General features: G+C 43.7%; 1 protein-coding gene across 1 annotated transcript; it reads right to left on the minus strand.

Annotated features, from left to right (window-relative positions):
* Positions 1-25,074: 25,074 nt before the first annotated feature.
* On the minus strand, positions 25,075-60,651 carry IGSF9B (immunoglobulin superfamily member 9B). Its single transcript, XM_053452466.1, has 20 exons — positions 60,506-60,651; positions 48,210-48,407; positions 46,979-47,125; positions 46,024-46,175; positions 45,004-45,121; positions 44,667-44,808; positions 43,079-43,224; positions 42,454-42,596; positions 41,878-42,018; positions 40,657-40,773; positions 37,933-38,083; positions 37,325-37,436; positions 35,619-35,794; positions 35,284-35,510; positions 35,100-35,184; positions 34,607-34,768; positions 34,316-34,361; positions 32,516-34,015; positions 27,021-27,127; positions 25,075-25,932 (listed from the first exon to the last, which is right to left on the minus strand). Exons 1-20 carry the CDS (start codon positions 60,567-60,569, stop codon positions 25,718-25,720), a joined length of 4,149 nt encoding a protein of 1,382 aa, XP_053308441.1. The 5' UTR covers positions 60,570-60,651; the 3' UTR covers positions 25,075-25,717.
* Positions 60,652-60,948: the final 297 nt, after the last annotated feature.

The following is a 60,948-nucleotide window of genomic DNA, read 5'->3' on the forward strand; positions in this document are numbered from 1 at the left end:
TTGGGGTAAAATAGGCTGTACCGCTTTGATGAGTCTACAAATTAGGGCACAGACTAGGCATGGAATGCCCTTTCCCTGGTGAACAGTACTCAAGAGCCTCAGACAAAGCAGAGATATTCTGAGTCCTTTGAGTTAAATTTCTACATCAGTTCTCAGAGGCTGCTGGTGGCTGTCGGTGGCTGTCGGTGGCTGTCGGTGGCCTGAATCATGTTTAGATGACAGTGGAATTAAAGCTGGCAATGACAACCGCTTGGAGAAGATGTTACCTCAACGTAACTCTTTAGCGGGATCCACAATTCTGTTTTTTTTTCACTCCATCTGCTCCCTTAACACCTCTTCTTTTTTTTCCCTAGGAACTCCTACACAACTCCTGACTCCGTCACACACAGAAGCATCTCCGTGATCGGCCCCAGGTAACGCCACGACTGTCACAAACACGAAAACCAGGAAACGGAAGCATTAATACAGCGCGGCTTTAAAAAAGACTCGTTACCAAGGCGAGAGTCCATGTTTACCGCATCCTTAGGATTTACGGGGGGGGGAGGCAAATCTCTCTTCGCACACGCAGTCCAAGCACGACATTTTAAATATTAAACAATAAAAAAAAGAAATAAAATATATATTTTCATAGACTGAGAGATTAGCTCTGCGAGAGGCGGCTTCTAAGCACTATTTAATGCTAAGAGTATATTGCAATTAGTCATCGAAACTACACATTGCTCTGTATTAATGATGCTTATCGCAAGTCATTAATTAAACTTGTATCATGGTATTAATTTAATAAAGGCAGAGACACTAATAGCTCCCAGAACATGACATAATTAACAATATTGTGCCATTAGCTGTAATTGTCGTGTTCATTTGGAAAGCGACAATTTCTAGCAATCCCACTATGGAGGGGTATGCCTCTCGGCTGGCTGAATGTCATGAGAGTTATAGGGGATGGATAGGGGTTGGTTTTTTACTATTATGGATATGGAAACTTTACAATAAAAAAAAGGGGTGGAGCGGGAGATTTTTATTCTAAATCTTAATTCGGCTTTAACCTGATTCCCAACCGCAGCACAGAAATTATATATTTTATATTATAATAGTATAAAAATTATATATTTGCCAGAACTGGAAGGCGGGATGTATAGAAGTGGAATACAATGGAATGTTTTTATTTGCCCCGTGTTCTGCCTCGTGTTCTCTAATAGCTGGTTTTTATTTCTTCATAAAATAAATGAAAATTTTGGAAATGTAGGAATCTGCCCAAAAAGGAAAAAAAAATGCCCTAACTCACACACACGCTCTAACACAGTAACACCTACACACATACTAACACCCACACAGTAATATGCTTACACGGAAGCACACAGTAACATACTAACATACTTAAACGCACACTAACATATTAACACACAGCAATATTCTTACACAGACACACACAGCAACATACTTACACTCACCCATACCCCCTGTCCTCCTACCTTTGTAGTTGTCCACATATGCCGGCAAATGCCGATGCTCATACACGGTATCTCTGGACCAGCCGCATGCACAGCCCAGGGTAGAGAGGGGTTTGGCAGGGGTTCTGCTGATGCTGGCGGCCCCTCTGGACAGGAGACCTCTGAAATGTGGGGGCGCTCCGTTGCGAATGTGCTTAAAGGACACGTCAAGTTATCATACGTGGTCCCTTTAAATGTTTGTGGTGTTGCCTTTGTAAATGCAGGCAGGGATACGGCAGAGTGCAGACTGTTAAACGGAGTGAACTTCATGTCAGTAATCAAATATCAGTAAGAAAAATGTAACGTTTCAAATTCGGAGTTATCTGTACAGACTGCAAAGATCCGATTATTTATTATTATTATTATTATTATTATTAGGGATTTTCTATTTCGCCACCAATCTCGACCATCCTCTTCCGAGTGATTTTTACGTCCCTGACATTGTCATGCGTCTGTATGTCTGGAAGTGCGAGCGGCCGCGCAGCTGGTCTGCGTTCCTGCATAATTTAACGACCCAGACATGTTCGTGTGAGTGTCAGCGATAATGAAACCGGCTGCATAGAATATACTCGCGTTCAGCGTTTCACACCAGCTGCACATTGAGACGTTGGACAAGGAAGACACCTAGAAAAAAAAAAAGTTTTTTCATAGAATTAGGGAGATTTAAACAAAATCCGTAGGTGCAAAACAGAAGCGTATACATTGTGACATGTTCTACCGAAAGGGTGGTTGATAAGTGCAACAGCCTCCCAGCACAAGTGTTAGCGGCTCGGACTAGAAACCACAGGGCTCCGGTGCAAAAATTGCCACCTTTGCCCCAAGCAGCTTAACGGTGCCATTCTAACCACCAAACACTCTGCCTGTGCCATCTTTTCCCCAAACAGCTTGTCTGTGCCATCATTGCCCCCAAACAGCTTGTCTTTGCCTTCTTTGCCCCCTTGTAACATACACTCTGGCACACATATGTAAACACACTTTCACAAATGCACACACGCTAACACACATACACATGCTTACACATGTACTCATACCTATACAATTATTTTTTGTATTTTGGATGAATTCCTTGACCCCTGTCTCATAGATGTGTGTGTAGATACAGATCATGTCGTGTACGTGACTCCCTTGTTACATACAGAACCCGCCTGACTCCTATTATTAGGTGAGAAGCACAAATCCTCCACTGAATTTTCTCTACATGAACACAGTGTGGCCGAGCCGCAACGCACCAAAATGTCAAGAAAACAGATACTTTTGCTTAAGGTAATTCGCTGTTCATCATTCAACGCGGTGCCAAGCGCCTTCTGCTCCATTCATTACTCGGTTTATTTCTTGACCATTAAATGGGTCCTCGCAGCCTCTGCGCTCCATTAAAATATTCCTAACCTTCAATCCAAGGTCCCTCCGTTGCTGTAAAATATTTTTTTTACTGCCGGTGACCATTTTACCGAGGATTAGAATACATTATCTTTCAGCATCGCACCGTATTGTTTTTTGTATAAACAGTGGTTATTTTAAGGTGAAAAGGGGCAAATAGATTGTTATTGTGTGGCTACTCTGAGAACGCGGATTTAAATCAAATAACGTCACGCACTAAGAAAATGTTACATTTCACGCGTATTTATTTGCGGTTCTTTAATCACAACGGTAAACCGTCTTTTATTATCTAAAAAGATAAGATTCCGCTTGTGGCAGAACTAGCATTATCTAGATCATTCCCTTACATGATAGTTTATTTACTTTATGAGACAACTATGGGAAAAAAAAGAGTTCTTAAATATTCATAAATTTAAAAAGTAAATACCAAAAACACGTAGTGAATAAATTCCCTGTTAGGTCCCATCAATGGTCAACCCGTTTTTCCTGATCACCCTACAAACTGTAGGGTTCTCTTTTTGCCATAGTGTTGCGTTGCCCTTTACTTCGTGGCGCATTAACCCTCCGGTTAACCCTTCACTTTTGGAATCTATAGCTACAGAGAGCTCAGATGCCCTAAAAAAACACAACTATTCTAAAGTTATAGAGAAAAATCCAACAGCCCTTAAATCCAAAGAGCCGGACTGCACTTCAAAAAAAAAAGTTGACCTCGGACAGTCCCGACTTTACCATCCATCGGATTTATTCTCCGTAACATTCCGTCTGCGTTAAAGAAATGTAAGCGGGGAGCGCGTGCACCGAGGGTGTTTTTCCACTTATTTAGAGCTCGCGTTCGGCTGGAAAGAAGGCCGCTCTCCTAGAGAGTCTCTTTCTTTGAAAGTTTTAAGACTCCCACAAGACATTAAGCGCTCACAGACTATTTCGCTTTGACGCGCAAACGCTGCAGATGTGAAGAAGTCCTTTCATCCCCGGGTTCTGCGGTGCGAGCCACGAGGAGACACTTCCAAGGATGCCAATCCACTTGGAAATTCAAACCGGAGGGTTAATGCCCCACGGCGTGCTGACCGGGCGCTGTCTGGCCCTAACTCATTAAACTTCCCCCATGTGAAATTAATATTGTTTGTCGCAATTACTATCGGATACATATTTTTCTGGAGGTATTCAAGAAAATGGCAGATCTATCCGTCTATTTATAACATAATTGTCTTTGTTCTACAACAAGGGTCAGCCCAGCGAACTGATGTAAAACCAGACAGGGCTTATTAATCGGCATCATTACAGACGGTGTACGTTTGCCAAAGGCAGGGGATCATATTGTGTTATACGAGCTGATTTATATTACCGAGTACCTGGCACTTCATAAAATAAAGGCACACAATACACGTTCCCAGAATCCTGTGTACCAGACGTGCAAATGAGCCTTAATTTCTTTTGGTTGGTTTTTAACCCATTTGTGTTCGGGTAACGAATATCATTCCCTGCCCATTCGGTTCAGACAAAAATTAAGGGGCATTTTTCTAATTCAGGAACAAAATCAGTTGCCGAGTGCACACATTCACTCGCACTCATTCCCTTACATTCTTATTCTCGTTCACTCTCGGCAGAGAAGGTAGGAAAACATTTAGAGAGTGTTAAGGGGGGGGGAATGAACGAGCGCGTGAGACGGCGTGAAATGTGGGCACAGGGCAATAAATTTCATTCCAAATTTGCCCCAGAATTTTTGGTTGAAGTTCATTGCCCCAAAACAAATGGGCCAAAAACTACCCGAACCGAGCCATTTGCAGCACACGCCTCAGTTCCTCTTCGCAATGGTCTCGCTGGCACGCAAGGGGTTAATTGTATCAGCAGTGCACGATAAGTGAAGTGAAAAATAACTTCCGGTCTGCGCATGGAATCTGTCTGGAGGGGGATAGTTTGTCATCGTCCCCGCGATGCCAGAGAGGGAAACAGAAATTCCATTAACAGAGTCATTTCTGCTGCAGGACCGGTATTAGTATAAAGTGCGGCAAACGGCGGCAAACGGCCTCCGCTGATTCATTCGGACCGCTGGCGAATAACCCCCATCCCCGGGCACCTCTTTACATGATTGGTTTCTATTAAACAAAATCTAATTATTATTTCCCAAAAATCTCCTTTTCTTATCTTCTAGATATATTTGATAAATATTTTGTGAAAAAAAACATCAAAATAAGGATTCGGGGGGGGCATCCAAACTTTGTCTCAAACTGGAAGTTCTAACTATTGCAGGTAGAATTCTACCATAAAAATGCCTACTAAAGGGTTAATCTGTCATTTATGATAAAGAAACATTGTATTTTTATAACAGAACCAAGCAGGGGAGGCGATTTTGTTTGATTCCCACCCAAACGCATGTCCCCACCTTACGGCGTCTGAGGGGGGAGACAGGGGCAAGCTGACATCTCCCCTTAACAATATTGCCCCTTTCCCATGATCCCTCAGTGCAGACTGCCGTGGAATCCTACTGTTAGCGTAAACAGGAAGTTGTAACCCACTTCCTGTCCTCTTCTAACATTATTTTAGCGGACCTCTGGCGCTACAGATTGTTTCCGGGTTCCTCTGTAGAGTTTTGATCGCAAATATCTTAGGACGAGGCAGCGATATAAACCATGTGATGGGGCCGCAAGATGGCGGCTCAGCTTAATGAACATTTAAGCAAAAAATAAAAAGAATAATATATTAATATAACGCATATATTGTGTATAGCTGCAAGAATAACGATTAGGAATAAAATGGAATGGAAATGATCGTCACACCGCAGTCCCGCTCCCTATTTTTCTTATAATAATTATGTTATAATTATACCTCTAATTCTCGGCCCAGGTCTTCCATTGTGACAAATCGATGACCCATCAATGGCTTTGTTAATCTGCGTAAGAGCTATTTATTTCCATAAATACACAGGCCACGGATGACTGCTCCCAAATTACACGTATTTACTGTTACTTCACCCGGGATCCGGCCCTCATCACGCAGGTGTGAGCCGGATTCAGACAACACCTTATATTTAGCCGGTGATTGCACGTTATCCCGCATCACCATTAATTATAAAATGAAGTCCATGCATCCTATATCTATGCATTAAAGGAACAAAATTGCTACTGAAATGTTCGATTTGTTAATATAACGGAGAAGGTGAGGTAACGATGGGGGGGGGGCTCCAGATAGACTTTCCTGAATCTTGCCTGTTAACAAATCTCAAAATAACCTTTTATTTCCTAAATTCATAGCTTCAAACTGTACCAGAAAACATCACAATGAGAATTCGAGCTATACATTTATGGCTGAAATTTGATTTGCCTACTAAAGGCCTGGGTAAGATATTTATTTTTTTTGCGAGTGTCTGCGTGGAATGCTTGGTCTGCGTTTTTTAAGTTAAACACTGGAAATCAAAGGGTCAAGGAACCTGCTAATAATGAGATATAACATTATGAATCAGCCATCGCTTAAAGCACAATAGCTGGTGCGGATCATTAGGAGTTATTTAAATGGCTGGTTGCTCACGGTCAATAATGATTAAAGTTTATTGAGTCAGGTATGAAGGCCACATATTCACATTCAATCAATTTCCTGTCTCCCCCCCATCTTTAAAAAGGCTGCCTGAACCAATTAACAGCAATCAGCAACTTACCAATAGGGCGGGGGGGCTAATGGGTATCAAACAGATGCCGGGAACAGGAAGTTAAGATGGATTCTCCCATTGTATATAAGAGGGGGGTTCTAAAACATCTATGTACATCTAATACATCTCAGTCACACCAATATCAAGCTTGTGAAGCTTAGCCTGGCCCTGTGAAGGGTCTACCTTCTGAACGATGACCCTCATAATCACGGGAATATTTTTCTTAATTACAAGAAATGTGACGGTTAACCACAGATCTGCTTTGGGTTTTATTTGCTTAATATGGCTCCACGTTTTCAGTAATATTTTTTAGGGCCTCTGTCACCTAAGCAATGTTTATGGAATGCATACAGAATGTATAATGTCGGTACGGAGCATACATATTTACATTATGCTAAATGACAAATATGTAAATGTCGGCTTCCCCATTCGTGGTCGTATGCAAATTAACCTTCACCAGAAACAATAACCCATTTTCACAAAGTGCCACAGGGTGATATGATAATTTTTTTTCTCTCGCGCATTCAATGCATTTTCTTGAAATTCTACCAGCACAATGTAAATATTTATTGAACGAGCTACGTCATTTATTATTATTATTTATTGTTTTATATAGCGCCATCAAATCCCCTTTTTATGTGTATACTGTAGAACAATCCATCTTAACTTCCTGTTGTAATCAGCATAATTATCCCTCCGTCATCAGCGGACCCTTGTTTTTTTTTATTTTATGATTTGTTTTTTAATTGTATCTAAATTAATTTTTTTATAAAATTGTATACATTTTAAGGAAAATACCTGAAAGATTTCATTGACCTTGCATCCCCTCGCCTGAAAATTGCAAAATTTGAAGGCAAATACATTTATTTATTTTTAAAAATGAAACAGGTTTCCCCTATTAAACAGGGGAGAGGAGCGGGCAGACAGTCAGATGTGGTCTACAATGGAGTCTGGTCAGTCAGGTTAACCCCTAACTCCTCTGACCACTCCACTTCCTCGTAAAAAGACCCAAATGTGTGTTTCTCTCACACTCTTTGTTTGATTTGATTCTTCACACTCAGCGGACATAAACCGTAATAAGTTATTCAGAGACAATGAATTCCTTGCTTTCTGAAACACCATCTGTCGGGCTATCCTCTGTTTATGAAATACTAAGTAACTGATTCTTCAAACCCAATTTAAAGTAAACTTGTCACCTTTACAATAAAATAGCTGAGCTTATTCCAGCGCTAATTATTCTAAAAAATGTGTTCAAAATGACAAAATGTACAAAATCAACAAATATTAACTCTTAGCCTCTTATTGTGCCAGTAAGTTGATTCAGTATTAGTCTAGGGTTGACCAAATAACAATTGTGGTGATCTTCTCTACAGAATCCTATCAACCACAGCCGACCATAGATGGGAGTTGCAGTGCAAAGCCAGTCAGATACCCTGGTGAGCTTTACTCAAGTATGGGCAGATTTTGGTGTAACTGCTGCTGTGACGCTCAACCATCCATTTGTTGGCCGAGCATCATAAAAGTTGCAGGCCGCAACTCTTATGACGCTCATCCAGCAAACTTCATCATATCGAAGGCTTTGCATATCCTTATCTTTGTAAAATATTGATCTCTAAATTAAAAAATCCCCAACCAATGAGTGGCAGCCCCATATTTATGTAAAAAAAATACTAAAAAATGTGTACGTTAAATTGAGGTTTTTGTCAACAAGCAGCAGGTTCAGGGGAAAACCTTATCGGCTTGGAATAAATCGCGTCTCCGATGATTGACAGGCTAGTGGCAACGCCGTGCCGTTCTCTCTTACTCAAAGAGTTAATAGCGCTTCAATTATTTCTTTGAAAGCAGGTTGATTTACGTAATAGCGGCAGAATAATGAGTTGGGAGAAATGAGTTTAATTCGTTTCTAGGTGACCAGTTCACCTTAATGAATATCCCAGTAACCAGACCAGTACGGGCTATAAATCCCCCGTCCTTCCCCTCTGATTCTAACATTTTTATGGAGAAAGATTTTCCTTTTTTTAATGGATTTCTGGTCTTTTAGTTCCATCTACTGGTTGATTCTTCACAAGGCAATAAATAAGCCCCCCTATGGGGAGGGGAAAAAATCAGAGACCATATGCCTATAACACGCATGTTTAAATCCCCTCGTTGTGTTAGTCTCTACCACTTCTGCTGGGCAGCTGTTCCACTTATCCACCACCTTCTCAGTAAAGTAAGCAAAAACCTTATACTCTTGTGAAAATTACACCTCTGTCACAGCAGGTATTTATATCGGAACTTTATAATTTGTTTCTGATTTTTAGAAATAGATTTTACTCAATGCAATGATGTCACTCATCTGGTCATAAGAACCCAGACTCATGACATCATACGTGGCGAATCCCGGTGGGAAACCCATACAAAATGTAGCTTAACTATGAACTAAAGCAAAAGTGAGGGTATTTCTTTTTAACCCTTTCATGCTACATGGCTATTTGCACACAATAATGGAAACTTTAACCGTTCTGTTTAGTAATCATCCTGAGAGCTCAATACTAACAGCTGAAATTGAAAAATATCGGTAAATCCATAACATTCATTGTTCTACAAATCTCCTTTCTGACGAGGTTCATCGAGCAGATTGAAGGGAAAAAAAATCAAACTATTGAGGTTTCTTCCGGTACGGCTTCAAACAGGAGAACGTATTTCTTCCTCCCACGATGGCAACAGGACTTCTGTGTGGATTCAGTTCATTCCGGTAACCTTATATATATAATATAACAAAGTATCCATCTCCTTATTGAAGGTATTTACTGTATCTCTCAACATGACCTTTCTGGATCTCGGGGTGAAATCCGTAGCTTTACTGCTCTTACTGCAAAGAAGCCTTTCTGCAGCGGAAGGCAAAATATAATTTTCTCGAGTCTCAAAAGATGACCTTGTTTCCTTTGGATGTTCGCTCGGCTGATGAAAATGTCATCAGATAGTTCTTTGTTTTGCAGAAATTGTAGGAAAAAGTATAAAATATCCCTCGGTACTTTATTTTGCTACACAAACTATATGACGGGTACATTGTTTTACACAAATTTGCTCACTTCTCTTGAATCCATTGAATGAGATGTCTATGTTACATTTATGTAACAACAACTAGAAAGGGGGGTTGCCAAGGTAACCAATCATTTCCAAGAGTGGATGCATGATCAAGAAAGCAATCTCAGCTTAATGAGAACAAAAAGGACCTGCTTCTGCTTTACTACAGGAGCCCGGAGATGTGCTTGGCGTGGCTTCCCAGCCGCGTTACAGGTGAAAGAATTTGGCTATAGGTTATGGGACACGCCAACGCCTGGACTCGTTACACGCATGCCTGGGAACTCGCAGGGTTTGGCCCCGAGTCTCAGGGTTTTTGCCCCCAGTCTCAGGGTCGTATGGTGAAGGGGCAGATTCTCAGGATCACGCAGTCTGGAACCGACTCCTTCTTATACTTCACGGCTGGGATCATATAGAAGACTCCCAATTGGTGCTTTTGCTACCAGTATGTTATGGCCAAACCTGGGAAGTTTTAGGCTCCGCCTACCATGGGACACCCCCCCCCATTCAAGGGGAAATGGGCGGGAGTGGGGCGTGTCTGGACCCCGCAACTCGGAGGATTTGGTTGTCGACCATGAGAATCGGCACTTCTCCTGGAGTCCCTAAGCTGTATCCTATCTCTTCTGATTGGCTGAAAAAAATAGATTTTTCTTATTTCGCTAAAATTCTGCGTTTCTTGCCATAGCAAATATATATATATATATATATATACACATGTGCATGTATAAACATAATATAAACATGTACAAAATATAATGGAAGGTGGGATATATTTTAATTCTGTATCTCTCATGTTGAATGTATAAAGAGACGGTGGCATGTTCCTTCTTGTGTTACCTTCTGATTCTGTGAAGCATAGACGATGTTCAATTATTTATAACGTATATTATAATAGGGAGCCCCCTATTCTGCACCTGAGTGTAAATTACCTTCTCTGCAGACAGTGTCAACAATTCTGGCTCCTAGCGTTCATTATCTAGAAAAAGAAGAGAGGAGAAGAAGAAAAGATTCTGAAGATCGGTAAATCCGTTCTCTCCAGGAAGATGAAATCCCAAGATACAAAGGTTTTCAGAAAGAGCGCGGATCAGAAGGGCCCCCTTTCCTCAAACCCTACAAATCGATGATGGAAACGACGTTATTATAGTTATTAGATTCTACATCTGAAAATTTTGCTTAAATATTGCGGTATTTGCTGCCACGAAGAACATCAATTTCTTGAAGACATCTAGAAATATGTAGGTATGGACAGAAAAAAACGTTATTTTAGATTCTTCAATCCTTGGCTTTTCTGTCAGCAGTTTCCAAAGAAGTTGGTTGAAAATCATAAGCTTTAGAGACAAACCCCCATCATTTTTCATTACTAAAATTGTAAACTTGTAGCTTGTGCCCCAAAATATGTTTTCAGGCAGCTGCATATCAGCCGTTTGTGTGAGGTTCTCGCTCTGTTATCTGACCCCCAATCTACTAACCCCCCGACTCCTTATCATACAGCCTGTGGGGAACAATAGAATGGCTCAGTCTTAATCACCCAGCCAGACTCTCTGACTAATGAAAGTCTATGGAAGAACGGACTTCATTAGCATTGCCATAAAGCATCAGCTCAGTGCGGTGTTTGAGCCGGGAAAGTCATCCAAAATATCACATGACTGACAGCGACGGCGGCCTCCGATGCAGATTAAAGGCTGCAAATATGTACCCAGTTTAATAGAAATGTGAGCAGTTTGTAGAAGCTATAATTTAAAGCTTCAGAGCAAAATACAAAATAAACTTCTGTCATTATATGCAAATCCGTACGAAAAATAAGGGAAAAAAACATTTTAAGCAGGAGAACAATTTAAAGGAAATACATTTATTCAGCAATTTTAGAGGAAATTTCAAACAGGGTAGTTAAATATTATGTGATGTAAATGTTTATATCTCATAATATCAGTAATTTTAGTTTTTTTTCCTTTTTATCTTTCCTGTAGTTTCTTTTATTTTTTTTTTACTTGAGAGCAAAGAAGAAAAAACAGGGATGGAAGTGAAATTAGTTGGTAAAACCGATGTCTATGATCCATTAGCTAAATGAGAGAGGACATTAATAGCCTCTGTGTGTGTTTTGGGGCAATTAAATGTATAATCAGGTGTACAGATTATCTATTCCAGTTCTTAAATTGTCTCATTTGAAATCTTTTCTTTTATTATACATATATACACTATATGGACAAAAGTATTGGGACACCTGACCATTACACCAACAGGGGCTTTGATGACATCACATTCTAAATACAGAGACATTAATACGAAGTTGGTCCCCCCTTTGCAGCTACAACGGCTTCCGCTCTTCTGGGAAGGCTTTCCGGTAGATTTTGGGGAGTTTCTTTGGAAATTTGTGCCCATTCATCCAGTAGAGCGTCTGTGAGGTCGGCACTGATGTTGGACGAGACGCCTGGCTCACAATCCCCTTTCCAGTTCATCCCAAAGGTGTTCAATGGGGTTGAGGTCAGGGGTCTGTGAGGCCGCTCAAGTTCTTCCCTAATATAAAGGGGGGCCCAACTTCATATTAATGTCTATCTATTGAGAATGTGATGTCATCAAAGTCCCTGTTGATGTCATGGTGAGGCGTCCCAATACTTTTGTCCATGTTTAAGACTATGGTTGATGGTCTGGTGTCCACATACTTTCGGTCATATAGTAGATTTTGTTTCTAGAGCTCCAGCAGGTCCTAAAGCTCTGTCACATAATGGAAAGAAACCGGTATTTTAATCTTTTTTTTTTTCAATTTCATTCCTAGAGAATCCGCGGAACCCGACCATCTCTCCAATATTTGAGCACAAATATTATAGTATTTTGATAACATCGATGTTGACTTTCTTTTGGCTCAAGTAGACGACAGATATTTGAAAGAGATGTCAGCAAAATTGAACACTGAAATTTGGAGATTCAAAGCCACTGCGCTCAGAAATAAAATATCACAGGCGGCAGATAATTCAGGGTATTTTCAACGCAAAAAGGTGCAAATTGCAAGCGTGGCAGCTTACCTTTGATGTTGATATTAGACTCAGAGTCGCTATCAAAGAACATCTCGGCTTTGAAGTCAACACAATCTTGACTTTCTCTCTGGATCTGGGTGGCTATTGATAATTTATGCAAGGAACTTAGTAAGAGGTAGGATCGCCCGTGAATAATAAGCAGAAACATTTTTAATTCTGCCTTTTCCGTGTTTTTTTACACTTTTTTTTCCTGCGGTGTTTTATTTTGTGCTGTCGGATTTTATTACCGTTTGTTACAAATTTCATCAAGGTTATGAGACAGATCTTATTATCAAAGAATTTTCTTATGAGGCTTTCTTGATTTCGCATGAAGTGGATCTGTCGTTTCAAAAATGATTTTAATCAACAGAACATAAAAAAAAACTTAATGCTTTGTTGGAAATATTTAAAAAATTATAGCTTTTTTTTTTTTTTTTAAAGGGGAACTGCCACACACACAGCATTTGGCCAAAAATGTTATTATTGTAACTAATATTATAGTACTATATATTGAAAGTTAAGGATTAGAAAGGAAATTTGTGGTAGAAGTGGGATATCGCTTAATATATAGTAATGTATAGCTTCTGTGGCTAGGTGTTACCACCTTACTCATCCAACTATAATATTTGTAATGTTATGACCATTATATTAATGATAAGAAAACACAGGGTACAACTTGCTTGAATTTTAGGAAAACCCTGCTTTACCACAGGTGGTGCGAGTGACAGATGTCTTCGGCAAGATCGCCTTGCACCCAATAATCATTCTCAGCTCTTAGAAAACTTGCAGATTTGATCATTTGCGAGTTGATTGCGAGGGCATGAGAGGGCGCATGACTATACATTTTGTGAGATTCAGGTGAGGGAGTGCGAACTCAATGTCAACTTTCATGTCCTTATTTGAAACTTGCACATACACATAAAAAAAAAAATCAAATTTACAAATAATGAATTAAAAGAAACAATTGTGATTCCCTGGAACTCCCTAATAACCAAGGGGGCCGGCGATTGCCAACCTCAATCCTCATTTGCCCCCTTTTTAAAAAATTCGGAAAAAGAAACAAGGACCGTAAATGTTTTGGTATTCAAGACGGGAGAAAAAAAAACAAGGCTACAGACATTAGCTATTTCATAAAGGTCGTGTTTTCATACAAAACGTGAATAATTTATAGTAATCTCGCGGCCCTTGTGCAATTACGCCTCTTGATCTCCTGATTGCACGCAATAAAACAATAACGTTTCATTAATTAATGATTGGAAAATATTTTGTCAGCGATTCCGAGCCTCTCTGCAAGATTACATAGAGGCATTCTTCACAGAATTTCAGCGCATGGGCGCGGGGGCCAATCCAGAACTACGAGACATCAATGCAAAAATAAGAGACATCAGTCTAGAAATAAGAGACATATTCAGGGTCTTTTTGCACGTCTGCTAGGTGGGGTTAAGTACAACTACAAGCAAAAGAAGCTATCATTTCTTGGATTATATGTATTTTGGATATATTTGGATACCGTACATAGTTACCTAGGTCTAAAAAAAAAAAAGACCAGGCATCAAAAATAAAAAAAAAAAAAAAAAACATTTGTTAAAAAAATATAAAAAAAAGAAAAAAAATGGAAAATGGAAAAAAGGAATGGAAAGGCATTAACAGAATGTTAAAAAAAAGCCAGTCTAGATGTGGATGAGACAAGGTCTAGAGGCGCCTCCTTGGGTCTCAAGTCTTATAAGTTAAGAAAGGGGTTTCGACCTTCGACCTCACCCAGATATTTAAGAACAAAGCACCAACGTTGCAAATCACGTGCATTCTGGAATATTTTACGCTCTAATTCCAGGAGGCGGAAACTGTAAGGAAATTTATTTCGGAAAAATATTCTTAAAATTACCCATTTTTTTAAAATTTTATATTTTAATTTATTTTCGGGTCTATGGAATAACAGGGGGAAAAAAGTATAAAAATGAAATAAATAGATTTATTTTAGACTGCCCAATGTATTCTATCTAAAAATGAATATATTCTATATAAAAATGGCAACAATGTTTTTAAATCCAGCAATGAATGTTTTTAAATCCCAGTCACATCTTATTGTGAATATTCTTGTCTCGTTTTGTATTAAAGGTTCTTCTTCCCCGACAAACTCTTTGTTACCCAGAGCCGACGTCATTCCGCTTGCCTTATTATTCACTGATTGCCTCATTATATAGTAATCTTGTTATTTTCCTTTAATTGTTTTCATTATCCTGCTTTTTGTTTTTCTCATTATTCAGAATAAGGCTGTTTTGATTACGTTGGCCTCATTATCTAATGCGAGGATTGTTTTGTTGGGTCTATAAGTAATTTTAAACCGTTTAACTGTTTCAGTGTTTGCCACCCGGATAAACCTAATCATGGCTCGATTTGCATTTCAAAATAGTTGTCTTAGGTGCAAAAAATGTAAGAAAAAAAGAGATATCTGGAATTTGCCGGCAGATCGGCCCCCATTCGGCCCGTCTAGTCTGCTGTAAATCAACCCTCTGATCAAAAGAAACACGTTATGATGAATGAGAAAACCGCCAAAATCCCCCAAATATCCCTAAAAAAATCATGAAGATTTTATCATTTTTTTTTTTTTTTTTTTTTTTTATTAATATCAAAATACAAAAACATTTTTATAGAAGACTCCTGGATTTTTTTCTATCTTCTGGTTGTGTTAAGCGTCTTCTTTATGAAACAACAAAATAATTATCTCGGCAGTCGCTAAAATGATCAAAGCAGCTCCATAATGAACATGATTTTAAATAAGGTTCGGCATTGAAATTTTACTTTTGAAATTACAAATTGTTACAAAATAACAGATCCCATTCTCTGAAACATTCCTAGAAACAATACAACAGCTTGATTGTTGGGCCAAAGTTTTTTAAATTGTCATTTTTGTTAACATGAACCAGATGACCCCAACTGTTTTATAAAGATAAATACTGACACCATTTTTGGCTTATTTCCCCTTAAAATTTCTCTTTAATTCATGTGTTTTTAAAGAAAGTCCCAAGTAATCTGGTATTTTCTAAAGAATCATTTTATATATTCTGATGAATTTTCTATTTAATTTGATGAATCTATTCTTGTAATTATTTCTAATTATGAAAAAAAGTTCATTTCTCTCCCATTTTGATTCTTAATACATTTGTCATAAATTCAGATGATTTAAAATCTCATCGTCTAACCCCGTTCTACGCATTCGGGATCCAATACTAAACATTATAACTATTTTAAATAAATATATTGTGTCTACCCCTCTCTAAGTAACAGTCACCGCGGAAATAGGGGGTTCTGTATTTTAAACTACTGGTAACAATAAAATGGCAAAATAAAATATTTTTAATCAAAACATTATAACCCCCTGTCCAACTATCAAACAATCGTATTAAAATTCTCTTCATACGGAACCCAGGCCTCCCGCTTTAGGTACGAGAAATGCAGAAAACGGAGTTTTGGCTGCCGTTCCGCATTTTTCTAAATATTCTATTCCTGTAATAATTTATTTGCCCCGCGGTTGCAGGTTTTAGTACACGGGGCAGATAATGTACATCCACGTAAAGCGGACGCTCTTAATGGAGGGAACTCTCATATATCATACATAGGCGAGGACGCGGGTGAATGAATAGCCTCATTGTACACCACTGTGGAATATGATGGTGCTATATAAATCAATTATTATTAATAATAATAATAATAATTATTATTATTATTCCTCTGTGGGCTTTAACTTCAAACTTAGAACAAGAAAAGGGCCAGGTATTGGTGTCCTTGGCTGTGATTGGTTCAGTTTTTTTTGGCTAGAAAATTGCCCAATGAGGACCCAAAAAAATGATTGGTCGGCACAAGTTCCCATATTAATGACATCATCTATGACCATCGGGCTGACGGTAGACAGTGCTTTAGGGGTACTTTAATAAGCATTCTTTGCACATTTCAAAATAAAGTCCTTACCTTAGGGAGAAGCTGCAGCTCCCCTCCTCATCCATGGTCCTGCTTTTATGGTGTGATTTAGCGTGATTTATGGAAAATGTTGTCACAAAACCCGGTTATATCCCCCCTCTGGCTGTGTTTATTCATGGAAAGGTGTGTTAGACGCCAATCTCCGAGCGCCTTTAATCAGGCAATAAACCAAATTACCGGGAAAATCATTTTGATGAAGCCGACTCCGCCGCTCGGCTATCCGACATCCGCTCCCCTGACGGAAACTCTCCCCATGGAACAAAATCACACAAGGAGATCGGGATTATAAAACAGATATATTTATTGTAAGATTTCTTTTCGTTTCATTAAATATGCATTCACTTGTACAAATATTTATTGAAAATTACTTTTTATTTTGTGTTCCCATATTATACTTGTGAGGTTTCAGTTTTGCTTTTTTTTTTTTTTAAATTTCCCTTCTCTGCGATATCTATAACAAAACCCCCAAATCTAAAGATTGTTTCTTTTGTGAACACTATATATATAAATTTATATATATATAGACTCGGGGATAGAAGGAAATTATATTCTAGGACGTTGGGAGTCTTGACCTTTTTCCCTTTTATTGTCTCCAACGCGTTTCACTGTTCACGCCGCCTCACCTTATAGACAACACTTAAACACGAGGACCACCTTCATTAAAACCATGTTACCCCCTGCTCTGAGAAACACCATCTCCTTCTAAACTAACGGCGAATATTAGGTTTCCCTCCACATTGACGCTTATCATATTTATCCTAATCACGCCGTAAACTGCAGGCTTAATAATAAGGAGCCTTGCGTCTTTCTAGACTCTGTTGCAATAATGCCTCGGATAGACATAACCTCAAGGAAAAACTGTTAGCTGCAAAGCCTTCCAGAAACCTGCAGTTTAAACCGGGATTCGGGAAAAAATATATAATTCTGTAATTTAATTTTTTCTACAATTTTTGGGGGAGAAACGGAAGACGGAGGGAGGCTGGAATTATGGAAAGAATTTTCCTGGAAAGAAAAAAAAAACAGAAATGGATAGGTTTAAAAAGTAGGGGATTCATGAAACACAAAGAATTCTCATCGTGGGAGGTTCTGGAAAAAACTTTCCCAGAAATGGAATTAATGAATGTAACCTGTGAGTTCCTGCGGGGTTGGCAGATTTTGGTGCAAATTCCCAAATTTCGGTAGTTTATAATCTGCACACAAATAGTATATTTTAGACACACGGTGCTCCGAGTGTTAATGCAACCAATGAGCTTAGTCCGTCGCCGTGCCTCAGGAGCGCCCCCCAGCAGTTTTTGGGGGTGTTCTCCACCGTCCATTAGACTTCGGGAGATTAGTATTTAAAACCTGATACATTTCTCGGCTAGTTGTTACGCGGCCGGCTACTACATGCTATACTTGGCACTTCATTTATCGGTGGGGTTACTGCTGGGAAAAACAGCCTCAAGTAAACCCCAAAGTTCAAACGGGGTACTTTGGGGAAGACTTGGTCCGCTCTACACCCAGTTGGCCAAGAGAGTTCTTTACATCGTCGCGCATGCCCTGAGCTCATCACGTATGTCTCAACAAGCTTGGGATATTCTGATCATAAATGTATCTTATTCAACGATCTAATGTTTCTTTTTGCTTGGAAAGGAGGGAAACGCATTGGTTTGCCGTTTATTCTGGATAGATTTTCTGGACCTGCTTGAGGCGCCGACCCTTCAGAATTCCAGTATGACGACACGATCTATTTTTACTGAATAAAGTCTAATTTCTATACTTCTAGAATGTTCCACACAACAAATATATCCTAAATGACCCAACGGCTTTATCCGTTACCAACTAAAACCACAGATTATCCGGAAATATTCAAATATTCTGGATTTCTTAAATGAAAATTTCAAATCTCAGAGATTTTTTTTTGTGAAATTGTGGAATTTGGAATTAAACTCCAAATGATGATCCTCGTGCAGAACATCCCTGTACTGATCACAGGCCGGATTTCCCTAGCGTGAATGGATAAAGGTTACTTTGCGGTTGCTTCACATGCTGCTATCAGAAGATACTGCATAGGGGCTCCATTTTTTTCATATCATAGACCCACAAAGGTTCCCCTATGTAAAAAGTGTGCTTGGCATAAATAACGACGTTCTCCATGACAACAATGGATAAGCGAAAAATGCCAACTTCGTAACCTTTCATTGCTTCTGTGTCCGCCGTAAGCATTCATATAAAGCGCATGCTTCCCGCCTCATCCGTATCATCAACCTAAGGCTTGAGTTGGTTTATTTGACTTCTTTATGGCATATGTGCTTCTGATGGCAATAAGGCACTGAAGGGGCAACGTTACCAACAGACAATACCCCTCCCTAGGGCTCAAAATGCAGATGATTCATTGCAAACATGCCACGTCTTCAGAATATTTAAAATATAGTTCAAGCCTGGACCGCAGGGCATCTACTTGAGGTTTGGGGTCACCTGTCCTAAAGATGCTTCTTTGAACGAACACAAATGAAATCTCAGCGACACAAAAAAACATAAAATGTTTTCCTTATTTCTGTAATCCCCCCACACACACACAATTTAACCATTGGTTGGCCTTGTATGTAAAGGTTTGCTGGGGGGTCTTGCTAATATCGACATCTATGGTCATATAATAGAATTTCAGTTCCAGGTCTCAATGACGAACGTCGGGTCATTAAGCAGAAATATTCATGCTTTAACACAGGTGGGTCCAGGTATTCAAATAATCATTCATGAGATTAGCTGAAAAAGCCTTTGAGGAATGGAATCAAAATAAATCCCTACCCCACCTGGAAGGATACGTAGAGCCGCGCATGATCATAGAATTTTACCAATAAATACTTTATTTATTAGAGAAACACAGCACTTAACTATTCACACAGGACCCCCTCCCCCCCCTAGAAATTTGCCGTCCGACATTAACACCAATCTGGCTACAAGCCCACCGCACCAAAGAAAATCTTTGCTATGAAAACCACCTTTAACGATAGCACCAAGAATAAAGCCTATTCCTCCAACCCAGGACCCCGGAAATTCCTAGAATCCGACAATTTATTCCCCAAATCAGCCAGGAGATCTGACGGCGGCTCGATACAAAAATAAAACATTCTACATACGCTCTCTCTATAGATTTCTTTCTCTTTTGCTCGCTATATATTTCTTCATATATTATTTATATATTTATATGTATATTACTTTGTATATTTAATCTTAAATATATTCACGTAAACGGCTACTACAGGCGCCCCTCCTGCCTTCGGAAAAGAAAAAAAAAATAGAATTTCCTCCAAAAAGGAGTTTTAACGATAAACGGAAGTATATACAACAAGTCGGTGCGCGTCGCCCCCAAAGCCAACCGAAGCTCGAATGTAACAAAGTAACGGAGACGCGATGGGAAATATTTGATTTGGGATTCCACGCCGTGCGCCGTGACGTTTTTATGATTATATTCCCGTTTTTTTGTTTAATTTCATGAAGTTTTGATTTATTCCTTTCTATTACTGGAGGAACTGTGGTTTTTTAGACCCTATGAAGAAGGCGAGGCCATGGTTTCTGGAGAAGTGCCCGGTAAGTCGCTCTTAATGAGTAGTTCAATGGGGAGCTTCTGCTCCGTGAGGGATGTCGCGCATGCTGTGCGGTCCCCGGCCATGTTGCATTCTTCCAGCACTGCGGTAAAGTAACTTGCCGCGTTGCCCGGCCACTGGTTATTGTAAAGGGTCTCACTCCATAAATATGACCCTGAAGATTAAGGAGTAAGGCTGGATTTGTCTCCTGCGCGCCCCCTGCTGCTTGGGTATTTTAAGGGGTCCTTAGTTCTCTCGTATGTTCTTACCACCCACCCCATCACACGTTTGCCACGTATGTCTAAAAGCAGCAATACTCTGTGGGGGGTCTCTTGGAAGGAAGCGGGGGCTCTGCGCCTCCTACTGTGTCCAAAGATGGCGCCCCCTGGAGGAGGGATGAGAAACACCTTGAATATCAATCAATATTTGATCCTCATGTATTTGTAACTTAAATGGTTACTTATACAGTTACATAGTTCAGGTTAACCCTTTCCAGTTCCGATATCTATTTCCAATATTGTCCCAAAGAGATAAAAACAGAAGTGGTTTTGATTCTGAAGGCAGCCAGATATTTCCCTGGACCAGCATTGTCTTTGCTAAAGTTACCCATAATACTAACATTTTGAATGCCATTTCTGGCTTTTTCAGCAATTCTAATTAATGACTCAACGTAATTACGTGAAAGGCTGGCTGCTCGTTAAGATTGTGCCGTTAAACTGCACTAATTGGTAACATAGAAACAAATTGTGCCGCGTTAGTGCCGAGGTTGCCATAACAGCCTTTTGTTCCCGGATACGGATCCATTTCACGTGTAAAGTGCTGCCCCCTGCAGGATGTGGGATGTATAACCGAGTAACCGGTTCCTATACGTCCGACTTACAGCAGGGGGCAGCATTTTGCTTGCATTGCTCAGTGACATGTGACATTTATATGTGTCCCGGAAAAAAATACATGATACAGCAACACTAATTAGTGCACTTGTTGTACAAGCAGCTGACTTCATGCATCAAAAAACAGTGCAGTGAATGTGTGAATTACAATTTCGACGAATTAGCCACAAACCATTTGACCAAAATGTCATTTTTGCTGAACAGATTACTTCTAAGTATCTACCAACAAGAGGATTGCATGTTAACTAAGTGGAGCTACATCACTACCAGTATGAAGCTGCTACAACGCCTATGTTCCTCGTCAATATCCCAGTGTGACGCCGCACTCAATACCATCACAGTCAGCCGACGCTTGATATCCACTGTGAATACTCTACTTCTACATGACGACAGCCCGAGTATTGGATAATGAGACCTCTGAACTCAGGTGAACTCGGACTACAAGAGAAAGCCTCTTGAACCATAACTTGATCGATATGTGGATTGTTCTTCTGCCCATCATTCACCTGATGGACTATCATTGCTTCATCCTCCATAGATGTTCTCTCTTACACCATTGCAAATAAGTCCAATAAGTCTTACACGCTCTGGAACCTGCCAGGTGACTGCGGACCTGTTTTTCCTTCCCCGAATGACCAATATTTCTCAGGCAACATTTATCTGATGAGAAAGTCATGATCTGCAGGGCTAATACGTTAATGGTGACTGCCTGGGACCTAATGACAGAGCCCCCCCCCCCCGCTCCATCCTGGTCAAATAACTGCGATTTATCTCAATGTCATTTAACCCGTGATATGGTGCCGTCAAAAACCCAAGTGATTCCGGTGTTATTGGTGGAAGGCGAGTGGAATTGGTTTCGACAAGAGCTTCATCCTCATCGTTATTGCTGGTAGATGAATACACGCCGGGTAATACTATACGGGAAAGTCCGCTTTATGAAGCCAAGCCGTGATGCAGCGTTTGGACGCAGCTCCCGATCGCTCAGCAGATTTTACAAAAAAAGCACCATGAGCCGGGGAGAGATCTGCCCCAACGGAGCGGTCAGCGCAGGAAGAGATTGCTTTATTCCTGAACCACGCAGCACCATAAGCACGGAGAGATACTGAAATCTGTCGCCGTGCATCTCGCCAGCCGCCTCGCTCACGGGTTTCACAAGATTCCAAATAGAATCCTTCTTTACAAAGTAGAACGGTGCAATCTTTAACCCCTTATGTACTTATCAACCCCCCCCCCCATAGACACCAGAAAGAACTGATATCGCCAATAAAGTCCATTACGCGAACTTCTCTGCCTTCCCATCGGCCCCCTCTGTTGGCCTCTAGATCATCAGGAGGCGTTTTTTAATAAAATGTTGTAAAACCCAAAGATCCAAGACCAGCCGACGAGCGCAATGATGTCACAGCCCTTTAACGGTGAGACACTTCACAGCCAAGCTATTGTAGGACTTGGTCCAACAAACACCGTCCAACCGTCTCGTTACACAAAAAGCATCTATTGAGGAAGCAGCGGGCAGACCAAAAAATGACCACTTTACCACCAATAAATGACGCAACGTCTAGATTCACAGACAGCCCTCTAAACCTTGTTATAACCGATGTTTTATATATCAGCATAGGTGGGGGTTAACCTTTAACCCTTTAGTCACTCTGACACTGAGTGGTCCAGCACAGAACCAGTTAATGAAATCCATTGTCTAAAATGCAGAGAGCAACATTACTTCTAGAATGACGGTTTCTACACGTGCCGCGGGTTGTTTTATTTATAACATCGTTATTGACGCTTAATATCCTGACCCGTTCATTCACGTTAACGACATTTCAAATGTCAGTCGGTGCTCCCGTCGATAAATTCCTGCCCCGAGTAATCGGCGAACCGAAGGCAAAATACACCTGAACTTCAAAATCTCTGACATTTCAATCTATAGAAGCGCAATGCCGCTGATCCTATCCAAGTGACCTCAACCTCCGCGTTCATGCCTAAGCAGCTGAAATCATAGATTCTATTATTGCAACCGTTCCACCTCAAAGAGTTAATATTATTATTATTTAAGATAATGCGGGTCGGTGTTATTTATTCACGCCGGGTACAGAGCCTATATTATACTATATAGAATCTAACAAAGGAAATCAGTTCCCATATGGAAGATTTGCCAATTCACAGCTCATCACTCTCAGCCGCTATCGGATCATCGATAAAAAAGAGAAATGTACTTGAAGACATTCTAAAGAGCACCGTTGAAATAAGGTCAATGCATTAAAACATTTTTAGTTGCCAGCCAGCAATATTTTCAATAATGTTATTTTTCCCCCGTGGTAATCCTCAGAGCGGCCACCAGGGGGCAGATCATTCACGTGGTTGAGATCAGAGCAGCAGTAAGAATTCACAGATCGATGTCTCTGGGACTCATGGGGCTTCTCCTCGGGGGTATCGTTGGCACTAAGACAGGGGTAGAGAGTTTAATATAAAGACAGCACACCCCACCTTTCAGGATCTATAGAAAACGAGAGCTAACGTCAGTTTCTAGATTTCAACCCTACCACCATGAGGTTCTGGCGTAAATTACCAGCTGAGATGGGGGTAATAAGGCACTCAGCTGTTTTTTTTAATGCTAGACAGCTCAGTGATATTACCTACGCAGAAAGTGAGCACCATGTTACAAAAAAGCAGAGAGAGACTTCTAAAGGTATATATATATTTATATATATTATATATTATATAGATATATATATAAACACCGCGCTATCCCGGCCTCATCCGTACTTGGAAAGCAAAAAACGCTATTATTAAACTTTCAAATCACAAAAAATTATTGCTTACACACCCTCGATCTATATTACTCCCCCAGCGCTATACATTCACAGCAATAAGGTACTGTACTGCTGAAAAGGATGATTCAATATCGGAAGGGAAAAATATATTCATATTAACAAAAAGAATTGGGGCGAGGGGGTAACAGCCATCAATCACGTGGAGCACGTCTGGAGAAGCCACCAAAAAAAAAGGCATTTATGGATTTACAAGAGATTCGTGACTCTGCTCGCGGGATCCGCTTCTCTTTCATGACGCTATGAAGCCGTCGTAACGGGAAATGAACAGAAATAATGATACAAAGTTTATTAGTGTCCAATACACACTGCCTACCCATGTTAAAAAAAAAGTATTGCCTCCTGGTCAACATGTCAAGGGGTCATGAAAATGGGGGTCATCTCCTTCAACTTCTCCTTCATCTCCTTCCCCATGTAAATAAAATGCAGGGTCATCCATAAGAGATTTACTGTGACGGGGCTCGGGGTCTGAAGTATCAGCATCTTCCTCCAGTTGATGATGGTCAAGTAGGCTGCTGAGATATCCTTCTAAAGGGATGATCATCTGCAAACACTTGCCCATCGCATCTAAAAGGGATGACCTTCTGCAAATACTTGCCCATCGCATCTAAAAGGGATGACCATCTGCAAATACTTGCCCATCGCATCTAGAGAAAAGTGCTGAAAGAGCGATAAAGACTACGCGAGCCGTCAGTGGTGACCTGAATCTCGTGGTTGTTACTGCTAGGGTGTCCGGGGCAATGGGCATCTCTTCAGGGTTTTGGGGGTAAATTGGCTTCAAAACATCACGAAACTTGAGCATCCCTGCTTGAAAACAGGTGACCCAGTAAAGATCATCTTCATGTTCTGAAAATCTATGGTCGAGGTTCAGACAAGCGGTAGAACCACTTTCTGAGCACGATCAGTAAGACACTGCATGGAATCTCCAAGATGGACCTTTAATAAGTTCAAGAGTCTCGGAAGAAGCCCCTCTAGAAAGTTCCTGGCTCCATTACTGATAAACACGCACCCTTAATGTCTTATGATGATGTCATAATTAGGGTGGTGAAAACCTGGAGCGTATCAAATTCATTGAAACTATTTATTACTTTCATTTTTTTAGTACATTGATTCCAAAAAACTACTATTTGTATCTACTTTGTATCTCAGAATATGTCACTGGTGTATTTTTTTTTTTTTTTATTTAGAAGCCAAGTATTTCAGTCGCGGGCCCTAATTTTATCTGATTTGCATTAATTCCTTGGAAACAGGAAAACCCGTGAAGATTAGGAGACTATTGGGGCAACTGAGCTGTCAGGAGACACAACGGATCTTTTAAACCCGCGGGCAGGTAATGGAAATGACTTAGAATGTTGGCGTTAGTTCCCCCTCCGCATTCTATTTATTCTAAGCAGAAAAGATTAAAATAATGTTTCCAGATATGATGCAATATCCTCCAGATTCTAACGTGTGACAACTTACAGGTATTGGATGCATGCGCACTGTGCACACTATAGAGATACAATGTTTCTATAAGGGCCACGCTCTTACGTCTGGTGGAGTTTAGGCTTCGGACGGCGTACATAGAGGTGAGCGGTGAGACACGGGGGTATCTTCAGAGCTCCTACGCTGTGCTCTTGTCATGTTATACATAGTTTGGGACCGTTCTCCGACGCAGATCTCCAGCCCGCAGTAACACTGTACATCGCTCCGAGTTGTGAGGCATGAGTCCATCCTTAGCACACACACAGGGTCGGTGAGGTAGGCAATGAACACACTATTCGCTGCTCACGTGTTTTTGTGTACAGGTCTTTCTCATGGGGAGGGCAAAGGATGGGGGGGTTTAAGCACCAAGAGATAGAAAGGTCCTAGGGTTGGTGGCCTCTCTCCACGGATGGTCACAGAAGGGTGGCATGGCCGCTGAAGTCATCAGGCTCGGTGCTGGTCAGGATGGCGGCCCGATCGTCAGACGGTGCGCGGTGGCAGAGTTCGTCCCTCAGGGCCGAGAGGCGAGATAGGGGGTCTTGTCTTGTTGGCCGTTTCTTCCTACGGATGCAGCGCGTGTCCGTATACGTGGCTGGGGGTGGCTGGTGGACCTGCGAGGTGGATTCATCTGATAAAGACAAGAGAACAAACTGATTTAACCTCAAATATCTGAAACGTTAGACGAATTTCACATTTTTAGCCATATCGATCAATTGCTTATTATTTTCTGATATATTTCTTTACTTGTCTGTGGCTGACTAGCGCTAAGCGTCGCTCTCATGTAGCGGTTACTGCATACAGTGTGTCTGTAAGTAATGTCTGACTCCAAATTTCGATAAAAATACGAAAATTTTGAGGTTTTGATGTCAGTGACGAAAATTTTTTTTTTAATATTATTATACAATTTTTTCTATTTTATTTTTCTAATATTTTCAAAAGGGTATATTACCTAAACAAAACCCAACTCCAATTGCTTATATTATAAATAGAATTATGTTCAATAAATACACTACAAATAAAAAAGCTATAAAAGAACTGCGGAATGCCGTAAATATCTTATATCATCCCAAATTTGTTTTGTGGATTGCTTTCGTGACTGGGTCTGTTATAGAATGAACTTTTAATATTAATATTTCACAGTGGCAACATCCCAAAAAATAGCTTAATTGGGTTTTTTTTTTTTACTTCTTTTGGATCAGTAGAAGGGATGAACTTGATGGACTTTTTTTTAACCTTAATTAATGTTACTATTTATTTATTTAATAAATATATTTTTTTATTATTCGAAATTATTTTTTAATATTATGAAATTAGCCAAAAATAAGAAAATCATCTTATAGGTGGATCCATCACCCTGGTAGTATGGTTACCTCTACCGACGATCAACACTTTATTTGTGGTTTTTATCGGACGTTTTATATATTTAATGTGTGCCTTGCGTGGCAGTCTCATTCACTCACCTGGCCTTAGTTTCTCATCTCTTCTCATTCTTCTTCCTAAGGCCGGCAGGACATATGAGCTTCCACCAGAGGGACAAAACAAATTAATTGGGGAGGAATCGTCATGCAAATCCGGGTTAAGATGCTCTCGGTAGGGTGAAGATTTGGGAAGAGGGCAGATCCATTTTAATGGGGAAAACCCCCCATACTTCAGGGACTGGTGTACCCAATCAGAGGTCTCCGCTCTGCCTGGAAGAAAGGGGGGACCACTGCTTACCAGAGTGCTTCCTGGACTTAGAGCGACCCTTGGTGGATTTTTTGGGCTTGTGAACTCGCTGATCTCTGACAATTTCCAGCCTCTCAGGTACAGCAGCGATCCCAATTCTGCAAAGGACAAGGAAGAGGAATCGGCAAAAGTCACCCAACGCCAAACCCAAATTGGGCTCAAGACACGTGGGTAGGATACGGACCCTTGTTACAAAGTGACCACGTGACTGGTGTTCACTAAAATCAATAAGTGAACAGCAGAGCTTTAGAGGAGTAAATGAAACCCCGTGCCAGCATGCACAGCGCCGTGCACATCGCTGGGTTATCCTCTTGTAAATGTGAAGCCTCCTTAGTGTTTTGGGTATGGGGTGAAATTAAACTCTTATTGTAGGGAGCTACAAGTCCTTTTATGAATTCTAAATTAACCACAGGCCATGGGTTTTGGGGGGTTTTGCACGCATGAACATTTTTTGTAGGAATATTAGACTAGGGTAGATTTTTTTTTACCAAATAATGCAGAATGCAACCCCCCAATTCTGATCATTTGAAAATAATTAATGAGGAGAGGATGAGGAAGTTCCTTACGAGTAACATTTTAGAGGTAACTGGTCCCCTTAACCCACTAAATACCCGTGACCTGTGGGTTATTTCATTCATTCCATGACCTTCCTGACCTTCCGTGAGGAAATTCTGATTCCCATTAAAGTCATTGCACGGAGAGCCCTTCCTCAGGTGCGGAGGGACTTGTTAGTGCACTAAGCGCATTACTCACATATGGCCACTAGGGGCATCTTTATTATTCCTCCCTCCGTTCCCCTGAATACTTTCTATCGACTTTTCTAATTCTATATGTTAGTTACATATTTCTAAGGCAACCAGCTTGGCCTGAACCAAGCCCAAACAGTCTCAGCTTTGACATAGAAACATAGGCCCCATTCGGCCCCCGTCTAGTCGCCCGTTTCTCCTGCTGTAACGACTCAAACCTTAATCAGTCGTTGGTCTCGGCTTAGATTCAGGAGCCGCATGTCTATCCCATGCATGTTTAATCCCCTCACTGTATTACCCTCTACCACTTCTGCTGGGAGGCTGTTCCACTTATCCACCACTAAAGTAAAACGTGCTTCCATTCCATCTCAGTCTCTGACCCTCTAGGTGTTAGATTCTGGTCTCCTGTAACATTTCTCCCCCTTTGAAAATAACTTCCTTCCTGTCCTCCGTTAAATGTCTTTAAGTATTTAACTGTTTTTTACCCCGTTTTTATTCGAGGTGTGTTTATTTTCTTACGAAATGATTCAACTGAATTATCAAATGCCTTTCAGACTAATAGCATATAAACTAAGGCAGTATTTATACAACGTAACAATACAAAGCCACTTGAGTGAGTTCGTTTTTAGATGATATTAACTATTTTTGCGGCACAGATTAAAGAATAAGGTAAAGGGTTTAGTTACCCAATCACACGCGGACACGGAGAAAAATGGAGGACAAGCGGGCCAATCGAGAGCGAGAAAACATTCAGAAGACAGAGACAGACTAGAACATTAATAAATACCCCGGGGATACACACAACGCAGGGGTATCAAATATTACAAGGCAGGATTTGGGGTTCTTTAGATGTTTTTAGATGTTTCTACGATGAGATCTAGCGTCACGTGGGCTTTTGGAGATTTCAGGGGTCTCTTTATTAAGTGTAAAAGTTTCCTGAGATGATTTGAATCCATCTTAAGATGTCTCAAACGCTCATGTGACTCTATATCTCGTTCCATGAATATTCTGTTCTCCTCTTCTCTAGTGAATGAAGCCTCTAGATGGTGGCTCCACCATGTTGGAAATGACTTTAAGCGTTCACATAAACAGAGGTTGGTTGCAGGACTTCCTTCTCAGATACTAGGAATAAACTCATAAACAGCATCCCATGCACGGAGTAAGATAAGAAACATTTATCAGAGGAGACACTCTGGACAACAAGGACAATCTCGATTAAGAGGACAGACGTTCCAAGAAAGGATCGCACGGGTTCTAAGAGAGAGACGAGGAACGGCAGCGTTCAGACTGACACACGGTGAGGAAAGACAGCTAAAGGCTATGAAGGGGGGAAATGTTGCTTAAAAAGTCATAGCAAGTACAGAACCGGCAGGCAGCTGCCCGCAGGAGGGTTTCACCATGACGGGAAGGGAGGAAGACGGAGGAGAGAGGTTGCTACAGTCACAGCATCGGAACAAAGCTTTTTCATGCAAGGAGTTGCAGTGTCTCCTTTAAAGGGGAACCCGGCACTCTATGGGGAGGTCTCTGCCCCAGCCCATGACCGGCCTACGGGAATGTATCCTACACATTAATGCACTATGGCTATGAATGCATCTCCTCGGCCAACGGACGATTCACCCACAGAACATTTTGAGCTAGATACAGAGTATCCGACCCGGTCCCAGCAAATCTGAACTTCTCAAATTCGGTCTTCAAGTTCCCTTCCAAGATTGAAGAATTTTATGGTCCCTGTCCCATGGTCACGAGGACCTAAAGCCACCTCCGCTCACCCCCCAAAGGCCTGGGGTACTTGGAGACCAACATGAGAATTTCAAGAGTGAATCAAAATTCTGCGGGATGAGGAAATAATTTACGAGACAGATGAAAGGGATATACTTTAAAACAGGTCACTTATTAGCCACGTGAGGCTTCAGGATAACTTGGTGGAAATTAACGTAAATCGTGGTCATTGTGAGATCCACAGACGTCTGACGTGTGACTCTTAACCCTTTGAGCCCTACTAAATATTGTTGTGATTGCCACATAATTGGGAGTCACAAAATAACCTTCAATTCCCGGTAAATGTTTTATTACTTTCTCATGGTGATAAAGACTCGAGTTTGATTAGTTTGGGTAGTATTTAGATATTTGGCAGAATGATTTAAGAATTCTGGAGAACCTGCCTGGAGGTTCATCGGCTTCTGGATAAACTGGTTTTCTGGAATGTCAAAGGTCTAACTTTGAACACTAAGACGCAGGCACTCTAAATTCCTATACGCTCAATACAATGAATTTAATATACAATAAATCTATACCAGCTGTAGGGTCTATAATCTAACAACCCAAGCATTTCTTCTCCTTGGGATGAGGTCCGTATGTATGTACTTTTAACTCTATGGTACCCTATAATATTTTATTAATCATACTGAGTTACCAGGGTGCTTTGGGGGATGTGTCTCATCTCCTTGCAGGACAGGGATGGATTCAGCAGTCAAGGGGTTAATTCCATGCACAGTCAGACGCCGTGGTCTCGTCCATATGCCGATCTTTTGGGCTAAAATTGTGACCCAGGGGTAGGAGAAACCATGGGTTTTCCCCCACTGCAATGTATAAGAAGATAAGCCATACGGGATGGAGAGATTAATGGCGTGCTCTGTTCCCCTTTAAAGCAGGTCCTGGGATTAATTAACAGAGGGATAATTAGTGCCAGTGTTTTGCCAGCCTTCCAGGCGCAGAAACCCACCCACCCGACCCCTCTTCCCCCTTCGTACATGGATCACCCTTACCTATTGGATGGAGGAGTTCATGACGTCAACACTGCTCAGATAGCTGAGATCAATCAGAAACAGACACAATTACCATGGGCAGAGCGGTGGAGATTGAGCTGATCTGGCACTAACATGCCAACTGCTGGTTATACCATCTGTGAACCTGTGCGAGTGGCCCTCAGCCTGACGTAAGTGAGGGCCTCGCCCTTACTGGAGGGAATGTGAGTCTCAAACATATTTTATGGACATCATAAGCAGGGTAGAACCTTGAATAATCCTACAAGAACACTGGTAAGCCGTAAGGTACGGTGATAATCTAACTTGAAGAACCTCAATACAGATTCAATGGAAGAAGGATGTTACGCAACCTCAACATCCGGGGAGACCTGAGAAGGTGACCCTTCCGCCGTTTCCCTTCTTCTCCTTAAATCTTAGTCTTAATAAATAAATCTGCTCTGTTATGGGAGTTTAGTCATGAAACTTGACTTGACTATTCAACATTCCAAGGTTCTGATGGTCCTTCTTCAGTCCTGGGTCTACACAGGTCTCGATACATCCGAGTGTGATCAAACAGAGAAATTTGGTGATCAAAACCATTTCATATTTAATTTGTAAACATTATTGCCACTTTACGGGGTATAAAAGTGGGAGGAATATGGAAATGGAGAAGAAATATGCGCTTAACGGAAATGGAAGCATGGGTGATGGGAGAAGCAAAAGCCTCTATGATAAAGCAGGAAAAGGTCACACGGGCCACGACCAATGGGAAATGAGTTCCATTTCAGTTTTTTTTTCTGATTTTTTTTTCTGATTGGCTACACTGTTTTATTTAGGCTTCTGTTTCCTGTTTGGAGGGAGCTGATTTCTTAACACCAAGAACCTGAAGTTCTTTTATTAGGTCGGCTCTTTGAAAAATTAATAAATTAAACTCGTTGATTGTTGATGTAATTAAAAGGAGTCAATGTGGAAAGCACAAAAATATTTATTACCGATGACACGGCGCATTTTCACAATTCCCAAATCAGTGCGTTTATTTCACTTTATTTTGACAACAATAGTTTTCTCTTCTTTAGAGGACCTTTAAAAGAAAATGCAGCGGCGCCCGGCTGAAATGCCACGATATTTCCATTAAATTGGAATTAAAAAATGACGTATACAAAATTTGACAGAAATTGGCACTAAGGATAAGTAAACGGAGGAGCCTACGTTGGCACATTACTGATTCAACCAACTTTTACTAGTATTACTTGTGAATAGTGAAACATTGTCCAGAAATTATTCTTTAATCATCGCTAATTTCGCCACCTTTATATTTTTATCGGGAAAGCTAAAATCTGGGCTGTAGTCATGTGACACAAGGACAGGGCAAGTCGCAGGAGTACTTATTAAGCAACATATCTGTCAATGAAAAGTAATGATTGTTCTCTGTGACATCATGAGCTCACGATCACTAAGTGGCCATATAGCATGGAACGAAACATTATCGCATGGTTAAATATATACGAGAGCGAGAGATGCATTCCTATAATACTCAGTAAAGTGGCAAGAACGTAGAACGTGTACCTGCACACCGGGTACCGGCAGGACCACAAGTATAAAACACAGAGATAATCTCAAACGTTGTGTCCTTTCAGTTGTGTTTCCCGGCGCGTCTCGTCCCTAATTCTCCCGGAAGCTCGTATTTACCCCGTTACTTCACCCGTGTTTGTAAATAATTTATTGCTTCCCCTTAAAGAATGAAAACAGGGAAATCATTGAAATGGGAGATAGGCAGAGTCGCCTTTATTCACCCAGCTCTGCCGCTCAGCCGCCCTGAGGCTACCGTTTTTGTTATTCCGCCAACTAATTTGCGAAAAAACTGCATTTACTGAACCACCTCCTCGGTGACAATATGGGGGTCACGTTAAATTTCTTGTTAATAACGACCCGCGTTCCCTTTTTTCAAAGCAGGGATCCCCTCTTTTTCTACGGCCGCCGTCGTCGTCACACTCACCCTGCAGTGCACAGCACCGCCGTCTCCGCGTGCACTCGTTCCTCTCCTCCCCGTCTCCGTCCCTCAGCGTGTGGGGAGGAATCAGGCGGGGTGGCTCGGTAGCTGGGGCTTCCTCCGTGGCTGCTTTTTCCTGGGGATCCGGAAGATGGAGGTGATTTGTGTGAAAAACCCGGAGGCTGGAGGGCGATGCCGGAACAGTCTGTCGGCGGGGGCAGCAGAGCAGGGCGTGGCCTGGCTCTGGCGCTCAGCTCAGGAGAACCATGTCTTGAGCTTAGAGGGCTTTGGGTGAGTGGGGACAGGCGAGAGGGCTGAAGCACCACCTGATGCAAGCTGGGCTCCAACCTGCGGTGCTGCCGGGGGCTCATCTGCGGACGCGTCCGGCTTTCAAACCAACGGGCATCCATACCGAAAGGCCCTGGGTCGGGGAGGTCTGGGTAGGGAAGCACCGGAATTCCCATCCCTTGACTGGTGTGCCGGAGCTGGCTCTGAGCAGCCAGTTGCATAGCTGCATCCTGCCAAGAACTCGGGTGGGGAGGCGGTGGACCCCGACTAGGGAGCCTCCCTGCCCAGCCTGAGTGGGGCTCCAGGGGTATAATGGCAGCATAAGACGGAACCTGCAGGGAGTTGGGTGGAGGCCGTCCACGAGGAAACGGCGCCGGAGGAGGTGGAGGAAGCGGACGCCTAATCTCCGCGGTCTCATACCGGTGCTGTACAAACATGGAGGGAGACGAGGGAGCTTCTAAACCACCAAAGGGGAAGTCAGGCCCTCCCCACTGTTCCGGGGAGCGCCCCCCAGTGGGTGTATGTGTGAGGGGAAGGGTACTGCTGGAACTGTTCTCCCCATTTTCCTCAGGGATGGGTGGGAAAGATCCCTCTGGAAGTAATGGTGGGGAGGACATCACAGAGCTGAGCGGGCTAACTTCAGGCATGTAGAAAGGTGGAGGAGGATCCGAGTCCCGAGGACTGCTGCTAAGATAGCTGTACAAATGGGCATGGTGGTAGCCGCCAGGTCTAGATTGGCCAGAAGGCTGCTGTCTTCCTTCACCCGGCGGATGCTGGAAACGAGGACTGTACGCCGGAGGCTGAAGCGGGGAATCCTGACTGGATGAAAGAGGAGTGAGCTGGGACTTCAGACCAGATGGCTCATCGTTCTCCTCATCGGACTGCCGAAACTCGGGGTACATATCTGTCTCCTCGGCGAAGGGGAACCCTTGAATCCTGCGGCTCCTGAGCGTGGGTTCCTGCTCAGGACCTCCGGTTACAAAACGGCCATCTGGGCCCCTGCTGATCAGCTCAATGGGTGTAGTGACCTCCGCCTCGGCCTGGCTGACGCTGTATTTCTTGCTTGTCATCGCACGCTTCGTTTTCTTGTACAACGACAACTCTTTTTCCCGCCCAGGACTCAAAGGACGCTTGGAAGGAGGCCCTTGATCTTCCGATGACTCCGATGGTGCACGGAGGGTCCGCACGCTCTCAGGACTCACCTTGCCAGAAGACAACCTACGCAAATGACAAAAATGACTATAAACTCTGAGTAAAACCCAAACACTCACTAAGGACGTCGTTCTAGTAGTTAAAACGCAATAGGAGGTCTAGAGTGTTCTCAACACAAGGAACTTCAGGAAATACAAATTTTGCTACAAAGCTTCTCTCTATGCTGAGTGATTTATTTATTTTTACGCAGGAATGCATTTTACTTTAGTGAGACCGGCTGCGATCCAAGACGGAGCCTTCAAAGAAAGCCTGATGGGCCTAAGCATTGCTAGAATACATCGACCGGCCCCTCCGGACGGTACTTACGGAGACTCCATGCTTTTCCTGCAATGTGTAATGGAGAGAGGTGGATCTGTAGAAAAAGGTAAAACACAGCCCATGAAAACAGATTATTATTACCTATTATTTATCAACCGCCAACAAGGTACCCAGCGCTGTACAATTCCCCAAAAGAAACATAAAATCTACAAAAAGCACAAAAAAACGCATTTCTCTCAGGGCGTCTTCCATGCTTTCTAGAATCCATGCACCAAATAATGTAAAACCCTGAAAAAAAATACAGTTTTTGTTTCTAAAGCGGCCCCCAGCCGCGCTCACCTTTCTTCCGTTTCAGTTTGCGCTTGCGCTGCCTGTTCACCACGCACGCTGCTAACGTACTGAACAGGACGGCGGCCGCAAGAAAGCAAATAGTGGCTACGATCCCAGCGAGCACCGGCCGGGCGAAGCCCTCGTCGCTCAGGTCTGGAGACGGGAAGACATCTGAAATCATAATATTAGTTAGAAATTAATAAAAAAAAAGGAATCATCCAAAATTAACAGCAAAAAAATGAAGGTATTTAATTATTTTAATATTATTTATTATATTATATATTATTATTGTTATTATTATTATTATTTCGTAGTATTTAGTCTTCTGTGGTTGTTTGTAATTATGTTGCAGATATTATGTCATGGAAGCTGACATCAGTGGCAGCCCGTGGCAGAGCCAGCATTTTCTGATCGATTTTGTGTCCTGCCGTATTTACAAAGACTATCAGAGCCTTAACGACAGGGCAGACATAACGTGGGCCGTTTGTGGCTGTTGACGTACCTGTGCTAGACACTCCGGCGATGTTACTCGGCTCGCTAATCAGGTCTTGCATGACGGCCAAAACTCGGAACTCATACCAAGTGTCCTGCAAAAACCCCAAAAAGACTCTGAAACAAACCCGAGTACGCCCTGTGGTCACCCTCCTCGGGGGGCATCCTGTACCTTAAAAGGTGCCTTAAAATACCTGGGACAGCTCCTTAGCCAGCATCTCGGTGTCGCTGCCCGCGATTGAATCATCCAGGATTTCCCATCTTTCAGCCAAGCGGAACTCCATGATGTAACGTTCTAACGGCAGGCTGTGATTGGCTGGAGGAAGCCAGGAAAGAAGGACGCCCTGTTGAGTTCGGTTGGCGATCAGGCAGCGGGGTGAGGTCAAAACCACAAGCGGCTCAGGGGTCGTCGGAAGGAAGGCTTTAAACAACAGCGAAAGATACTTTGTTACACGAGTAATAATTCACGTCGGCGGCCCGCTGAAACCCACCGAGTGAGGCGAGAACGCGTCCGGTGTGGCCTCCTCACCTAGGGTTTTTACAGTGACCACCTCACTGAAAGAGCTGGTCCCCAACTTGTTCTGAGCGAGAACACTGAACTGGTATTCTGTCTCGGGGTCCAACGAGTCCACAAGGAGGAAGGAAGCTCCGCTCGGAACCGGCATGGAGACCCAGTCATGAGGTCCAAACTGAGCACGCTTGATCCTTCAGAGAACCGAATGGAGACAGGTAAAAGACCAAACACTTTGGGATATCCCAGGGCAGAGCAGAGGAAAAAAATGGTAACAGGGAACTCCAGATCTACAATGAGACTAAAGCCGTCAGAGGAATGGTGGCCGCCGGCCGGCATCTGACTCTCTTCGCTCCGAGTGGCATGAATTGGGGAAGAAATGCCTCTGATGCGTCTGGTGGAACGGAAAGATTCACCAAATACAAGATAGAATGAATTGTGTCTCGGGTTCTATTCATATAAATATAAGAACGGATTTGCACGATTGGGGCGCTCGGTCACATGAAGGAACGCAAAGTCACATGACGCAGGACCGGAAGAGTCAGACAGACAGACAGGACAAAGCCACCTAAGAAATACAGATACGGCTGGAAAGCAGATCATAAACAGCCTAGATTCCTCCAAAGACGTCTCAATCACCCCCCCCCCGGGTCTCGCACAAAGACTCTACACAGGGGGAAAGAAACATGTTATTGAGCCCTAAATATTAAACGCATTATAGACTTTAGGGCTTAATAATGGCATTAAAATGTATAACCCCCCCCCCATTACCCTCATAAACATCATCGCAGACCGGAGCGACGGGCAGACTTTGTTTAAGGTACCAGTTTGGGAAAAGAAATCTGATTATAGAATATATATGATACATGTCATATATCATGTGTCCTTTATCATACGTGTAACCACTCACACATACATACGCACACATCAATAGTGCTGGATACGAAGGGGTTAACGTTCAGCCAATGTTAAACTGAGTGTGTTATATGGTAGCAAATAAAAATCACACAAAATAACTTAACCCTTAGCATCAGTGAGCAGATTATTTTACTGAACGCCTGGCTAAGGTTTAATCCTTGCCCTCATCGCAGATACATTGTTACCTAATGGTCTGAACGATACAGCGCTACGGAACCTGCTGGCGCTATATAAACAAATGTAATGTAAATATCAGAATATTAGAGAATGAACTAATATTCTATATACTATATATAGTTTATTTTAATTAGAGGGTAGTAGAGGAACTGCCTCCCAGCAGAAGTGGTAGAGGGTAATACAGTGAGGGTATTAAACATGCATGGGATAGACATACGGCTCTTGAATCTAAGACGAGACCAACGACTGATTAAGGTTTGAGTCGTCACAGCAGGGGAAACGGGCGACTAGGTGGGGGGGGCTCTCGTTTTATTATAACGCTTTCCGCATGGACTTTATTTAATCCCGCTCCGTATGTTGAATGTTCCTCTTCTCTTCCTTTGCTCGTCATCGGTAGACATATTAATGAGGGCAGCATTATGCGTTTGCACCTATATCTACAGCAAGACACACATGTACATGTGTATATGGTACCAACACATATACACAGATATAAACACATATAGAAGCTTTCTATATGTTTTCGGGGGATCATGGAGCGACCCTCCGGCTGAGATGGTAAGCACAGAAAGACAGAAGCGCGAGAAGAAGCAGCAAAGCATGCTGGGATGACTCACAGAGCGCCGTACCAAACAGAGAATGTCTGATCGAATCCTCCATCGTACCCCGGTTCCCACGACACGTTGGCGTTGTTCATGGACACAGAGATACGGACGTTAGATGGGGCATGGGGGCTGGTGCCTAAAAATAAAAATAAAAAAATGTAAACAATAAAAAAGGGGTTTCAGGCAAAATTCTCAAAGCCACACTGTGGGGAGGACTGACGCTTCCACCCAATGGTTTTCATCGGGGTTACAAATCAAAATACCCTGACGAAGACCACCGGGGTCGAAATGTCGGTATGACATCATTTAAACAAATGGCAATAAATTAAAATACAAGCTTCTAATTGGAATCTTCTGTGACTGTCGGAATCACGATCTGCCCGCCTTAATTATAAAAAGAATTGTAATAATGATTCTATCGTAGAGGTCACCGGAGGGGAGTAGGACCTCGGAGCCGATAAACTAACGCTGGAATGAAACAATGTATCCACTGAAGATGGTACAGCTCATTAATGGAATACGGTGACCTCATCAAATTAACGATTCATATCTCATTTTATGTTGTATTTTGCGGAATGATGGTTTTTAAAATTCCATCGAAGGGCTGACTGCGGGCGAAGCGGGCGACTTACCGATAACGGTGAGATGCGCACTGGCAGTGATGCTCGTTACCACGTTGCTAGCGACACATTCCCATTCCCCGTGATCTTCTTTGCTGAGTGAGCGAAATTGCAGGGAGCCGCTGGGCAGCACACTGTGCTTACTGAAGGAAGGCTTCCCGACCTGGAACGGAAAAACACAGAACTAAGGACAGAGCCACGGATCCCGGGCGATGGATTCGAGCTCCACGTCTCAAGAGCTTACGTCACAGAAACCTTTTACCAAGGCGACATGATGATTACCGAGTAGATGGAGCTTCTCATACTGGGAAACAAAAGAAGTGCAAAAAAACTACAAAAAAGTTACCAAATTAGTAGGAAAGCAGGAGAATTGTTGTTATTGTTATTATTATTAATAATGTTATTATTTGGAGGTCAGGAAGTTCCCGGCACATAAGCCAGCGAATTACCCAACAACGACTGCTCAGCATCTGAACCGGACTTTCATTTTATTTCTTTCAGATTTTTTTCTTTTAACATTTATTGATTAATCGGATGACCGTTTGATTAAAAGCCTTCTGCAGCACATTTCATGGCTGGCGGCCAAATCAATGCATTCTAATCGCTCTTCCAAGTAACACTAATGTATATTGACCCTGTGCGCCAAATGATATATCGCAGGTGATAATGTTTAAAGAAATGTTCAATATCCCTAGAAGATGCTAAAATCAGGTGACCGTTGTACACCATAGACTGTCTATTTTCCAGAGACCTTAAAATATCTGGATATTTGGATTTATTTAGATCAATACAAGTTGAAATCGTAATTAAAATTGGGGGCTTTCACTCTTAGTGAGTTAATGGAACTGATTGATTTTAAAAGATAGTCATTCTATGACAGAGCGACTCCACTACAGCGCATCAGACCTCTGCTATGACAGAGCAACTCCACTAGAGGGCATCAGACCTCTGCTATGACAAAGAAGCTCCACTAGAGGGCATTGGACCTCTGCTATGACAAAGAATCTCCACTAAAGGGCATTGGACCTCTGCTATGACAAAGAATCTCCACTAGGGGGCATCAGACCTCTGCTATGACAGAGCAACTCCACTACAGCGCATCAGACCTCTGCTATGACAGAGAGGCTCCACTAGAGGGCACCAGAAGGTAATCTTTTCCATCATAGGAAAAGGACAGGATAGACATAAAGCTATCGTGAATCTAAGACGAGGCAGAGAACTGATTGGGTCTATGGCTGTCAGAATAAATTATACCTGACATGGGATTTGGTGTTAATTTCAAGAGGCAAATTTAAGTAGGCAGAACTCCTCTGTACCTATAAGATCCCTGGGGCATCATATAAACCCATGGGCAACTGCTTGATTTGCCTGCCAAGACGCAAGCCATTGATAAAGGAATCTGATTAACATCAGGTTTACAAAATGCTCTTCCCACTCAAAAGGGGAAAGGCAACTTCCGGTCCTATTAAACATCTTCCCCCGTTGGGGTACATTGACCTGAGCAGCTTCTGGGCCAGGCTACTGATGGGGTGGAGTGGCCTTAAAGTCAAATTACAGCCCACCAACCTAATTAAATCACCTAAAGCCTTTAGAATCAGCCACCAACGGGTAACGACTCTCCGGGAGGGTTCAGAGACTTTTCTCCATCCAAAAACCAATGCATTATGAATAACGACTTTCTCTTTTATAAATCATTAAAATTCCGTTAAACGAGATGCTAAACGCGACCAAATAGCATTTTCTAATCGTAAAAACTGTACAAAGGAATCACCCAAGCACGTAGACTTTAATAGGCGTTGTCCTACTTAGGATACAGGAACATTCTGTGTGATTCCCTGAACAGTGGAGTTTTTTGGTGATTTTTTTATATTTTCTGCCAGTTCTGACATCAGAGCTATTTTTACATCACAGACCAAGTGGTGAAAGCTGTGTGGGAGATGAACTATCAGAGGGAGCATTGTTCTCCATAACTGGTTATTTTTCGGTCCAGCATCTCTTTGTTAGTAATAATAATGACAAATAATAACACAATTATTATTATTATTATTATTATTATTCTGTTACAGATGGTTGTTTATGTTCACCAACACCAGATAAAACAGGTTATTGATACATTTACTTGCATTTATATTGAAATATTTATAGTGTTATTTCCATGAAAAAAAACAGGGTTTTAATTGTTTTTTTAAAAAATTACACAAAAGCATTGCTTAAAAAATGCAAAAAAATAACACTTCTTTATCTGCCTTAACAAAGTCAATTTCAAAAACATCTGGAGATCCACTTCAAGCCAATCAGATCCGGAGCATCCTCCGACTGCTTATTATTACCCCAAAAGAGTTGATTTACTGAATTTTTATTGATGAGTGAGAAACCTGTGGATGAAAAATCTCATTTTTCCCTACATTAAATAGGCCAACCCTGACGCGTTTCACTTATTGTATTACCATCATCATTATTTATTTAGTTATATAGCGCCAACAATTCCCACAGCGATTCTTACAGTCCCTACATTAAAAAGGGTCTGACAGAACTAGAACCGACCGACTGAGGGGAACCGATACACTATGTAAAGAGGGCTTGGCTCGCAAGCTTACAATCATTTATAAATGATAATAGTTATTTACGGCCCGTTAGTTTGTCATCTGCTGGTCTGCACCCACGCTTTTCATGCCACGTGAATCCTAGGGATGTATAATAGAGCGTTGCATAACCCCCAGGACACCCCCACTGTACCTTTCTCCATGAGATGGCGGGGAAGGGATCTCCGGCAGCCACACATGGAATCAGCAGCTCCCTCCCGGCTTCTTGTCTATACTCCCAACCGGGCAGCACCGTGAAGTAGGGCGGGTCCTAAAGAAAAAAAGTGAGTTGGAGTGGAGTGAGTTAATCTCTGCCTCGGTACCAGCATTAAAGTGTATCAGCCACATACGGGTCCTGTGGCAGACACTGTGTTTATAATTCAAATGTCTGCAGTATAAATTGTCATCGTGCAAAAAAAGCAAAAAGTAAGAATAAAATACTTCATAATAAAAAAATAGAAATGTAAAAAAAACTATTTTTAAATAATTTAGGATTTCTATAAATTATTTGCATGCAAATCCCTCCAGGGGGCGCTGTTGGCTGTAATTTTAAATTGGCAAAGTCCCTTAAAATTGTAAATCGTGACACCAGCAAAGCACTGGATCAAAACCAGAAATAAAACAAATAGATTAGTGTCTAATCCGAGTACAAATCATCTACAGTGACACTAAACCCCAATATCATCAGAACAGGATAGAACGGAATGCACATAAATTAACTTTAAACTCGTTCTGTTCTAGGTGTCTCTATAAGGCTCCGTTCTAGGTGTCTCTATAAGGCTCCGTTCTAGGTGTCTCTATAAGGCTTCGTTCTAGGTGTCTCTAAAGGCTCCGTTCTAGGTGTCTCTATAATTCATCATCAAAATTGTCAACAAAAGCCTTCCTTCCTTCACTACAAAATAACAAAATAAAAATCATTAATATATTTCCCTGGGCGGTTTTTAGAATGTGGGCCCAACTGGGAAGAACAGATCGATTTCGTTTATGATTTGGACTGCAAAGAGTCTAAGACCAAGAAGCGCAGATCCAACGTATCTTTCTGAAATTCTAGCCCAAGAACGGTACAAATGGAGTTATGTCACCCTATCTGGGAAAAAACCCGTTATTTCGCACTAACAAGCCTAATTATTGTGTACGTTACAATGCTGCACACCACCCAATTAAACCCGTCTGCGGATTTATGGAATTAATGACCAGTTGCTGGTTTAGTGAAAGACTCTGCCCATCCCCCTCTGTTATTAATCAAACCAACCTCTCTCCGGTAGAGAAAATTCTCATGGAGATCACTTGGATTCGTTTGAATGCTCCAAACATTTGACCGCCATCAAACGGAGGACCATAAAGATTCAAGAACCCACCAAGGGCTTTTACCTACCTTCAGCAGCAGCCGAGCAGGAGGGGACTGGCCCATGGTCCCCAACGCGTTATAAGGCACACAGGTGTACGTGCCCAGTAATTCGTCCGTGGCCTCCTCAATGTGAAGAGATCCGTCTTCTAGGAGTTTCCATCCTGAGAACTGGGGAACAGACACGACATAAACCTCAAGGTCAGGCATGGAAGATCCAGACTCTGGGCCAGCAGAAGGCACGCTAAGGCGCATGAACGACCTTAAACTTTCATGAATGGGAATCAGAGATCTCTGTAGTTTTTGGCTTCAGGATAAACACATCGATCGGCTGCACTCTCCGTTCCCGTTTCCTTTTGTTAATGACATCATTGTTGGTTTCAAGTATCTCGTGATTCTATTTAAAAAAAAAACTCTAAGCTATTTTTTTCCCAGTTCTAAAAGGACAGGAGGAGCCGAGAGCCCCAAGCGTCCCGCAGACTGAAGACCCGGAACCGAGTTAAAGCCGGCGTCCGCGTTCTAATAAGCCGGGCTGGAATGAAAACGATCGAAGCTTCTCGAAGACCCCGAGTTGGTCGTCTCCCGAAGGTGGTTTCCCCGACTTACTTTGTCAATCCTCAGGGGCCGACCATCTTTATTCCACTTCACAAAGGTCACAGGCGGCACGGCATCCCCAGGGCAGCGAATGTGACCGTGAATACCGACCGGGACGTAGATGACGGGGGGCATGTTGACGACGCGTGCTGGGTCTGGGGGAGAGAAAAATCTTCAAAAACAGCGAGTGACTGCGACCCAAAGGAGGCTGAAATAATAAAATAATCCTCCACGCCATTCAGATGATGCTTCACTGTCCTATTGGGTTAAATTATTAGCCGACAGCATCGTATACAAAACAAGCAAGCGCTAATAAGAATAATAATAATAATAATGATAATAATAATAATAATAATAATAATAATGATAATAATAATAATAATAATAATAATGATGATGATAATAATAATAATAATAATAATAATGATGATGATAATAATAATAATAATAACGATAATAATAATAATAATAATAAGGTGGATGAGGTTTAAAGCTCTACCCATTTAGAACAAGTAATCGGATATCCGGCAGCATAACTCCTATGATCCACACATTAAAGGCCAGTTCACTTTAATGGTTATTGCCCCCTTATTGCCCCCTTATCTTCCCACGCAGCAGGTGGTTGGGGGGCACTTACATTGCACAGTTAGAAATGCTGATGCGGATGGCGAGTGACCCAGGCTGTTGCTCGGCACACAGGTGTATTTCCCAGCATCCTCGGGTTTAACTCGGAATATGATGAGCGTCCCATCGATCAGAATTCGAACCCTCAGCTTCAGGTCGCTGCCGGACAAACACGGGCGTTACACAAACCCCCAGCGCTGTATACAGTAATACCCCCAACGCTGTATACAGTAATATAACCCCCAGCGCTGTATACAGCAATATAACCCCCAGCGCTGTATACAGTAATATAACCCCAGCGCGGTATACAGTAATATAACCCCCAGCACTGTATACAGTAATATAACCCCCAGCACTGTATATAGTAATATAACCCACAGCACTGTATACAGTAATATAACCCCCCAGCGCTGTATACAGTAATATAACCCCCCAGCACTGTATACAGTAATATAACCCCCAGCGCTGTATACAGTAATATAACCCCCAGCACTGTATATAGTAATATTACCCCCCAGCGCTGTATACAGTAATATAACCCCCCAGAGCTGTATACAGTAATATAACCCCCCAGCACTGTATACAGTAATATAACCCCCAGCACTGTATACAGTAATATAACCCCCAGCGCTGTATACAGTAATATAACCCCCAGCGCTGTATACAGTAATATAACCCCCCAGCGCTGTATACAGTAATATAACCCCCAGCGCTGTATACAGTAATATAACCCCCCAGCACTGTATACAGTAATATAACCCCCAGTGCTGTATACAGTAATATAACCCCCAGTGCTGTATACAGTAATATAACCCCCAGCACTGTATACAGTAATATAACCCCCCAGCGCTGTATACAGTAATATAACCCCCCAGCACTGTATACAGTAATATAACCCCCAGCGCTGTATACAGTAATATAACCCCCAGCACTGTATACAGTAATATAACCCCCCCAGCGCTGTATACAGTAATATAACCCCCCAGAGCTGTATACAGTAATATAACCCCCAGCACTGTATACAGTAATATAACCCCCAGCACTGTATATAGTAATATTACCCCCCAGCGCTGTATACAGTAATATAACCCCCCAGAGCTGTATACAGTAATATAATCCCCCAGCGCTGTATACAGTAATATAACCCCCAGCGCTGTATACAGTAATATAACCCCCCAGCGCTGTATACAGTAATATAACCCCCAGCGCTGTATACAGTAATATAACCCCCAGCACTGTATATAGTAATATTACCCCCCAGCGCTGTATACAGTAATATAACCCCCCGCGCTGTATACAGTAATATAACCCCCAGCGCTGTATACAGTAATATAACCCCCAGAGCTGTATACAGTAATATAACCTCCAGCGCTGTATACAGTAATATAATCCCCCAGTGCTGTATACAGTAATATAACCCCCAGCGCTGTATACAGTAATATAACCCCCCAGCACTGTATACAGTAATATAACCCCCAGCACTGTATACAGTAATATAACCCCCCGCGCTGTATACAGTAATATAACCCCCAGCGCTGTATACAGTAATTTATGATGGGTAGAGCGCGGTTAATGTATTAGGGTTGAAGGCAGGTTCTTACTTTTTGAAGAAGACGTTCTCCTCTTGCCAGTACCAGGTGTATGTGAGGTTCCCTGGATAAGCCTCGGCCTGGCATGTGAACAGAGCATCTTGGGAAATGTTAACGGTGATGTTCTCGGGAGGGGAAACAATGAACGGTGACCCTAGGGACAGGAACGAAAACATTACCTCAACAGCCCAAAACAGCCCATGCTGTCACCTGGAGCCCAGCCAGGAACGGCCGGGCGCGGGGAGCTCAGGGCCATCTCTCTCGCGTCCCCAGGGTCTCGGCGTGAAGCGAGCACCAAGGCACCCGAGTTCACAAGGAAACCGGAGAGCAGCGTTACGGGATGGCGTACCTTGGACCAGCAGCCGGGTGCTGTGAACCGCCTCGCCCTGAATACTGGTGGCCCGGCAGGTGTAAGACCCTCTGTCTTCGCGTCCGATGGAGGAGATGGTCAAACTCCCATCATTCACCTTCACGGAATAAAAGCCGTAAACGGTTACTATGTATCCAATATGCATTATCTAGATATCGGCAGCAGCGCAACAAACTCATGCTTAAACATCTAATTTCTTAACGCTAAACTTTAACCTGCTTTTCAATTATAAAATATATAAAAAAAAACATAAAAAATATAAAAACAATTCTTAATGAAAAAGCTTTGACTTTGCTCACTTTTTGGTTAAAGAGGTTGAAGGCCAATAATGTAAGCGCTGATTGGAATTTCACCCATCGATATTCCATCAAATAAAAACGATTGTGTATTGATGATGAATGTGCGGTCGTTAACCCAGGAAGACCTGGATCAAACCCTCACAAGGATACACCTGACCTAAAGCAGGGTCTATAAACTAAAGCACTCCTATAAAGATTTGCGATATATGGAATTCCGAAGCATTTTATGGACCTACTCAATATTCAGTCTGGAAAACAGCAATATTCGAAAACTGTTCCAAAATCCCGAATAAATCACTTTCACGACTCAATGCCAACTGCTAACCCCGTGAAACGCAAAAACATTCATTCACACGAAATACGGTTCAATCGGCAATTATAGAAGACAGAATTCTGACAATGTGAACGTCGGCGCTCAAGGACGCCGTGTGACAAACTGAATTTAACGGCAAAAAAAAAGTCGACGGGGAAATCTCGAGGTTCAGTATAAAATCACAAACACAGCGCTAGGTCCTTTCATTCATTCCTTTCATTCCCTCGCACTGGCTGAGGCCACCGCATGCCGCCCGACAACTGGGGCTTTATTTCAGATCTAAAGTTTGGGGAATTCCGCGAAATGATGGGGGGGGGATATTTCCGAGAGATTCTATGAGATTCTCAATAGAACTCCAAGGAGAATGCCGACCGGCTTGAAACCTACCTGGTATTTTGAAGTTCCTCCCAAAAATTCTCCCTCCCGTAGCCACGAAACGGTAGGTTTGGGGTTCCCGAAAGCCGTACAAGTCAGAGTAACACTGGTCCCTTCTTTTACCTCCAGGTATTGTGGTGGGGTTTCGGTGAAAGTAGGGGGTGCTGAGGAGGAAAATAAAGTGCATCATCCGCCTGCCCTTATATGCAAATTAGCCCTTCCACTGAAACGTATTTTACATATGCGGTCGGGGGGGGCTGGAGATCTCCAAAGACCCCAGAACTCCAGAAAACAAATGAAATTTCCAGCTGTATCCCGGAGCAGAGCTCGGAATTCTGACGTTCCGAAGATAGAACCGCGTTCACAACATGGTTACTACGCCCGGCGGGATCGCCGATTGTTTTATTGTATAAATAATTAGAGCTTAGGATAATTAGGACTAAAAAAAAAAGGGACTAATGTCATGTGCCACAGAAATGGCTAATTACACATTCTAGGCCAAAAAACACAAACGGGGAAAACAAAATCACCAATTAACAGTAAACTGGGAAGCGTCCACGGACGGTTTTTACACAGATTGCTGAATCTGTCCTTAAAACGGAGGAGCCGGAGCGTTTTATTAGCCGTGGAGGAGGCTCGCCCGCAGCTCAGCGCTCCAGAAATGGCCTTTCGATAGATTTGTCTGAAAATTGCCCAAAATAGACTACGGTCTGCACTGAGTTCTCATGCATGTAAAAAATGCCCCCAGCCACCCCCCCTGTGCAGGCGCCATCTTTAGTACAGGGCGCCGGACGTGGCACAGCTTCCATAGTGTGAAAGGGTCTCTGATCCCCCCTGTAACCAGCACACCAGGGAGCGGGCTGGTCATCCAAGAGGGCAATCTGCCCCCCAATTTTGCCCCCATGGACTTGCCACCCCAGGCGCGATCCCGTCCGGCCTCGGCCCAGATGTGTCCGCGATGGCTCACCGTTTACCGTGAGGTGCACCCAGCTGCCGTTGTGAAAGGTGTCATATTGCTGCTCCAGCATCAGAACTTTGCATTCGTACCAGCCCTGATCCTGCGAGCGCGTCTGCTCGATGCGGAGGGACGCCTTGTCGTGGAGGGCTGCGCGGCCTGAGAGTAGGAGCAAAAGGGGAGGCAGATGAAAGGAGCACAAAAAGGACGGGCCTTGGCAGCTGTTGTCTTATTATTCAACCGATATAAGCCATGGTTGGCTGAAGGCAATGTGAGTCGCAGATCGTCAACACCGGGAGGGGTATAAGTTGGCTGCCCCTGTGCTCAGGGTGAGAGAGGGTGAGGTTGGGGTCGGGGAGATTGAAGGGAATCATAAAACCTGCAAATCTGACTGTGATTGCGATCCGTCGCACCGGGCCGAGCTCGGAGACATCGTCCAGCCTACCGCGTCTACAAACGCCTGAGCATGGCCGTCTGCGATAAACTAAAGACTAATGGGGGGGTAATGGGTGCAGAAGGAAAGAGTTAAACGACGTCAGGACAGAAAAGGGATTCTGGAATTAGGACCTATAGAGAAAGCAGGTCCTGTAGAAGACGGCAGCGATTTACATTCTCCTTACTCTGTCCGGATCGCCCGCTCAGTAGAGGAGGTAACCAGGAGCTCATCAAACCAGAGCAGACGATGGGCGTCAGTGCAGATGGTGAGCGACTCACAGGGCCGCCTGCGACCCCATCCGAAAAGCCAGCGCTCACCCCCAAGCCTCGAAGGGTGGATCGGAGAACGAGGCTTTGGATCAGGGATCTTCCCAACTAATTTTGGACTCCTGCCGACCAGCAGCGTGCCGGCCACCGACAAACGGAGATGCGGAACCCCCAACAAAAACTTTACACAGAGAGGTCGCCCGCAAACCGTTTCCATGAATCAGCAGAGCATTCAAAACAAAGTATAAACGGTTAATTTCATTTTTACGAGCTACAAATAACGAAGGACACCGCTGGCCGCACGGCGGTACCGGCTCTCACACACCGCCCAGCGGTACCGGCTCTCACTCACCGTCCGGCGGTACCGGCTCTCACTCACCGCCCGGTGTTACCGGCTCTCACTCACCGTCCGGCGGTACCGGCTCTCACTCACCGCCCGGCGGTACCGGCTCTCACTCACCGCCCGGCGTTACCGGCTCTCACTCACCGCCCGGCGGTACCGGCTCTCACTCACCGCCCGGCGGTACCGGCTCTCACTCACCTGCATATTCCGGGTCCACGTGAGGCGGGTAGAACCCAAACTTGATGAAGATGGGGATGGGAACTCCAAACTTAAACCACTCGACCACGTACGGAGGGGGCTGCGCCGTCAGCGGATGTATAACATCGCATCCTAATATCACGCTTTCTCCGGCACGGGCCGTAACAAACTGCGGCTCCTCGCGCGAGCCCACCGCACCTGAAACACAGAGCGAGGGATCAGTCTGACCGTACACGCTACATACAGTATACCACGGGAGCTTATGGTTTAGTTAATAAACCCCCACAGAAACCCTTCTAATATCAAAATATTCTAAAGCGATTCTGGGTCTATTTATCTGATTCTGAACAAATTTCACCAAACCTGAAAACAGAATTCATCCTATTTTAGGGTTAAAAGGGGCAGAATTTCATGGTGGGTTTAGTGTCATTCTAGGGTTAAACGAAATAAAGCCGAATAGAAAGAGACATGTGCGAACGTGACCTCAAAGGGTTAATGATCAATGACTCCGGATAAATCCCATTGTATGGAGAACGAATTCTGTGACCGAAATACAGATGTAGGGCAAGGGGGGACTCGGGATCAGCCCTCTGCAGAGCCTTGCGGTGCCTCATTGCCCTTCTGCAGAGCCTTCCTCCCCCACCTCGCCCACCCAGCCTCTCCATCTCCGCTCCTTCTGTAATAAGAGGGGACGGGGCTAATGAGTGATCCGGGCGCTAAGTGATTTATTTAAATGCCAAGAAAGAATCGTTAAATGCCGAATGACGAGTCTCTGACCGCATACGAGAGACCCCCAGAACCTGCATTAAAACATGGAGCCCACCATGCATCGGGCTAATGAAGACGCTGTTGGCATTTCTCCAGTATGGAGGGGCAAATGGTAATATTACCCCAGGAGGCAGAACATGTGAGCTCCGCATGGATGAAGCCCAACTGGTTACCCCCCAGGGGGTATAAGGACCATGGTGTCTTCTGCGGAGGCTTCTTGGGAAGGTGGAAGGGCTGTAAAGAGTTAAACTATGATAGTCTTACCAGGCCTGAAAGGGTTACAGAGAAGCAGAAAGCCTGTGCTGGCATCTGATTGGCTGCCGGTGACATCACCAGCTCTGGGGAGTGATAACGGGATATTTCCGACACATAAGGAATGGGTAAGCGGGGAGAGAGAGGGAGAGAGAGAGAGGGAGAGAGAGGGGTCATCCCAAAGTGACAGGGGGCTAACACGAGCCAGCCCCCGCCTGCCACGCACGGCAACGGGGTACGCAATTATATCTGGAGATGAATTCATTTTACATGCTGATTTCCAAGCGTGTTTGCGTGTGTCTGTGTGCATGTCTGTGTGCGTGTCTGTGTGCGTGTGTGTCTGTGTGTATGTGTGTCTGTGTGCGTGTGTGTGTATGTGTGTCTGTGTGCGTGTGTGTGTCTGTGTGTGTGTGCGTGTGTCTGTGTGTGTGTGTCTGTGTGCGTGTGCGTGTACCAAGCCCCTTCATCTAATGTGATCCCCTGCTGGCTGAGACTGATGGGAGCTTGGATCCACTGCAGCGATATATATATGGGAGGAAATATATACAAAGTATTCAGAATTCACCAACATTCTATTGTTACAATTTTGGGTCAAATTCCTGATAAATGAAAGGAAAGGGGGGTTTAATACCTGATTCCCCCCCCCCCCGGTTCTCCCTCTCATCGGTAACACAAACACGGTAACGTAACCTGCCGTGACACGAGCACCAAGACAACACGCAAGGAACACGCCACAGGCAGCAGGGTGCGTGTCCCACGAAGAAAAGGGAAGGAGGTGCCGGGAAAAGAGACAGCTGGAGACCGGCTGTAATAGAGAGAGAGCGCTAACAGAGAGAGAGAGAGAGAGAGAGGTCAGAGCCACAAAGACCCCGATGGGAGATTCAGAGATGACCGGGGGGCTGGCCGTGATTAAATAGAATGTAAAATAGACAGACGGGGTGGGAAAAAAAGAGATTAGAACCCCTTGATGGCCAAAAAGATCCAAAATAGAGTGTTCTGGACGTTGGGTCTCAAGGGAACCCCTGCCAGGCGGAAAGACGCGGGCATTTTCCAGAGAGACATACATAGCGAGGCTGAAAGCCCCTCGTGTGCGACGAGCAAAGGAATAATGAGAACACCGCGGCCCAGCGAGACAGGCGGCTCGAGAGATGTTTCCCGAAGCAGCGGTGACAGACAGTCTAAGGCAGAGAGCGTTCTGTATCTCTGGAAAGGAAATACTGAAACGTAACCCTCCTCATTCCGCTCCGAGTCTGAGAGAGCCTCAGCTTCAGCATTCTGTTACATTATTACGAGAATGAGAATGTCCGCGGAGAGAGAGAGGGAGGGAGAGAAAGAGAGAGAGGGGGGGGAGAGGGAGAGAGAGAGAGCAAGAGTGAGAGGGGGGAGAGAGATAGAGATAGAGAGAGGGAGAGAGAGAGAGAGAGAGTGAGGGAGAGAGAGCTAGAGAGAGAGGGAGAGAGAGCTAGAGAGAGAGGGAGAGAGAGAGAGGGAGAGAGAGCAAGAGAGAGAGGAAGAGAGAGAGGGGGAGAGGGAGAGAGAGCGAGAGAGGGGGAGAGAGAGAGGAAGAGAGAGAGGGGGGAGAGAGATAGAGAGATAGAGGGCGACGGATCAATCTATAGAGCGTGACGGGGAGCTGTCCAGGGTCCTGAACAGAAGCTGCTTCCAGAAAGCCGGTGCTGAAACTGCAACGTTTGTGGGTCATACCAATCCAGAATACCAAGTGGGGGACATTCTGCCCCAACACTGCATTTACCCCGACTGCAACGGAGGAGAAATATATTATATTATAAAATAAATATTATATTACAGAGCAAGAGACCGTCCTCTAACACTAGACAGTCAGAGGCTTAGAGGCTTAGGCTTGTTATGTCCTGCCTACCCATTGTACAGCGCTACGGAATATGATGGCTCTATGTAATAAATAATAATAATAATAGTAAGGGAGTTTTCTTTTTACAGAGAGGGTGGTGGATAAGTGGAACAGCCTCCCAGCAGAAGTGGTAGGGGGTAATACAGTGAGGGTATTAAACATGCATGGGACAGACATACATTTAAGACGAGACGGCTTGTTTAAAATACATCCAATCCCTGTGTTCTAGGCCTAAAATTATTATTATTTTTCTTTTTATTCATAGATTTATATGGCGCCATCCTATACCGCAGCGCTGTACAATATAAAGGGGAAAACCGGCACTGGAAATACTTTCACAAGGACAATTTCAAATTCATCCCCTCGCTCCGGCGCTGAAGTGCACTAATTATTCGACAAACTCTGCCATTAACTCAATTACTAGAAACCCCGCGGCCTCCGCGGAGTGGAGATAGAATCTCTCTGAAGATCAAATCTCTCCATTTTCACTAAAATTGTCTTATCTTGCAGAGAGTCTGAAACACTGCGGTGGCATTTTTAAGCACGTGAGCGCTAAACGCAGAAAATCAACATAATATTGCTGGTTTGCTTTACTTATAGGGTGGTAGATGAGTGGAACAGCCTCCCAGCAGTGGTGGTAGAGGGTAATACACTGAGGGTATTAAACATGCGCGGGATAGACATACGGCTCCTGAATCTAAGACGAGACCAACGACTGATTAAGGCTTCAGTCTTTACAGCAGGAGAAACGGGCGACTAGACGGGGGCCGGATGGGGCCGATCTGTTGATGGATTCCCCAATTTTTGGTGATACGGAAGGGGGAGGGGAACGGCTTCATTCAAATTGAAATGATTGTAAAAACTATTTTACGTGAAATGACTACGTATCATTATTTGATGTTTTAATAGCGCCATCATATTCCGTAGCGCTGTACAAAGTATATTTTTGGCCTGTGGAGTGAGATGCCGTTATCACAAACTGAAAAAAACGCGCGCCGATAACCACAAAGTTGAAAAAACACATGCGCTACAAGACGTGTTGTGTCAATACACGCGTGGGTGGGTGTGCGTGTGCGTGGGCGCCCGTATCATATCTGCAACTTGGCAACAAACAGTAAGTAGTCTCGCCTGGAGCGGCGAGGTGGGGGAAACCAGAATTAACCCCCTTTTTTTGCCTCCGTGGTACTTTTTAAGAGAAAACACCTTTTTTCTCGCCCATCTGATCGTTGGAGATGGTTAATGTTGCCCCAGTTATGTGAGGAGGGGTTGATTAGGGTGGAAAGTGGGTTCTTACCTCCGCTGCTGGGAGGCTGTTCCACTTATCTACCACCATCTCAGAAAACTAAAACTTCCTTACATTAAATTTGTCTCTAATAAAAAAAATGCTGGCTAAATGATTTGTAACTTTATATCTACTTAAATATCGACGCTGATTTTAGAGAATCGAAGCTTTGTATCGTTTTAATAAATAACATTTTGTTTCTGCTTTCAGTTTATAAATCAATGCAGGAAACCAACCTTTAACCCGAAAATCTGCGAAAGGTCGCTCCACGGGTTACGCTGCCGACCGCACGCAGTCATTAAACACGCATTCCTCTTATCAATCACGCTTATGACCTCATCGTCCGCGCCGGCTTTCCCTCCACATCCAGAAATATCCCAACTGCTCTATCCAAAAATCCTCATCGGGATTTAATTTTTTATTTTATATATATATTTTTAAATGTATTAATAAATAAAAATATATGAATAAAATAATAAATAACAATAAATAATAATATATACCGTATATAATATTAAATTGTATCTAAATATATTATATAAAAATATTTTTAGATACACATCTAGCGCTATAAACATATAACCGCGTAAAAAGTACATTATTTGATTATTTGTCCAAAAATATCAGCTTTAGCAGTAAAAGTTACCAGTCAAGATGCTAATTGTAGGGCCAGATAATAATGATAATAATAATGCTAATAATAATGCTAATAATAATTATGCTGATAATAATGCTAATAATAATGCTAATAATAATGCTAATAATAATAATAATAATAATGCTAATAATAATGCTAATAATAATGATAATAATAATGCTAATAATGCTAATAATAATGCTAATAATAATGATAATAATAATAATGATAATAATGATAATAAAAATAATGATAATAATAATGCTAATAATAATAATAATAATGCTAATAATAATAATGATAATGCGTATTTTGCGTATGGATTTGGGTTCGGATCCCGGAGCAGGGCTGTAAAAGTTTACCACGCAAAGCACAACAGTCCTTACATCAGAAAATAACTATTTCCGTACGACTTACAAACTATAGACAGATTGATCCATTTCATTCGAGGAGATTTAGTGTTTGGCTCCGAACCCAATATGCCATCCTAGATTGTAAGCTCCTATGAGCGGGACCCCCCTCGCCTGTTGTTTCTGTAAGTCAAATAATTATTATATATAATTAATATTATTATATATAATTATATATTACTTGTTATGTTCTGTTCACCTATTGTACAGCGCTACCGAATATGATGGCGCTATATACAGCAATACATAATAATAATAATAATAATCTATGCCTTTTGACGGCTGCATTAAAAAGTAACGAGAGGCGAGAGACCAAAGACCGATATTTTGTATTTATTGACCTTTTTTTGCATTAACCCCTAAACTGCCACAACTGCAGGTAAATGCCAAAATACTTAAACAAAATAAATAATAAAATAAATTACGTCTTTTTATTCCAGGACCTGCTGCAAAAATGTGTTAAAGGTCCGTGGCAAACGTATATCGCTGGCAAGTGGCACGTACGGGCAATGTCGCCGTGATTTCAGGGGCATTCTGTGAAGCCTCGGTACCGGGTGACGCTCGGAGCCGATGCTCAGAACGGAGAAAACCCTAAACCCCACTTCAAGGTCGCGAGGACACAAGATCCTCTCGCATGACGACGGCTCTGTTCCTGCGCGCCCCACGTTTCTAGCGAGGAGCTAAAATACCGACCTCCTCCGAATATCCCTTTAAAGGCAGCCGTAGGAGAACGAGGTGAATCGAGGTGAAGCCGGCGGGGAGCGGCGCGGACGGGGGGGGTTAATGGTGTTTAAAAGGCAGCGGATGCGCTGGGAACGCGCTAATAGGAAACAACTGGAGTCAGGGAGCGACTTCGGCCCCCAACCAGACAGGTGGCAGTTTCCCCCTCGGGGGGCATTTGCGTTGCCACATCGGGCCCCCTCTGTGTCCTCCGGGACACCATTGATCAGTTTCACATTGTGCTGGAGGACACGGACCGGATGCAATGCCAGCGGGACCCGGGGACGAGAGCCACGGCCAGACGCGGCAAACAGGGACAGAACGCAACTTTATACAAACAGAAGAAGCATTTGCAAACAGATCGGCCCCATTCGGCCCCCGTCTAGTCGCCCGTTCCTCCTGCTGTAAAGACTCAAACCTTAATCAGTCGTTGGTCTCGTCTTAGATTCAGGAGCCGTATGTCTATCCCATGCATGTTTAATACCCTCACTGTATTACCCTCTACCACTTCTGCTGGGAGGCTGTTCCACTTATCTACCACTCTCTCAGTAAAGCAAAACTTCCTTTCATTCCATCTCAGCCCCTGACTTTAGATTCTGGACAGGACAGCGAGTTCAGGGACACCGGAGAAAAGAAAAAACACGACAGAGCTCACCGTCCGTCCGCAGCGAGCTCAGCTTTTTGAGCCAAGTCCTTTCTCTGAGACGGGGACTCAAATCAGCTGGAACTTGGCACGATCTCCAGCTCTATCTGGAGAGTTCATTGCGAGTGCAGCCAGCTCGCCCTGGGTTTTTTTGGCTGCCATAAAACATCAAATCCCTTGACTATAAGGGCACTTTCACAATTTAAAGGGACGGTTTACTGCCCCATGCAGCCCCCCCAGCACCTTTGGAAAAGATGCAGCATACCGTCTCCTCCGTGCAGCGGCTTTCATGCCAGCTTGGGCCATTTAAAGTCAATATCTGCTCTGTCTGCACATGCGCGGGGGGGTCTCATTAAACCCCCTGGAAATCAATCACGAGCCAGCACTGTAGGGGGCTGCCAGTCACTGATCTCCCCATTTATTAACGTGATTTCCACCTGACGCTGCGCGCCCTTAAATGCCCTATGATGTCATAACCCCGCGCTCACCAGTGAGGAGCAACCAAAATGTACGGGTCAAAATTATTCTCAGCTCCATAAATAGAGTATGGGGGGGGGGGTAAATATAAGCTGTAATTGACCATCTACATACAGCAACTGCCCCATTTTCCAGCCATGAGGGTGAAAGCCGGGGGTCCGTGAGTCGGGACCAAACGCCTGACGGGCTCTAATGATGGAGTTCCCGGCGGATGGAAGGAGAATGCGATCAGATCGTTTTAATTTGTCATAAATTCTGTTTTGCAAAGAACGTCAGCTGTCTCCGGAACAATAATAATAACAATGACGAGTCTGATGTCACACGAAGCTGTCAAAGCTCTGCGAGAAGGAAGAAACATGAATAACAAAACTACAGGATTTCAGGATTACTGATACGCCGATATCAAGCGACCCTACCGGCCCGGCAGTCGTAAGATGTGGAGCTTTTAAGACCTCAGAGGTCCCTTCTTCAGATGTAACTTGAGGAGTAATAGGGGCTAAAATACTCAGAACATGAACAGAGAAAGCAGTTGGTGTCTGTGATTGGATGGATTAGCATAATAAATGAGGAGAGAATAAAAAACCTCAACACCAAATACTAACACGCATACTCATGCTAACACGGCATACTGATATACACACAAACACTCCAACAACATATGCTGACACTCACACTCATACTAACATCATACGCTAAAGCATACTCCGAAACCATACAGTAACACACTCAGTCTAACACCATACACTCACACACTATCACTACACACTAACACCACACACTAACACCACACACTAACACCACACACTAACACCACACACTAACACCACACACTAACACCACACACTAACACCACACACTAACACCACACACTAACACCACACACTAACACATGCACACTCTACCAACCCCTACCTAGTTTCCTTCAAAGTCATCTCACAGATTTAACTATGCATTATACAGGGCCAGCTCAGCCCTTCCTGCAGCAGAGGTTAATAAGTCATGGCCCTTTATAATGTATAGTGTATACACTTAAAGCCATGGGCACCTGGATTAGTAGATCCCGCTATATATAAAACCCCAGAGCATGAGACGGGCCCAGCGGTTTCTCCAATCACTGAGTGTCCTTAAACTGGGTTTTTCATCAAGTTACTTGAACGAAAACCGCCAGCGGCAACTTTGTAATCAGCAAGCGGTCAAAATCAAGGGGTATTTGCTTTTCCGAGGCTATCCACCAAGACGGTGCAGCAGGTGGCCACGAGTCTGGGGCTCACGGTCTGGGTCTACTGGAAGGCTGGAATGGGACAACCCTGACATGACCCTTAAAAGAGGGACATCTTGGTCCACCTTGAAGGAGAAGGAGTTTGGGTTCCACCACCTTGACTTCATTAGAAGGTCCAGCCCAACGGGGGTTCTGCTGCTGGATGAACTTGGACTGCCCTGTATAATGTATAGATGAAACACGGAGATTTCCTTAAAGCCTCCTGAATTATGCGTTTTATTGCTTATTAATCAGGTACGACGTTATATTTTTTCAGTCCTCTGGCGGCACAGAAAGAAAGCATCGCAAGCCGGTTTCTGATGTTCCGAGACCCAGACGCAGGATGGAGAGGAAAGGAGGTTTGCGGCTCTATTAATAGAAACATCCGCAAGAGGGAATTCACTCGGAACGACTGTGTTTTGGTGACATAATTGGGCGAGGGTGTTGCTTGGGTTAGAATAAATGAATTGAATACACCACGAGGCTCCTCCAATCACAGCAAAGTCTTTCTGTACTTAACGAATCAAAGGAGCAGAATGGATACAGTCAGGGTGGAAATGTCTGAGAACAGACAGCTGCTGAATTCCCCGGGAAGGAGCTTCTTAAGTTTTAGCTCACTTACGATGTTAAAAAGTACCAATGTCCATCACGTCTAAAAGGACAGTCCAGAACTAGAACATGAGGGTTCTAGAACCGCAAACCAGAGACATGCTGTTACGCTAGCCGGCCTCGATAGACATCATTAGCTAAGGGCAGCCTTCTTGTGCCCCACCGGTAGGGGGCAGCAGGAATACTTCTAAGCACATGTGAGCAATGAAGGCCACGTTTGGATTCACCCTTACCCTTGGGGAGAGACACAGAATTGAATACAAAAAGAACAACAAAATAAGGAACACAAAAAACTCTTAACAGCCTGCCCTACGGCACATCCCACCGACGAGGCCCATGAAGTTCAAAACGTACATCTGAGGTTAACTAACCATGATAACAACCACGGTAAAGCGGTGCCAATGGACCACAATGAGACATGGCGAATACTTAAGATGTCTCCAAATTCTCGTACCATATGAAGTAATTCACGGAATTCGCCGTCGTGGTCACAGCTGACGCAGACGTGGCATCTGACCTGCATCGCTTATCTTCTAGGAACACCGAGCGGAGAACGCGGAGAAATCACTCACCATAAATATATGATGACCTCACTCTGCACACCTCCCACCGGCCCCACCACGCATCCTCACTTCCGTCACCGCCGTGTCACATTGTATCGCTCGGCGAATGGCAACATCTAATGAACTTCAAAGGAACGTGCTAACCACGCTTACAAAAAGAGCAGGAAGCGTCTCGCGTCAGATGAGTTACGGAGAACACCTTTTATGATCATCTCCGCCTTTAAGATCCCCGGCTGGGATTCCTACCCTCTGGATCGAGCCTCGTTTCTGCAATTACGGATGGAAACTTCAAACTGTCATCGATCAGGAGCTCGAGTACTGCAGCCCGTAAATTAGATTGCCGGTCTCGACCTACATCTGATTAACCCCTTGTATCAAGGAAGCTCGGGATCTCGTGGGAGAGGAATTATGGTCGGAGTCCAAGGACAAAATGAGGTCTTGGTACAAAGTTACTAGAATATCTATTGTCTAGCAGGTGGCCAACATCCCCGTAGGTACACGTGACATGTGTCTTGTGGGCTGGATGCTGACAGATCGCGCGTGTGTCATGCTTCTCCAGTGAGTAGTCACTGAGTGGGCCTCGGCAGCCGAGTTTCAATGCCCCCTCACACTCTCGGAGGAGCAGTGACATTTTTCACACCAAATCACACATCTCTCACTACTGTTCACGGTAACACCTCTCGTGCTGAGACACTTCTATAACTAGAATCATTGTCATCCAGACCGACCAAGATGATGTTTGCTCTCATAACACCCGCAACAAAGATGGAAGCAACGGAATACTTTATAAATTCATCACCTAAAATGAAACAAGTATTGGCCGCTGACCCACTGATGAAACATCTCAGCGTGACCAAAGACCGCAGTGTTCCTACAAAACCCCATAACACCCAAAGCCTAACATCCGAGGAGATGCCCAGTTGGTGGCAAAACCACCATCCTTAATAAGATGACCGCGTCCTCCTCCATACACTAATAGAACAACTTCCATCACGGCAACGAGCCGCTCTGTGGCCAGCGGACCTTTGTGACCTGTCCTTCCCACCAGGGTTAGAAGCTCGGTTTCCTTGATATTCTAAAAGGGCTTCCTAAATGTAGCAGCTTTCTCCTCCTGACTTGTGACATCATCATATTAGATATTTTCTCATGATCTCACTAATATGAGAACTTGGTCATCTGGGGGGGCACCCTACTCTAACGACCTCTGAACGTCAGAAGAACATTTGACCTTTCTTGTTTTGAGGTTCTCTGGTTGCTCTCCTCACCTTAACTGGCACAGAGCTGGCTGCCATGTGGCTCCACATGGAATATTAACTGACGAGGGAATACCTCCACTGAACAGACACTTATTTCACCCCATCCTGGAAAGTGACCCCTTTTCCCCTACTGGGATGGATGATGTAACAGCAACGTGACCGCCCAAAGCGTACATAGCCAAGACACATATCCATTGAAACGGTGACCATTGATATAACAGTCAACGGCTGTATGCGCCTTCTTGTTTAACCCTTTCTTAGAACATATAGCTCTCACATCTAAGCGCCATGGAATAAAAGGGATAGAAGCTTTCAGCGTTCTCCTCTGAAGATGTGGAAACGTTATTAAAATGAATACACCGTGTCCTCAACTGCTCTTTTGCAAACCAAGCTTCCCAGCTCCATAAGCGAATTATCGAGTCAAAGGGTCTTTTTAATGCGGTCGGAACCGGCAGACGTTTCGGCAGAGAGCCTGACCAGGTGACAATTACCCCCGGGAGGTGGCATTTCTATTTATAGCTTAAAAACACCACTGGAAGCCACTTGTCAATCACAGACTGTACGTTGCCGGTGGCTGTAAGTGACCCCTCTAGAGGAGCGCAGCTGTCAGGCCTTCTTCTCCCTTTTAAATTGTGCTGCATAATTAGATACAGTGATATAAAGCACAAAGCGACTGACAGCCCTTCTTGCCCAAGAGGTTCTGAGGCTTCTGAGGCATTTCCGTTCTGGAATGTGGGTTTCTATTTTAGTCGCCGGCCTCAGGAGGTCATATCATTATTCTGCCACCAGCGGAAGAGCTTCGGCCCCTGCACTGGGACATGTGCGTTTAAAGGCACGGATAGCCAACATCGAGGATAATATAAACGCCTTTTTTATTAATAAAAATTCTCAGATCACATTCACACTTCAAACCGAACCAATGCGCCCATAAAGGATGGTCTGGGGGTCTGTTATCTGGAGCCCCAAACACAAACCCCAAACACCCCAAACACAGCTATCAACGAACGGTATAACAGGAGAAAAGACTACTAATTAACCTACGATTAGGAGAAGGAAAGGGGCTTTCGTAAAGATGTACCGCCGTATTTTAATCTAAGATCACGCTGTTGGTTTTAATTTTTAAGTTGACCGTTCCTTTATGTAGGGTTTGGAATGCCGGTGTTGGGGATGCTGGGGATGTAGGAGATGATGCTGGGGATGCTGGTGCTGGGGATGTAGGTGCTGTTGATGGGGAAGTAGGTGCTGTTGCTAGGGATGTAGGTGCTGGGGATGTAGGTGCTGTTGCTGGGGAAGTAGGTGCTGCTGATGCTGAGGGTGCTGGTGCTGGGTGTGCTGATCCTGAGGGTGCTGGGTGTGCTGATCCTGAGGGTGCTGATGCTGAGGATGGAGGGGCTGATGTTGGGGACGCCGGTGCTGATGCTGGGGATGTAGGAGATGGTGCTCAGGATCCTGGGTCCCACATGCAGGGCCGGGCAGGTCACCATGCACTGCCCCAGGAGAAGCTCATTGGGGGGTGGGGGGGATAGGTGCCTCGCCGGAGGCTGCACTCACCTTGAACAGCGAGTCCCCGGATGCTGATCACACTTGCTATCAAAGTGAGCACATAGCGAATCATAGTAGTGCAGCGCACCAGCCGGGAGCCTCATCATATCTCAGGCGAGCCCTTCTCGCGGCAGCCTCGTCACTGGCGAGCCCCAGGTCGGTGCACACATTGCCGGCCGATGCCCTTGTCATGCTCCGCTCGGTGCCCGCACCTCCCCCGCCTCCATCACTGCCCCTCTCCGGGCTCTCCGTGCAGCCAGGTCCTCGGCGCAGCCTAGCCCGGCTCTTTACAGTCTCGTACCGCCCACGGATGGCGTCGATTGGCTGAGCCACGAGGGAGTAGGCGGTGATTGGCTGGGGGAGTTGCCATTCGCGGGGATGACCCGTTTCAAGTTGCGTTGGAGCGCAGGGTGCGCAGAGCCGCAGTATCATGCGCATTGCTGGAGGGTGAC

The sequence above is a fragment of the Spea bombifrons genome, chromosome 12, assembly GCF_027358695.1.
Source record: "Spea bombifrons isolate aSpeBom1 chromosome 12, aSpeBom1.2.pri, whole genome shotgun sequence".
NCBI lineage: Eukaryota > Metazoa > Chordata > Amphibia > Anura > Pelobatidae > Spea > Spea bombifrons.

Bases quoted from the DNA above. Each gene is read 5' to 3' on its own strand.
- IGSF9B (XM_053452466.1), bottom strand. From the start codon at position 60,569: ATGATTCGCTATGTGCTCACTTTGATAGCAAGTGTGATCAGCATCCGG. The intron at 35,185-35,283 runs GTATTTTAAGGC...GGGTTTTTGCAG, and splicing joins TGGCTAAGGAGCTGTCCCAG to GACACTTGGTATGAGTTCCG. The intron at 34,769-35,099 runs GTACGTCAACAG...TTATGATTTCAG, and splicing joins CGCCGGAGTGTCTAGCACAG to ATGTCTTCCCGTCTCCAGAC.